This window comes from Adiantum capillus-veneris, chromosome 3 (assembly GCF_014529385.1).
Source record: "Adiantum capillus-veneris isolate H3 chromosome 3, ASM1452938v2, whole genome shotgun sequence".
Classification (NCBI taxonomy): Eukaryota; Viridiplantae; Streptophyta; class Polypodiopsida; order Polypodiales; family Pteridaceae; genus Adiantum; species Adiantum capillus-veneris.
This window is the reverse complement of record NC_140933.1, coordinates 66988156-67060244: the sequence shown is the minus strand read 5'-3', so window position 1 is coordinate 67060244 and position 72089 is coordinate 66988156. Positions and strand designations below refer to the sequence as shown.

General features: G+C 40.0%; 1 pseudogene; it reads right to left on the bottom strand.

The window, feature by feature from the left end:
* Window positions 1-38923: 38923 nt before the first annotated feature.
* On the bottom strand, window positions 38924-62105 carry LOC147461045 (uncharacterized; annotated as a pseudogene).
* Window positions 62106-72089: the final 9984 nt, after the last annotated feature.

Below are 72089 nucleotides of genomic sequence, written 5' to 3'. Positions count from 1 at the left end.
TGAGTGAGTATGGCTGCTTCAAGCACCATTGTAATCTATACACACGCCTTATGTGATTAATAGAACTGAGCTTGTCTTCATGGTAATCAATTTTAATTACTCATGGGGTAAGCCGGGTCTTTTGGTATTTGGGTTGTGAATGTATCTTGTAGTCTGTGTAGCATGGTAGTGTGTGTATTGGTATTGGCATAGCCCGGGAGCTATTGCAAGAGTTGACCAACCCAGTAGCTTAGGATAAATCTCTAGGAATGTACAAGCTCCAAAGAATTCCAAGAAATCACGTCACATTCATGTAGTTCATCTTGCAGCAAACAAACTGATGCGGACATGAACATCCATGAACTAAGCACGTTCAATTGAATACGTCCCAATGTTGGAATGGATTCACTTGTGGTCCATCCTTGATTGACGCGATTCCTGTTTGTCAATGTTGACTTGTTGCCTCTTTGAATGTGAATAACTGACTGCATTCACTCTAGCTCCTATGTCTACCAAAGAACTGGTGCTATGATTGTTGAGCTGTAGTTTGATGCGCAAGATCCATTCCATCTAACCAGTCATCTGTTTGTTGAAACTGAGTCTTTGGTGATTCCCAATTGTCGATCGTCAAGTTCAAAAGTGTTGAAGGGAATCGATATTTGTTGATTCTTGAGAGCAGTCTTGTTTTTTTTACGCTTGGTACCCGAACTCTAGCATCCTCTTATGCTTCATCAATTACCTCCATCGTTTGATCTTCCTTGTTTGGTTGCATGTATTCTCTCAGCAATTTCTTTGTTAGGCTGGAAAATTGTATTTGTTAAAACGACATCGCACTAATCCATTAGCCATTAGGATCACCATCTAGGATGGACAATTTACTGGAGATACATCTTCAAAGATAAATGGTTTGTTTTTCCCTTTTTTTAAATCTTAGGAAAATGTGTTGCTTAAGGGAATAGTCTAGAACTAAGTCCCCTTTCTTGAAATTTTTTGTGATTAAGTGGAATAATTTTTTTTTTTTTGTTCCACTTTGTGCAAAGATATGAGCTTACAAGCAGTTTAGCCTTTCCATGTATAGAATTATTTTTTCTAAAATCATTCAAGTCTTTTTGACAATTCATGTCCAGTCCACTCAAGGTTCTGTGCTACCCGAATGTCGGCACTAGAATTATATTGGCAGTATGGCAACAAGACCAATAAACGAGGTTTAAAGTGTGTAGCATTTAGAGCTATTTTGAGTGAAACTCGATAAGCCCACGTAGAGCAGCATGGAGATTCATTTCCTGGTCTGTCCTTCCTAAACTAGCCACTATGGTCCCAGTATCGAGCTAAGAATTTTATTCGTATGCTCAGCTTTTGCATTTTTCTGTGGGTGATAGGGAGCTGATTTGTTATGGATGACCGTAAACTCATTAAGCAAATACTCTATTACCTCATTGAGGAGATGAGTTCCCCGATCACAGACAATTCTATTGGCAGTCCATATCTCGTGATATACATACTCATATAAGAATGGACCATTGGTTCTGGCATCATTCTTTTGAGTCGCTTTTTTGCCTCGCCCACTTGGTCAAATAGTCCATAGCTACAATGATATATTGAGCTTGGGTCTATAAGTAGGTGGCTGCATCGGTCAAAAAAATCTATCCCCATTTGTGCGAAGACTCTAGCCCCCATCATTGGTCCTTAAAGGATGTTGTCCTACTCGTGTTGATATTATTTTTCTCATTAACAAGCATCACACCTTGAGCATCTTCCTTTGGCATATGCAAAAAGTGTTGGCCACCATATGACCTGCCATCAAGATTGCTCTTGCGGTGGTCTCACTAGAAAAGTGACCTCCAGCTAATCCAACATGTGCTTTCTATAATTGTAATATACTCGTTTTCATTTGCACAAAGACGCAAATGTTGAATATTTACCTCTCCGATACATTGGTTCCCAAATAAGAGGCCTATACTCTTGCTTTCAGGTTCAATTGCTCTTCGACGACGTTTTATACTCATATCCTCAGAAAAATGTTTGGCTCGATAAGTTAAGTAACCATTAAATTACCCACGCTTAGGTAATAGGATGACATTTGAAACAATGTTACATGAGGAGTGGGTGGTTTGTTTTTTGACATTGAGGCAATCTTTTACAAAAGATCTAACAACTCCTTCTAATAGGTCGGAAAAAATACTCCAAGTCTTAAGATTCGTTGCATAGTTTGGTCTTCCACAAAGTGAATTCCTACTATGGTAACATGTGATTGACTTAGGATTGTTCTTTTTTCTTCAGATTTAATGCATAAATCTATCCGATCTCGATTTTCTTTTATATATCTTCCATCAGTAATTGGTACATAGCCGACTGCTCGATTAAATCAATTGTGATAGAAGTGGTAATTTGTGAATTCCACTTGAGCTATTTTCATCAGTGACACAATGTTTTCCGACCATCTAGGTATCATTTCCACGTCCAGAACAAATAGCAACTGGTAGAATCATCGTCTATACCTTTAGGTGATTTCCCTGAAACAATCCTTGACAAATGATCTCACATTGATGTGTAGTTGCCTTTTTTTACAACCACAGTGAAATCAAATTCGAGAAGAAAGATGAAATACCATCTCACGATTCTCTCCTGTGGCTGCATGCTTTGTTGACACAAATACAACAAAAGTTTTGGTGGTCCAAAAAGAACACAAAATTGTTTCCTAATAAGTAATGTCTATAACTTTTTAAAACGGCATAGATCATCCTAGTCCTTCTCTTTTGGTGGTGGTGTAGTTCTTTTCTGCCATGTTCAGTTGTCAGCTAGCATAAGAAATAGGAAAGTCAATTTGTCCATCCCTGGTTGGGCTAGTATACAACCAATAGCAAAGTTTGAAGCATCTACCCTGTACGTGGAATTACCTTAATCCATCTAGTGCTTTCATTATTGGAGCTGAGGTGAGAGCTTGCTTAAGCTTCATGAAGGATTCTTCACATCCACGGTCCATTCAAAGTGTGTAAATCAAGCTATGCCATGGGTTTTGCAATTATAGCGTACATGTAGATGAACCGTCGGTAATATCCACAATGTCCCCATGAAAAGCTTGTACCCCCTTGACTGTTGTTGGTCTCAGCAAATCAACAATGACATGAATCTTCTCATATCTTTTAGTAGCTAAAGCCTTTTTAGACACTTATGTCCAAGAAATTTCCCTTTTCTCCCATGAATGTGCACTACTCAGGATTTAAGACCATATTAGGTAAAGTGGGAAAATCCCAATTCCCAGGTTGGACAACTTTCAATATATCATGTATAAAATATAGAGATTTTGTCAAAAATTTGAGTTTTCTTAAGGTCTCATTCCACTTTATGCACATACAATACACAATGAAAACAACTAAAATATCATGGTTTCAATCAATTGGATTATTAGGAGAGGAGTATATTGCATCCATTATCGTTGTCTATGTTCTACTGTCCTACCTACAACTTATCTCAACATGGAGAGCTTGGTTTCTAGGTCCACCACTTGTCCAAGTTAATGTAAAAGTGACTCAAGGTTCACAACTTGTGAAAGCAAGGATCCATTGAGGAATACAATCCACTTGGCTATTTTTCCTTAATTTATTGCATGTGACATTTAAGCAAGGTCCACTTCTAATCTATAACTTCTTAATTTGAGGCATGGGGCATACATAAAATATGTAGCATATGCTCTATTGCCTCATAGGAAGGTTGGTTTCAAGGTGCACTTATCCATGCTAGCCTATCTTGGAGAAATGATGGAGCTTGCTTCTCTCCTTGTTTCAATGGAGACTAGCTTGGACAAGTGGTGGACCTTTGCTTCTCTCTATGTTTCAATAGAGTTAGCTTGGACAAGTGGTGATCTTGGAACAAAACCCCCATGTAAAACATATCATGGGTATTCCAAGTGATTAGAAAGATTACCATTTAAGATATAACCTTATAGGTTGGACAACTAGATCTTGGCTTGGAGAAATGGTGGACCTTTGATTCTCTCCATGTTTCAATGGAGTCTATCTTGGAGAAATGGTGGAGCTTGCTTCTGTCCATGTTTCAATGGAGCCTAGCTTGAACAGTTGGTGGACCTTTGCTTCTCTCTATGTTTCAATAGAGTTAGCTTAGACACGTGGTGGATCTTCAAAATAAACCAACTACTATCAATGTTGCCTAGCTTGGACAAGTGGTGGAGTGTTTCTCTACTCCATGTTTCAATGGATCTTAGCTTGGACAAGTGTTGGACCTTAAAACAAAAACCCCATGTACAACATAGAATGGATTTTCTAGATTTCAATGGAGTCTAGCTTTAACAAATGGTGGAGCTTGTCTTCATCCATGTTTCAATGAAACTAGCTTGGACAAGTGGTGGACCTTGTAACAAACCCCCCCATGTACAACATATCATTGGTTTTCTAAGTGATGGGAAGGAATACCATTCAAGATATAAACTTATAGCTTGGATAAGTAGTTGACTTTAAAACCAAATTCATCATAATACAATGAAATACAGGTCAGCCAATTCCTAAATCTTGAGACCAAACCTCCCATGCTATTAGAGATAATATATTGGATAAGTGGTGGACCTTCTATTATTTTCCCATGCCTAGTTTAGACAACCGGTACACTTCGCAGCTATAAAGGTTGGACGAGTTGTGGAGCCTTGTTTCTATCCATGTTTTAATGGATCCTAGCTTGGACAAGTGGTGGACCTTGGAAAAAAGCTTCCATGTACAACATATATGAGGTTTTCCATGTTTTAATGGAACCTATCTTGGACAAATGGTGAAGCTTTCTTCTCTCCATGTTGATTTTGGAACTACCTTAGACAAGTGGTGGAGCTTTTCTTTTCTACTCTTCATAATACAATGAAGTATATGTTGGTTACATGGTGAATCTTAAGGCCAAACCTCCCATTTTACTAGAGATGATAGGTTGGACAAGTGGATCAACCTTCTATCATTTCTCCATGACTATATTGGACAATTAGTAGACATAACATCTCTCTATGTTGTCTAGAGATGAGCTTGGACAAGTGATGGACCCTGCTTCTCTCTTCCCTTGGTTTACTAGTTTGAAGACTCAGTATATATACTTTCTTAGATCTAGCTTGAACAAGTGGTGGACCTTGCATCCACAATCTTAATTCAGTACAAAAAAGTATATGAAAAAATAACATAGGAATCTTGGTTTGAAGGTCAAGCAATTAGGTTCCAAATGCACATAATAATATATTTTTCCACCCATATTAAAAGAAAGTTAAATATGTTATTACCAAATTGACAAAGGTAACGTCCAAGAATTATATCTTTCCATCTTGTCAGATCTAAATCTTCATCAAGGCGACATGCATGTATACATCAACTTTCAAGCCATTCAAGAATACATGCACTTAGATTCCATAGTTTTGTTTTCAAAGTCTTTTAGGTTCTAAAACTCTTTCACATAAAGTATGTAATGACAAAATTCTTGAAGCAAACATTTGTGCCCAAGAAAAAGATCCCTCTCACATATTTAAAGTCCATGAATTCTCTGATCCACACTTACAAGTTTTATTTTGACATCAAACATCAATTCTTTCATAGTTCCAAATAAATGCAACCTCGATATGAATTGACAAAAAATGAATTTCTTTTACTATATGACCCAACATAGGCCCCAATCAAATAAAAAATGAGTCCCCAAAAATTTGGGTGCACTCTAGCAATACATCAGAGTCCCCTTACAATAGGATGCACTCCAATAGTACATTGAAGTCCCCTTAGAGTAGGGTGCACTCCATTCAAGTGTTCATAAAATTGACACACCTTTAAAAAAAAAAAAAGACTATATCAAATTATACAAATGTTGAAAGATACACACTAGAATAAAAAAAGCATCTTATAGCCATATTTATTCAATGCTTTCGTGTTGACAAGTACACACCAAGGACATAATTTGTCTCAGAATCACTATACTGATTTACAATTGTGTTGTATGTATAGACTCTCTTATCTCTTGCATACAACCATCCTACCAACCATGGAATTATGGTTCTCTGCAAGAAGTTTTGAAGTTGCTCGGAAGTTTGCCTCCACATCTTTGGAAATATAAGATATGTCCCTGGCATGTTCCACATCACCCTATATGGAGTGTCATCAAAAATTAAGGTATTGTTTGCATCCAAATCCTCAAATATCTTCCAAATATCACTCAGATTTTTGTGATAAACCCTTGTAAATCCTAACATGATATTTGGATTTTGGCAATTTTTGTTACTCATAAACACCTTGAACTTGGTATACTGCTCAGGAAAACACTTTTGTGTGATGCGTTGCACCCTTGTTAAGTTATAGCAACTCCATATCCATAGCTCAAAGTATTCAGCACAAAAATCCAAAAAACTTTGTGCGTCTGGTCGCACCACATGATAAACTTCATCTTTGTCCTCCACAAGTCGCATGTGTTGAGCCCAAGATGGCATAGAATCTCCATGTTTCATTTCAACTGTCTTGAGAAGTAACCCCTCTAGATCCAAGATAAGTACTCTTTTGATGTCCTTGAAAGCAAGTGGTAGGTGATAAGGAGGTGATTCATTCCTTGGACAAGGTCTTGGAGGAGGTTGGATGGGTAATTCAATAGTTTTCTTCAATTTATGCCAGCATATAGCCAATCCATTTTTCTGTAATGGTTCTGAAATTAAAGAACAAGAACACTTAATGCAAACACAACAATAGACATGAGTTTTACATTGTCTACCCTAAGGTTTTATTAGATACCAAAATCCATCTATGATCTACTCATTAATAGAAAGAAAGTCAAATTAAAATCCTGACTCTTTTTTATGCTACACTCTCTCTTAGTCTCAATACCATGGAGTTCAACTAGACTTAAGTCAACTAATAACTACTACTTGTTGTTAAAGGTATGCTTGAAGTGTATAAGGCTTAACCAATGCTCTAGTGTAGAATGGGTATTTAGGTCTCAAGGTCTACCACTTATCCAAGCAAAGATCCATTTAGATATGGAAACCCAATTTTTCTTAATATAATGATATAGAGTGGACAAGTGGTGAATCCTGAGACCAAGCCACTCATGCTACTAGGGATAATAGGTTGGACAAGTGGTGGACCTTGAATGTAAACCCCCCATGTACAAAGTATCAGGGGTTTTGGGTATTTCAATGGACTCTAGCATCTTGGAAACATGGTGGAGCTTACTTCTCTCCATGTTTCAATGGAGTCTATCTTGGATAAATGGTGGAGCATCATTCTCTCCATGTTTCAATGGAGCCTACCTTGGACAAGTGGTGCACGTTTGTTTCTCTCTATGTTTGAACAGATTTAGCTTGGACAAGTGGTGGACCTTGGAACAAAATCCCCATGTAAAACATATCATGGACATTACAAGTGGTGAGAAAAAATACCATTCAATATATAACCTTATAGGTTGGAAAAGTGGTGGACCTTAACACCCAATTATTATTAATATAATGACATAGAGTGGACAAGTGGTGAATCTTGCGACCAAACCTACTAGGAAAAGTACGTTGGACAAGTGGTGGACCTTGAATGCAAACCCCCCATGTACAAAATATTACTCATGCTACTAGGAATAATTTGGTATTAAGGTCCATGTTTCAATGGAGCCTAGCTTGGAAAAGTGGTGGACCTTTGTTTCTCTCTATGTTTCAATAGAATTTGCTTGGACAAGTGGTGAACCTTGGAACAAAACCCCCATGTAAAGCATGTCATGGGCATTACAAGTGGTGAGAAAAAATACCATTCAAGGTATAACCTTATAGGCTGGACAAGTGGTGGACCTTAGCACCCAATTCCTCTTATTATAATGACATATAGTGGAAAAGTGGTGAATTGTGAGACCAAACCTACTAGGGATAATAGGTTGGAGAAATGGTTGACCTTGAATGTAAATCACCCATGTACAAAATATCATGGGTTTTGCGTATTTCAATGGAGCCTAGCATCTTGGAGACATGGTGGAACTTACTTCTCTCCATGTTTTAATGGAGCCTATCTAGGAGAAATGGTGGAGGTTCCTTCTCTCCATGTTTCAATGGAGCCTAGCTTGGACAAGTCGTGGACCTTTGTTTCTCTCTATGTTTGAATATGGTTAGCTTGGACAAGTGGTGGATCTTGGAATGAAACTCCCATGTAAAACATATCATGGGCATTTCAAGTGGCGAGAAAGGATACCATTTAAGATATAACCTTATAGGTTGGACAAGTGGTGGACCTTAACACAATATAATGACATAGAGTGTACAAGTGGTGAATCTTGAAACCAAACCACTCATGCTACTAGGGATAATAGGTTAAACAAGTGGTGGGCCTTGAAATAAAACCCCCTAGAGTGTTTCAATGGAGCCTAGCTTGGAAACATGGTAAAGCTTGCTTCTCTCCATGTTTCAATGCAGCCTATCTTGGATAAATGGTGCAGCATCATTCTCTCCATGTTTCAATGGAGCCTAGCTTGGACAAGTGGTGGACCTTTGTTTCTCTCTATGTTTGAATAGAGTTATCTTGGAAAAGTGGTGGACCTTGGAACAAAAACCCCATGTAAAACATATCATGGGCATTACAAGTGGTGAGAAAAAATACCATTCAATATATAACCTTATAGGTTGGACAAGTGGTGGACCTTAACACCCAATTATTCTTAATATAATGACATAGAGTGGATAAGTGGTGAAATTGGGACCAAACCTACTAGGGAAATAGGTTGGACAAGTGGTGGACCTTGAATGTAAACGCCCCATGTACAAAATATCACTCATGCTACTAGAAATAATTTGGTATTAAGGTCCATGTTTCAATGCAGCCTAGCTTGGAAAAGTGGTGGACCTTTGTTTCTCTCTATGTTTCAATAGATTTATCTTGGACAAGTGGTGTACCTTGGAACAAAACCCCCATGTAAATCATGTCATGGGCATTACAAGTGGTGAGAAAAAATACCATTCAAGCTATAACATTATAGGTTGGACAAGTGGTGGACCTTAACACCTAATTCCTCTTAATATAATGACATAGAGTGGACAAGTGGTGAATCATGAGACCAAACCTACTAGGGATAATAGGTTGGACAAGTGGTGAACCTTGAATGTAAACCCCCCATGTACAAAAAATTATGGGTATTGGGTATTTCAATGGAGCCTAGCAACTTGGAGACATGGTGGAGCTTATTTCTCTCCATGTTTCAATGGAGCCTATCTAGGAGAAACAGTGGAGGTTCCTTCTCTCCATGTTTCAATGAGCCTAGCTTGGACAAGTGGTGGACCTTTCTTTCTCTATATGTTTTAATAGAGTTAGCTTGGACAAGTGGTGGACCTTGGAATGAAACCCCCATGTAAAACATATCATGGGCATTTCAAGTGGTGAGAAAGGATACTATTTAAAATATAACCTTATAGGCTGGACAAGTGGTGGACTTTAACACATATTTCTTCTTAATATAATGACATAGAGTGTACAAGTGGTGAATCTTGAGACCAAACCACTCTTGCTACTAGGGATAATAGGTTGGACAAGTGGTGGACCTTGAATGTAAACCCCTCATGTACAAAATTATGGGTTTAGGGTATTTCAATGGAGCCTAGCTTGGAGACATGGTGGAGATTGCTTCTCTCAATGTTTCAATGGAACCTATCTTGGAGAAATGGTGGATCATCCTTCTCTCCATGTTTCAATGGAGCCTATCTTGGACAAGTGGTGGACCTTTGCTTCTCTCTATGTTTTAATGGAGTTAGCTTGGACAAGTGGTGGGTCTTGGAACAAAACCCCTTTGTAAAACATAGCATGGACATTACAAGTGATGAGGAAAAATATCATTCAAGATATAACCTTATAGGTTGGAAAAGTGGTGATGGACCTTGACAAGTGGTGAAGGATACCATTTAAGATATACCCTTATAGGTTGGACAAGTGGTGGACCTTAACACCCAGTTATTCTTAATATAATGACATAGAGTGGATAAGTGGTGAATCTTAAGACCAAATCACTCATGCTACTAGGTATAATACGTTAGAGAAGTGGTAGACCTTGAATGTAAACACCCCATGTACAAAATATCATGGTTTTAGGGTGTTTCAATGGAGCCTAGAATCTCGGAGACATGGTAGATCTTGATTCTTTCCATGTTTGAATGGCACCTATCTTGGAAAAATGATGGAGGTTACTTCTCTCCATACTTCAACGGAGCCTAGCTTTGACAAGTGGTGAACCTTTGCTTCTCTCTATGTTTGAATAGAGTTAGCTTGGACAAGTGGTGGACCTTTGCTTCTCTCTATGTTTGAATAGAGTTAGCTTGGACAAGTGGTGGACCTTGGAATGAAACCCCCGTGTAAAACATATCATGGGCATTTCAAGTGGTGAGAAAGGATACCATTTAAGATATAACCTTATAGGTTGGACAAGTGGTGGACCTTAATACATAGTTCTTCTTAATATAATGACATAGAGTGTACAAGTGGTGTATCTTGAGACCAAACCACTCGTGCTACTAGGGATCCTAGCTTGGACAAGTGGTGGACCTTGGAAAAAAGTCCCCCTGTACAACATAGATGAGTTTTTTCATGTTTTAATGGAAGAGAGATTCGACAAATGGTGGAGCTTGCTTATCTCCATGTGGATTTTAGAACTAGCTTGGACAAGTGGTGGAGCTTTGCTTTTTTACTCTTCATAATACAATGATGTATAGGTTGGTTACATGGTGAATCTTAAGGCCAAACCTCCCATCTTACTAGAGATGATAGGTTGGACAAGTGGTCAACCTTCTATCATTTCTCCATGCCTATAATTAGACAATTAGTAGAACTAGCATCTTTCTATGTTGTCTAGAGCTGAGCTTGGACAAGTAGTGGACCTTGCTACTCTCTTCCCTTGGATTATTAGTTTGAAGACTCATTATATATACTTGCTTAGATCTATATAATTACTCATTAGTTAGGTTACAAGTGGGTATGTAATTTGTTAGCCTCAAGGGACTTTGAATATTGAATAGTAAGAAAGTCAAGTGCTGGTTTGAAGATCTTTTGCTTATCTAAACTAGACTCTAACTCAATAATAAGTTTCATAAGTTCCACGAATTGTCCTATCTAGGCTCCAAAAGAGTCTTAATTGGTTTGTGCTAGATTCTAACTTCCTTGATGGGGTAGAATCCTAGAAAAATGAGGCACTATAAGTTTTACCTTAGCTCAAATGGATTTTTCACTTAAACTCGACTGCAATTTGGCTATCTAGTCTTTGTCTCGATGGAGTTTAACACTAGATACATAGTAGTGATATTTAAGCTTCATGTCTCTTCACTTGATCGAGATATGAGACCATACTTTCAAGGTCACCACTTGTCTTACCTAAAGACCAATGTGAGACATGGGAGCAAGAAAGCCATCCGATATTGTTTTAAGGACTATTACATAGGCAATCAATAACTTAAGTAAAGCAAAAAGACTTGGATCTTTCACAATTAATAACTTAAGTAAAGCCAAAAAGACTTGGATCTTTGACAGTTTTTTTCAAACTAAAAAAGCACAATCTCATGCTAACAAAACTATAAATCACAATTGAAAGGTTTGAACAAGAAAAAGATCAACAATCTTAATAAGAAGGATACTTTTCATTTCATTTGATGATTACAAACTAAAATAAAGTCTCTCAAGAAATTGATAAACAAAAAATGTAGGTGACTGCTTCATTATTTTGAGCAAAAATATCAAAATCTCTATTGATTGAGCTCCATCTAGTAGTATCCTTTGTAAGATCCTGCAAGAAGGAATAAAAAGAAAGATTTGTTAGATACCATGCACATGAGTGTTCAAGCATGTGTATCAAGAATATATGACATGTCACTAGTACCTTAGGGTTGCTTTCTATCCAGCCTTAGAAGATTGTTCTCAGCTTTCACCTTATTTATATAAGCCTTTGCTGTGGTTGCCTTCAAAACTCCTTTTGTGTTACAACCCAATTGCCTAGCTAAAGTGGTCAATTGTGACGCCTTCATGCTTTCAATGGGTGTACGCTCCTTTGCCAAGATCTCTTGTATTTGGGCTCTTCTCATTTCATTGCGGTGGCTTGTGTCACTTGCATCTTCAATGATAGTTTCATCTCTGTCACCTTTTGCAGGTGGTATTCTTCTTGTAAAGAACACCTTAGCTGACCAAACATCATTTTTCTGCTTCCAATACTCCATGATTTGTTTGTATTCACTATCATTTGTCACTATAGGTTGTCCATAACGATTAGAAGCAATTAAATCACGCACATCCCTTCTCTCATCAAGCTGAATCAAGTATGGCAGTAGCTCCTCCAAGAGCATATTGTCAACCATCTTCTCAGCATCAAATTGTGGTGGAAAAATGCAATTGTTTGCTGGTGAAATACATCCCTTGTAAGGAGAGTCATCAATAAGCACTGTTCTTTGTGGATCACATTCAAACCCCATGGCAATTTTGGCTAGAGGCTTGAACATTGCCTCAACGTTTGGATTGTCGGGTCTAAACAATTTTTGAGTTTGAGCGGTGTAGCAAACATCTTGCGACCAAATTGCAAAGAAAGGCAATGTATCCTCAGCTAAGTTGTTTAGTGCTGCAAGGATTTGATACACATTATTCCTAGTAGCTGTCGACCAAATTGCAACATTAAACCTTTGTAAAATAGTCTTCAAGAATTGGATGCAACCTGGCCTGAGTATAATATATCTTTTTGAATCCATTTGCACTGAGTTGTGGTGTGAGGATGGTTGAGGGGAACGTTTCAACAATAGACCATTTAAATCCAATATAATTGTAAGCATGGATTTCTCAACATCTACGCTACATGACGTAGTACCAATTGGCAATAGCTCGTGAGTGGACTTTTCAGTCTCTTTTGATGTATGTTGCATTTTTGAAGCATCGATTTCTTGGTTCTCATTATTGGAAGCTTGCTCAAGTTGCACAACACTAGACTCTAGTATAGAAATATCATCCATCTTGGGCACTTTAGAAACCATAGAATCTATGGATTCTATAGTTGTTGACTGAACCATAGGAGCATTATCCATCCCAGTTTGTGAATCTAAGAAAACACACACACAAATGGTATCTCAAAACCACTAGAATTTTATTCACCATATTTATATGTAGAACTCCTAGTAAGAAATTTATTTAAGGTAAAGTCGTTGTTAGAATCCTTGCAACCATTTTCAGCATTCGTACACCAAACACCACTTGTCTAAAATACAATCTACTAACTCAACATTTTCCATCCTACACTTTATTAAAGATGAGTACTTAAAGTGAAAACTAAAAGCCACCCTTGTTGAGGAAACATGGATACAAGGTCCACCAAATGTCCAACCTAGACTACAAGAAAATAATTAGAGATTTGGCTTAGATTTGGATTCAAAGGCCACCACTTATTCAAGTAAGATAACTCCACTTGTTTAAGACAGTAATGTTTGAAGCCCCACCACTTGTCCAACCTAGACATTGATTAAATTTTGGTAAGATTTATCACAAATCTAGAGTAGAATCAAGATTCTATGGCCAAGGTAGTCAAATATGTTAGACAACACACAAAGCATAAGAGCACTCTAGATTCTCGTTGAGCATAAACTAAACAATAATCAAATGTTATATTCACTTGAGATTTCATCCATGAAAAATGAAAATGATGCATGTACTTGAGATTTCCATCCATGTACAATACTTTACAATGTCAAGTAAAGTTATAGTCAGCAAACAACTCTTCTCCTGCTTCAACTTGACAAATAGTCTCAATGCATACATGGCCATATTCTTCTGACTTGATGTGTGAAGAGGTGCATTTATGCCAAGGTGGCAAATTTGGATCAAATGTATAGCGTACGTTGGGACAGACATTTGTACTGTGAGAACTATTTATATAGCCCGACACGTTTCCTTCTTCTACACAACCAATAATGTATGATTGATCTTCCTCTTCTTCTATGTTTGGATCCTCTAGAAGAGAATATTTATAAGCTCTTGGAAATATTTTGCATATCTTTTTCCAGTCTTGAAATCTATACTTATGCCCTCCATAGTTTAGAATAGTCAAACCACTTTCCAGGGTAGTATGCACAAATAGCCCATAACCAGCTCCTTCAATACATGAAAGTCGCACTTCAAAATCCACACCGTTAATATGGAAAATTACATCTTTGGGAATAGGAAAAGTTGGTGTCCCAAAAGGATCTTCATGCCAATCATAGTGTGAAATACATCTAGTTTTTATATCACTTAACTCCTTTGTGTCTGCAAAAAGAAGAAAATATTATGCATAAAATAATGACAATATCAAAGAAAGATATCATTATTTTATAGTCCAATAGGTCCATTGTATGGAAGACTTAGAGTGCCTCTTACATGGTGCCTCCAAGGTTTCCAAAAAATAAAATCATTGGAAAAAAAAGGCCACTGTGTCTCCAATCTATTGCCCATTTGAAGCATAGAGAGAACCAAGGTCCACCACTTGTCCAAGCTAGACATGGAGCATTGACACAAGATCCAACACTTATCCAAGAACCCTATAGTATATGTGGTAACATGGGATGCATTGATGCAACAAAAGTAGTCTAGCCTCCTCATCCATCTCTTTTTTCTTGTAGCCTAGAGGGATTAGTTTCAAGGTCTATCACTAGTCAAAAACTACACATAGAACATTGATACAAGGTTCCACCACATGTGAAACCTATCATCTCTAGTAGCATGGATGGTTTGATATCAAGGTTCATCGCGTGTCCTACCTATACTCTATTGTAGCATATAGATTCTGGTTTGGTGGTACTACACTTGTCCAAACTTGGCTTGTTGTTGATATCTGGAGGTAATCAAGGGTCCTCCACTTGTCCAAGTTAGGCATATAAAACAATTGCAAGGTCCACCATGTGTACAACATATGATTGATTATAGCATGCATGGTCTTATTTCATGGGCAACCATCTTCTCTCCAACATGTGTCCAACCTCGGCTCCATTGAAGCATGGAGAGAAGCAAGGTCCACCACTTATCAAAGCTATTATTTTCTCCCAGTGCTTTCAAAACCCATAATACGTTGTACATGGGGGGGGGGATTCTTGTTTCAAGGTCCACCCCTTGGCTAAGATTGGATCCATTGAAACATAAAGAGAAGCAAGCTCTACCATTTGTCCAAGCTAGGAGCCATTGAAACATGAAAACCCCATAATATGTTGTATACGGGGGTGTTTTTCAAGGTCTACCACTTGTCTAAGCTATGGTCCATTGGAACATGGAGAGAAGCAAAGCTCCACCACTTTTCTAAGCTAGGATCCATTGAAACATGGAGAGAAGCAAGCTCCATTGTTTGTCTAAGCTAGGCTCCATTGGAACATGGAGAAAACAAGCTCCACCACTTGCCTATTATTGCATAGAGATTCTGGTTTGAAGGTCCACCACTTGTCCAACCTTGCCTTCATGTATGGAGATAATCAAGAGTGCAATGCTTCTCTAAGCTAGGGACATAAAAGAGTTTCAAGGTCCACTACATATACGATCTATGATGGGTTGTAGCATGGGAGGTTTCATTTTAAGGTTGACCACTTCTCCAGCTCCGCTTGTCCAACCTCAGATCCATTGAAGAATGGAGAATAAAGGTGTACCAACTCTCCAAAATAGGCAAGACAATCTCTATAAAACCCATGAATTGTTAATATATGCTATGCTGTGGAGTTTTGTTTGAAGTTCCACTCCTTATCCAAGCTACAATCCATTGAAGCATGGAACTAAGTAAGATATATCTCTAGTCCAAGATAGGATCCATTGAAACATAGAGAGAATCAAGGTCCACCACTTGTCCAAGCTATGCATGGGTAATTGATATAAGGACCACTACGTTTTCACCTATACTATGCTCTATCATGGATGGTTTCATATCCCACCAATTTTCCAACCTATTTAGTAGGTTGTATTATGGGGGTTTGGTTTCAAGGTACTTCACTTGTCTAAGGTGGGTTCCATTGAACCATGGAGAGAAACTATGTCTACCACTTGTCCGAAATATGCTCCTTTAAAACATAAAAACAAGGTCCACCACTTGTCCAAGCTAAAGTTTCTCTCCATTGAAGCATGGAGAGAAACAAGGTCTACCACCTGTCCAAAATATGCTCCATTGAAACATAAAAGCAAGGTCCACCACTTGTCCAAGCTAATATAACAAATGGGTGTTGGTTACAAGGTGTACCACACTTGTCTAAACTAGTCTTCATGCAAGGTCTACCACATGTCCAAGCTATATGAGCTTGTTTTGAAGGTCTACCACACCTCTTGAAATTAGGATCCATGTAAGGTCCACCTTTTGTCAAGCTATGCATTTAATGAGTACTAAAACTAAGTAAATTGCAGTACTTAAATACCTTTCCAAGCTCATTAAGATTTTGGTCTCTAAGGCCGGCCACCACCACATGTCTAATCTATGCTCTAATTGATTACTTATGCTAGTTCTCAAAGTCCAAACATAAGCTCCCTTCTAGCAAGGTTAGTTTAAATTTAGGCTCCAGCACCTGTCTAAGCTAGGTTCAATTTATGAAGCATCACCATTTAACCATGCTACGATCTAATGTATCATATCAAGGGGGTATTGATAAAAGGTCCAAAACTTATTGAGTTCAAGCTCTTAAGTAATTAAGTCTTTGTGAGTATTAAATGTTATAGTTTTAGTCTACAGATCCACCATTCAAAAACTCAAGTAATTTACTATTTACATTCAAACCTTGAATGCTTGAGATAAAAAATACAAACTCAATCAATACTATATAAAGCAAAATCTAACATTAAGAGTATCAAATCAGTAACAAGAAACACTAACATGCACAAGAAACTCAAAACATACGTGTCTCCATTTCCAAAAAGTCCTCCATTGACAGAGGATGGTGTTGTTGTTGTTCTTCTTCTCTTTGTGGAGAGCACTCCTCTGTAACAGGCACAATGTCGCCTGATTGCGAAGTGGATTGTTGAAGTCCAGCCCATTTTTCTATATCTTCATGAGACTTAACAAAGTCTAGCAGCATGGTCTCCACGCTTTTTGCCTCCTCCACACTATCAATTAAGCAGATAACTTCTTTTTTCTGTTGTATTCCTTCTTGTGCAACCAAGGAGCCATCACCAAAAACATCAACAAGCTTGCGGTCTTCAAAACAATATGTACGAATGTAGTGCTTGACCAAAGCTCTTTTTTTGGCCTCCAAATATTGCAAATCTGACATATCGTTATCTGCTACTTGAAGAAGAGAACAATCAATTGGCATGGGATGTTCCTCTGATCTTCTTCTCAGGTCTTCAAATGCATTGCCTTGTCCCAAGAAGGCAATAACTGTTAGGAATTGAATTGCTCCTTTGCAAGGAGCTGATGGAAAGTGATGCAATGCACCACAACAATGGTAGCTCAGATTATCTCCCATGGCGTGAAAGGCACATTGCAATTTTGTGAAGTTAGTGAAATCCACAAATGCAAGAAAGACAAATCCAGGATCTGTTGACCCTCCAGCAATAGCCAAGATCCCATCCAAAGCATTGTTAAATGTCTCCTCACTCCACTTCAAATTGCCTCCAACGTTTTTTGTCATATCTAAAACACATAAGCCAATAGGCACTTTATTATTGAAGTGGCGCATCAAGTAGAGATTGCCTTCCATTTGTAGGCTCACCACATAGATTGACCATGGCAAATCTCTAGGCTCAGTTTTCTCCTTTTGAAGGTGAATTGCCCATTGCATGTATTTTATTGCTCCATCTGGAAAAGCCATTTTCTTTGTTCCACGCGTCAAACTAGATCTGATCCATTCCTCGCATAGCATTAAAATTGTTTTATAAACAACATCATTGATGTTATACATTTTGACCACCTCCTCCCAGTCTTTACATGGTGAAGACTCATTCAAATTGTTGAAGCCTTCAAGAAGTGCATCTTGAATCAATTTGTCTTGCTTCAACTGCTTGATTCGATCATACATGTCAGTTGCATCACCATCCTTTGCACTCTTTGACAGTAAAATCTTCTCATCTCTAATCTCTTCTTGAATAGTCTTTACCTCTGATTCCTCAAGGCCACAAAGGTATCTAAATACAGTTGTTGGGGGTTTCTTATTCTCCTCTTCTAGATTTTCAATGATTTCTATCCAGCAATCATAAACTAAATCAGAGTACGTGACCATGTGTGCCTGTTTAGCAATCCAACTTGCTGCTGCACTCATTCTTGCCAATCGAAGAAAAGCCTAAAAAGAAATAGAGAAATAATTAAACTATTGAGCAAGATTTGTTAATTAAACACTATCAAAAAGACAAAGAAAATAACTTACATCCCATCCGGCACGAGATGCATGTCCCTCTGCAATTCCACTTGCTGCCTTTGGTGGTCGTCCTGAGAAGATCCATTGACTCCGTAAATGTCTCAATATTTGGCTGTAAGGTTGCTTGACATACAATGCCTGAGCCTCCTCATTTGCAATGGCAGATATAGCAGTTGCAACAAATGGAGGAGCATTCACAACAATGCGAGCCTTTCTAAATTTATACACGCTAATCAGTCTTTCAAAGATCTCTTTGTTGTTTTGTTCATTGTGAAGCAAAACTTTTGCAGCATAGATTGAATGCTGCCCATCAAGAATCCAATAATGATAATCTTTAATTTTTTGCTCCTCTACCTCTTCTACTGCCAAAGGAGTCCCCTTCTTTGATTTTGCATTTCGAACAGGCATCAAATATGCACATGCTGCAGGCTTGGTCGTACTCCGTGAAAATCCAAATAACACACTTTCAGCGTGTTTTTTATCCATAATACGTGCATTATAGTGATCAGGAGCAAGCCAACAATTTTGAATAGGGATATCAAATTCCCTATATTGGAAAGGAAAATAATTTATGTACTTATTCATTCCACCTGTATCTTTTTCTTGTCCTTTCATGGCCTCAGCTTCTAAAACATCTGGATCCACAATTCTCATCTTTGACATTGAACCCTCTGTTGATGAGGATGCCAAAGATGCCTTGTCTACATCCAAAATGGAACTAGTTCGCTTAGCTTCTACTTTCTGCACTTTTGCTTGCTTCTTTGTGGATGGTGGTCGTGAAGCTTTCACCTTTTTTCGTTGTAGTGTGGCAATGATGGAGCTTTGAAGTTGATCTGCTGTGATATTTGGATTTGATTCTGCAAACTTCCATCCTCGAGAAAACATTGTCTCTTCTTTGTTTCTAGACATGCGCTCCAATGCATATGCTCCTGGAGATAGTTGAAATTCTAGATTCATTGGAACTAGAATGTCAATGCATTCCACCTCTGGATGACTATCAACTACAGAGACAGATGCTTCCACAACTTGTCCAACATCTTCAAACAAGCTGTCATTCTCCTTTTTGGCAATAAATAGATGCACCTTATGAAATTGTGCACCCTCTATACCATGTATGTCCAAATACCATTTCCTAAGATCATTGCAAGTATAGTCAACTGAGACAGCAACCCTTGCAACCTGTTTTTTTGGAGCCATCTTTCCTGAAACAAAAAAAACCAAATGTTATTTTAACATATACTTTTTTGTAATGGATTAAGTTTGTGTGAATACAAGTTCCACCACTTGTTCAAGCTAGATCTAAGCAAGTATACATAGTGATCATTTAAGCTAGTAAACTAAGGGAAGGGAGAAGTAAGGTCCACCACTTGTCCAAGCTCAGCTCTAGACAACATGGAGAGATTCGAGGTCTACTAATTGTCTAATATAGGCTAACTATATTGAAACATAGAGAGAAGCAAAGGTCCACCACTTGTCCAATCTAGGGTCCATTGAAACATGGAGAGAAGGATGCTCCACCATTTGTCCAAAATAGGCTCCATTGAAACATGAAGAGAAGCAAGATGCACCATGTCTTTGAGATGCTAGGCTCCATTGAAATACCTTAAACCCATGATATTTTGTATATGTGGGGTTTAAATTCAAGGTCCACCACTTGTCCAACCTATTATCCCTAGTAGCATGAGTGGTTTGGTCTCAAGATTCACCACTTTTCCACTCTATGTCATTATATTAAGAAGATCTGGGTGTTAAGGTCCACCACTTGTCCAACCTATAAGGCTATATCTTAAATGGTATTATTTACCACCACTTGGAATGCACATGATGGGTTTTACATAGGGGTATGGTTCCAAGGTCCACCACTTGTCCAAGCTAACTCTATTGAAACATAGAGAGAATCAAAGGTCCACCACTTGTCCAAGCTAGGCTCCATTGAAACATGGAGAGAAGGATGCTCCACCATTTGTCCAAGCCAGGTTTGATTGAAACATGAAGAGAAGCAAGCTGCACCATGTCTCCAAAATGCTAGGCTCCATTGAAATATCTTAAACCCATGATATTTCGTACATGGGGGGTTTACATTCAAGGTCCACCACTTGTCCAACCTATTATCACTAGTAGCATGAGTGGTTTGATGTCAAGATTCACCACTTTTCCACTCTATGTCATTATATTAAGAAGATCTGGGTGTTAAGGTCCACCACTTGTCCAACCTATAAGGCTATATCTTAAAGGGTATTCTTTCTCACCACTTGGAATGACCATGATAGGTTTTACATGGGGGTTTGGTTCCAAGTTCCACCACTTGTCCAAGCTAACTCTATTGAAACATAGAGAGAAGCAAAGGTCCACCACTTGTCTAAGCTAGGGTCCATTGAAACATGGAGAGAAGGATGCTCCACCATTTGTCCAAGATAGGCTCCATTGAAACATGAAGAGAAGCAAGCTGCACCATGTCTCCAAGATGCTAAGATCCATTGAAATACCTTAAACCCACGATATTTTGTACATGGGGAGTTTACATTCAAGGTCCACCACTTGTCCAACCTATTATCTCTAGTAGCATGAGTGGTTTGGTCTCAAGATTCACCACTTTTCCACTCTATGTCATTACGTTAAGAAGATCTGGGTGTTAAGGTCGACCACTTGTCCAACCTATAAGGGTATATCTTAAAGGGTATTCTTTCTCACCACTTGAAATGTCCATGATATGTTTTACATGGGGGTTTGGCTCCAAGGTCCACCACTTGTCCAAGCTAACTCTATTGAAACATAGAGAGAAACAAAGGTCCACCACTTGTCCAAGCTAGGCTCCATTGAAACATGGAGAGAAGGATCCTCTACCATTTGTCGAAGCTAACTCTATTGAAACATGGGGGGTTTACATTCAAGGTCCACCACTTGTCCAACCTATTAACGCTAGTAGCATGAGTGGTTTGGTCTCAAGATTCACCACTTTTTCACTCTATGTCATTATATTAAGAATATTTGGGTGTTAAGGTCCACCACTTGTCCAACCTATAAGGCTATATCTTAAGGGTTATTCTTTCTCACCACTTGGAGTGACCAGCATAGGTTTTACATGGGGGTTTTGTTTCAAGGTCCACCACTTGTCCAAGCTAACTCTATTGAAACATAGAGAGAATCAAAGGTCCACCACTTGTCCAAGCTAGGGTCCATTGAAACATGGAGAGAAGGATGCTCCACCATTTGTCCAAGATACGCTCCATTGAAACATGAAGAGAAGCAAGCTACACCATGTCTCCAAGATGCTAGGCTCCATTGAAATACCTCAAACCCATGATATTTTGTACATGGGGGGTTTACATTCAAGGTCCACCACTTGTCCAACCTATTATCTCTAGTAGCATGAGTGGTTTGGTCTCAAGATTCACCATTTTTCCACTCTATGTCATTCTATTAAGAATATCTGGGTGCTAAGGTCCACCACTTGTCCAACCTATAAGGCTATATCTTAAACTTTATTCTTTCTCACCACTTGGAGTTACCAAGATAGGTTTTACATGGGAGTTTGGTTCCAAGGCCCACCACTTGTCCAAGCTAACTCTATTGAAACATAGAGAGAAGCAAAGGTCCACCACTTGTCCAAGCTAGGCTCCATTGAAACATGGAGAGAAGGATGCTCCACCATTTGTCCAAGATAGGCTCCATTGAAACATGAAGGGAAGCAATCTGCACCATGTCTCCAAGATGCTAGGCTCCATTGAAATACCTTAAACCCATGATATTTCGTACATGGGGGGTTTACATTCAAGGTCCACCACTTGTCCAACCTATTATCTTAGTAGCATGAGTGGTTTGGTCTCAAGATTTACCACTTTTCCACTCTATGTCGTTATATTATGAAGATCTAGGTTTTAAGGTCGACCACTTGTCCAACCTATAAGGCTAGATCTTAAAGGGTATTATTTCTCACCACTTGGAATGACCATGATATGTTTTACATGGGGGTTTGGTTTCAAGGTCCACCACTTGTCCAAGCTAACTCTATGGAAACATAGAGAGAAGCAAAGGTCCACCACTTGTCCAAGCTAGGCTCCACTGAGACATTTAGAGAAGGATGATCCCCCATTGGTGGAAGATAGGCTTCATTGAAACATGAAAAGAAGCAAGTTGCACCATGTCTCCAAGATTCTAGGATCCATTGAAATACCTTAAACCCACGATATTGTTTACATGTGGGGTTTAACGTCAAGGTCAGTCACTTTTCCAAGCTATTATCCCTAGTAGCATGAGTGGTTTGGTCTCAAGATTCACCACTTTTCCACTCTATGTCATTATATAAAGAAGATCTAGGTGTTAAGGTCGACCACTTGTCCAACCTATAAGGGTATATCTTAAAGGGTATTCTTTCTCACCACTTGAAATGTCCATGATATGTTTTACATAGGGGTTTGGTTCCAAGGTCCACCACTTATCCAAGCTAACTTTATTCTTCTCATAGAGAGAAGCAAAGGTCCACCACTTGTCCAAGCTAGGCTCCATTGAAACATGGAGAGAAGGATGCTCCACCATTTGTCGAAGCTAACTCTATTGAAACATGGAAGGTTTACATTCAAGGTCCACCAGTTGTCCAACCTATTAACGCTAGTAGCATGAGGGGTTTGGTCTCAAGATTCACCACTTTTTCACTCTGTGTCATTATATTAAGAATATTTGGGTATTAAGGTCCACCACTTGTCCAACCTATAAGACTATATCTTAATGGTTATTCTTTCTGACCACTTGGAGTGACCATGAAAGGTTTTACATGGGGGTTTGGTTCCAAGGTCCACCACTTGTCCAAGCTAACTCTATTGAAACATAGAGAGAAGCAAAGGTCCACCACTTGTCTAAGCTAGGGTCTATTGAAACATGGAGAGAAGGATGCTCCACCATTTGTCCAAGATAGACTCCATTGAAACATGAAGAGAAGCAAGCTGCACCATATCTCCAAGATGCTAGCCTCCATCGAAATACCTTAAACCCACGTTATTTTGTACATGGGGAGTTTACATTCAAGATCAACAATTTGTCCAACCTATTATCGCTAGTAGCATGAGTGGTTTGCTCTCAAGATTCACCACTTTTCCACTCTCTGTCATTATATTAAGAATATTTGGGTGTTAAGGTCCACCACTTGTCCAACCTATAAGACTATATCTTAATGGTTATTCTTTCTCACCCCTTGAAAGACTATATCTTAATGGTTATCCCTAGCTATTATTGCTAGTAGCCTGAGTGGTTTGGTCTCAAGATTCACCACTTTTATTAAGAATATGTGGGTGTTAAGGTCCACCACTTGTCCAACCTTTAAGGCTACATCTTAAAGGTTATTCTTTCTTACTACTTGGAGTGACCATGATAGGTTTTACATGGGGGTTTGGTTCCAAGGTCCACCACTTGTCCAAGCTTACTCTATTGAAACATAGAGAGAAGCAAAGGTCCACCCCTTGTCTAAGCTAGGGTCCATTGAAACATGGAGAGAAGGATGCTCCACCATTTGTCCAAGGTAGCCTCCATTGAAACATGAGGAGAATCAAGGTGAACCATCTCTCCAAGATGCTAGGCTCCATCGAAAAACATTCAACCCACAATATGTCATAGATGAGGGGTTTACATTCAATGTCCAACACTTGTCCAAGCTATTATTGGTAGTATCCTGAGTGGTTTGGTCTCAAGATTCAGCACTTTTCCACTCTATGTCATTATATTAAGAATATGCGCGTGTTAAGGCTACATCTTAAAGGTTATTCTTTATTACCACTTGGAGTGACCATGATAGGTTTTACATGGGGGTTTGGTTCCAAGGTCCACCACTTCTCCAACCTAACTCTATTGAAACATAGAGAGAAACAAAGGTCCACCACTTGTCCAAGATAGGGTCCATTGAAACATGGAGAGAAGGATGCTCCACCATTTGTCCAAGATAGGCTCCATTGAAACATGACGAGAAGCAAGTTGCACCATGTCTCCAAGATGCTAGGCTCTATCGAAATACATTAAACCCACGATATTTCGTAGATGAGGGGTTTACATTCAAGGTCCACCACTTGTCCAAGCTATTATTGCTAGTAGCCTGGGTGGTTTGGTCTCAAGATTCACGACTTTTATTAAGAATATGTGGGTGTTAAGGTCCACCACTTGTCCAGCCTATAAGGCTACAGCTTAAAGCTTATTCTTTCTTACTACTTGGAGTGACCATGATAGGTTTTACATGGGGTTTGGTTCCAAGGTCCACCACTTGTCCAAGCTAACTCTATTGAAACATAGAGAGAAGCAAAGGTCCACCCCTTGTCTAAGCTAGGGTCCATTGAAACATGGAGAGAAGGATGCTCCACCATTTGTCCAAGGTAGGCTCCATTGAAACATGAGGAGAAGCAAGGTGCACCATGTCTCCAAGATGCTAGGCTCCATCGAAAAACATTAAACCCACGATATGTCGTAGATGAGGGGTTTACATTCAAGGTCCAACACTTGTCCAAGCTATTATTGCTAGTAGCCTGAGTGGTTTGGTCTCAAGATTCACCACTTTTCCACTCTATGTCATTATATTAAGAATATGCGCGTGTTAAGGTCCACCACTTGTCCAACCTATAAGGCTACATCTTAAAGGTTATTCTTTATTACCACTTGGAGTGACCATGATAGGTTTTACATGGGGGTTTGGTTCCAAGGTCCACCACTTGTCCAAGCTAACTCTATTGAAACATAGAGAGAAACAAAGGTCCACCACTTGTCCAAGCTAGGGTCCATTGAAACATGGAGAGAAGGATGCTCCACCATTTGTCCAAGATAGGCTCCATTGAAACATGACAGGAAGCAAGCTGCACCATGTCTCCAAGATGCTAGGCTCCATCGAAATACATTAAACCCACGATATTTCGTAGATGGGGGTTTACATTCAAGGTCACAATTTGTCCGACCTATTATCGCTAGTAGCATATGTGGTTTGGTCTCAAGATTCACCACTTTGCCACTCTCTGTCATTATATTAAGAATATTTGAGTGTTAAGGTCCACCACTTGTCCAACCTATAAGACTATATCTTAATGGTTATTCTTTCTCACCCCTTGAAAGACTATATCTTAATGGTTATCCCTAGCTATTATTGCTAGTAGCCTGAGTGGTTTTGTCTCAAGATTCACCACTTTTTTAAGAATATGTGGGTGTTAAGGTCCACCACTTGTCCAACCTATAAGGCTACATCTTAAAGGTTATTCTTTCTTACTACTTGGAGTGACCATGATAGGTTTTACATGGGGGTTTGGTTCCAAGGTCCACCACTTGTCCAAGCTAACTCTATTGAAACATAGAGAGAAGCAAAGGTCCACCCCTTGTCTAAGCTAGGGTCCATTGAAACATGGAGAGAAGGATGCTCCACCATTTGTCCAAGATAGGCTCCATTGAAACATGAGGAGAAGCAAGGTGCACCATGTCTCCAAGATGCTAGGCTCCATCGAAAAACATTAAACCCACGATATGTCGTAGATGAGGGGTTTACATTCAAGGTCCACCACTTGTCCAAGCTATTATTGCTAGTAGCCTGAGTGGTTTGGTCTCAAGATTCACCACTTTTCCACTCTATGTCATTATATTAAGAATATCTGGGTGTTAAGGTCCACCACTTGTCCAACCTATAAGGCTACATCTTAAAGGTTATTCTTTCTCACCACTTGGAGTGACCATGATAGGTTTTACATGGGGGTTTGGTTCCAAGGTCCACCACTTGTCCAAGCTAAGATCTATTACATATATATTATACATACAATATTCAACTAGATTCCCTACCTATCATGTCCAGTAGCATGGATGCTCTAGCTTGAAGGTCCACCACTTGTCCAACCTATACTCTCTTATGTAAGGGAGATCTCGCTATAAATTCAAAACCTTCCCGCCTAAATTTAAAATATCCCTCCCAAATCTTAAATATCCCGCCTAAATTTTAAACTATCCCGCCCAAATTTTAAAATTCAAACTTTTTTATAAAAATTTAAATTTTACTACTTAAATTTAAAATATTCCACGCAAAATTGATTTTAAATTCAAGTTTACCACAAAAAGATATCATTATACCACCTAAATTCAAATATGCAAACCTCAAATCATTATATTGTACATAAATTCAAACAAATTCAAATTAACAAGCCTAAACTGATATTAGTTTGCATAGATATGAATTTATCACACCTAAATTATGTCACCATGTTAGAGAGAGTGGTTAGAGAATTTGAACAAGGTCCACCACTTGTCCAACCTAGATACCAAGAAGGATTGAGTGTACAAGGTATTGTTTGGAGGTCCTTATAGTCCATTGGTCTCAAGGTCCACCACTTGTGGTAAGGGTCACCAAAAAGTGTATATATTCATCCAAAGAAATACACGTATTTTTGGTCTACATGTCCTAGTTTAAACCATTTATGTCCATTAGGTGTATCACTAAACAACACTACTATTTTTGAGAAACAGAAGTTACAATCATATCTACAAATGGATTAGAGGAAAATCAGCTCAGCATACATCCAGAACTCGCTACAAGAATCGACTTTAACAGATCACGCAAGTAAGTCTTCCATTCAATTTTACTAGTATTACAATGTGTTAGTTATTTGTGATATTTATGTATGTATATATACTATGTGTGCATATCGTAATTAAGTGTAATTGTGTATCTGCATTATGTATGAGTATTACAATGAAATAACACAAATATACATACATACACATAGATAACACAGACGCACACATACATGAGCATGTATTTTCAAGAGAGAGATAGCAAATACAGAGATAGATAGATAGAGAGAGAGAGAGAGAGATAAATACCTGTTTTTTAGAGAGAGGAGAGAGAAAGATAACAAATTTCACTGTGTTTATGTATGTGGAAGAGAGGAAGACGATGTATGGGAATATGTGCACGTATTTTCAAGAGAGAGACAACAAGATAACAGATTTCATTGTGGTTATGTATGTGGAAGTGAGGAAGACGATGTGTGGGAATATGTGCATGTATTTTCAAGAGAGAGACAGCAAGATAACAGATTTCACTGTGGTTATGTATGTGGAAGAGAGGAAGACGATGTGTGGGAATATGTGTATGTGTGCGGGGATACTTTTAAACTATGTATCTCTGTCTTTTGACGAGAGAGTGTGTGTGCAAGAAGAGTTACAGAGAACCATCTTCTCTATATGGAGAAAGACAGAGAGTGAGAGAGAGAGAAATACCTGTTTTTTCTCTATTCGTGAGGTGTGCAATGTCTCCTGAGAAGACTGCCCGATCCTGCCCTTCTGGAAAGCGTTGTGTACGCTGCTGTTTCTTTATCTTGTGCGCGAACTTTCAATCCTGTGCACTCCACCTGTGTGTTGTGTACGATGCCGAGCTTGCTCCTCTACGCGCGCGTATACTCCAACTGTGTGCGATCCGTGTGCGCTTTCTGTGTTTTTGCTGCTCGCCTGCTTTCTCTGTGTGCGTTTCTCGTGCGCTCTCTGTGTGCCTAATCTTGATAGGGTTTATTAGAATGCCACGTATGCTACAAGTCCATGTTTTATCATAGGATTAAAAAAAACAAAAGCAATATAAAAAATTAACCAATTCACACGGCCAAAATTAAAGAAATCATGGTTGAAAATATGAAAAACATGCGTAACTCTATACTAGGAATTCACTTTAAAAAAAAAATGCCCCCCTTGACCCCGCCCGGGGAGCTGCCCCGGACCCCGCCCAGAACAATATCCCAAAATCAACCTCCCAAGCCCCGCCATCGAGAGCGCTATATTCCACATCCCCATCAAGAGCGCTACCCCAAACCTCACGTGGAAGCGCTGCCTTGTCACCCCATTGTGGCATTGCCCTAAGACCCCGCATCTGGAGTGCTAAATGGGAACATTCTTCATTAGTGAAATTTTGAACATAAATTATATTAGCATATACTTAAATATAATACAAATATTAACATATTAGCTATACTACTAATTTACTATAGCAGTTCTAGATTATGTCCCATACTATATTTAAGGTGCCAAAGGTTTGGCCTTATGGTCCTAGATTTAGCCAAGTGGTCAACACATATAGGACCAAGTGCACACTGTGCCACAAAACTTGGCCACCACTTCACTTGCCAAAGTTTAGGCCACATGGTCAATCCTAACTTTCCAATGTTCTTATTATGTCACCTTTTGCCTCGTGGAAAACCTAGGCTTGTTTTCACATACTCAGGCACTTCAAGCCACAATAAATTGTCATTACTCTTCGACAACCCTTTTGTTCAAGTCTTTGAAAAAACATTGTTTAAGGCCACCCTAAACCATTTTCATTTAGGGGTGTCTAAAACTAGCTTTTTGGCAATTCGAGAAGAAAATGGTCAAAGTTTTATACTTAGTTTTAACCACTTGACCAATTCAAATATTGGAAAGCAAGGTCTTGTAATACTTTTCTTTGGACATCACACATTAAAACTAGGTCCCTCACTTGTCCAAGCTATGCTCTAATACAATAAAGGGCTTTTGGTTTCAAGATGCACCACTTTCCCAACCTTGATTCCATTAAAGAAGCTAGCTCTACTTAGACATTTAATAGCAAGGTCTTGCAGCAGTTCAGATTGAACATTTTCCATGGCAGCTAGGTCCACCACTTATCTAAGCTATGCTCTAATAGAGTAAGGGGGTTTTGGTTTCAAGATCCACCACTTGTCCAAACTTGATTTGGGAAGCAAGGTCCTATAATAGTTTGCTTTGGACATTCACCATTACAACTAAGTCCACCACTTCTCCAAGCTATGTTCTAATACACTAAGGAGGTTTTGGTTTCAAGGAGAACCACTTGTACGACTCTGTTTTTGGAAGTAAGGTCTTTACATAGTTCACCTTGGACCTTGGACATTGGATACTACAACTAAGCCCACCACTTGTCCAAGATATCCTCTATATATAGCCAAAGGGTTTGGGTTTCAAGATTCACCACTTTTCCAACCTTTCTTCCATTAAAGAAAGGAGGGGCTTTATAACTAGGTCCACCACTTGTCCAAGCTATGCTCTGATATAGAAAGGGGATTTTGGTTTCAAGGTCCACCACGTGTTCAACCTTGCAAGACTCAAGGGATACTTGGACATTGGAAAGCATAGTCCTATAGTAGTTGATAGGTGGCAGTGGGTATTACAACTAGGTCCAACCTATGCTCTCATATAGCAAAGAGGCTTTGCTTTCAAGGTCCACCACTTGTCCAACCTTGCTTCCATTAAAGAAATGAGGGGCTACGTAAACATTGGCAAGCAAGGTAGCAAGGTTCTAAGGTGTTTCACCTTGGATATGGGCATTATAACTAGGTCCACCACTTGTCCAAGCTATGCTCTCATAAAGAAAGGGGATTTTCGTTTCAAGGTCCACCATGTGTTCAACCTTCTAATATGGGGGATTTTTGTTTCAAGGTCCACCACGTGTTCAACTTGAATCAAGGATACTTGTCAAGCTATGCTCTGATAAAGAAAGGGGATTTTCGTTTCAAGGTCCACCATGTGTTCAACCTTTCTAATATAGAAAGGGGATTTTTGTTTCAAGGTCCACCACGTGTTCAACCTTGAAAGACTCAAGGGATACTTGGACATTGGAAAGCATAGTCTTATAGTAGTTGATAGGTGGCAGTGGGTATTAAAACTAGGTCCAACCTATGCTCTTATATAGCAAAGAGGCTTTGGTTTCAAGGTCCACCACTTGTCCAACCTTACTTCCATTAAAGAAATGAGGGGCTACGTAAACATTGGCAAGCAAGGTAGCAAAGTCCTAAGGTATTTCACCTTGGATATTGGGCATTATAACTAGGTCCACCACTTGTCCAAGCTATGCTCTGATATAGAAAGGGGATTTTTGTTTCAAGGTCCACCACGTGTTCAACCTTGAAAGACTCAAGGGATACTTGGACATTGGAAAGCATAGTCCTATAGTAGTTGATAGGTGGCAGTGGGTATTACAACTAGGTCCACCACTTGTCCAACCTATGCTCTCATATAGCAAAGAGGCTTTGGTTTCAAGGTCCACCACTTGTCCAACCTTGCTTCCATTAATATAGCAAGGAGGATTTGGTCTCAAGGTTCACCACTTGTCCAACCTATGCAAACCTTTTTCATGTTGTAGCATGATTTTTGGTTTGAAGAGTATTTTTCTATAACTATGGATTTAACAATGTAATCTTTTTACTTACAGGATGGACTTCGAATCTGGGGAGAAAGTACATATGATACTTGACAATGAAATCGTTGGTATTGGTTGTGTGTGTAGAACAGATCCAGATTCCACTTGTGGTGGTACAAAGATAGGGCTGGGAAATGTCTCCATACTAGTGGAGGAATGCTTGAAGGATGTGGTCCTACCTTTTCCTACAATGGATACTTCATCTCTCCAAGGCTCATTATGGAGTGTTGTTCGATGGTCAAAGCTTCTTTTGCAATCTTTTGTATTAAATGGGAACTTAATTGATCCACACGAAAGCTACAATGGTGATGAAGAACATGATCATTCTGATCCTCTAGTTACAGATGCAATACCTATGACAAGCCCAGAATTTGAAGCAATGATTCGAGAGTCTTGGAGAAATCAGAGGGTCCTTTTAAAAGATGACACAATGATGCAAACCATGAATGAAGGGACCATCTTATATGTATTTCCACATGATTATGTCAACTTTCAGGAACTTGGTCCTGATTGTGTGGGTGTGGGTATTGAAAGAGAAAATGCAAGCATTGATGATGTGGTTGAAGTGGGTAGCATCACTTTGCTAAAGTGGCCCATCAAGCAGACAACAATGTTGAATGGGAGCCCATTACAACGCTTTGTTCCTGTTGATGGCATGCATGCTACATATGAGGATGTATCCAACGATGGCAATGTTGGAAAAAAACTTGATGGGAGTAATGTTGTCCAGTTGTCAAGGAAGAGACGATACACTTTCATGAACAGGACTCAAAAATCAAAAGCAGCACCAGCTTCGACTTTTTACCTTTCAAACAAATCAATTCAAAGGGTATCATGCATTGATTGTTGTGCACAAAAATGCTGCCAATTTGCAGATCGTGATATGGTGACAAGGTTACGACAACAATTTTGGGGAGAGTCTCAAAAATCACGCACTAATTATGTTTATGATGTTCTTTCTATATGTTATCAGAAAGATGAGAAGTCACGATACCAATTCAGGCTAAATGGCTCTATTGTTTGTTGTAGAGCATGGTATGAGCTACATGGAATACCAAAGACATCATTTTATCGATACAAGGAGAACTTTGAAAATGGTGTGCGCCAATATGTACATGGGAACACATGTACATTGAGAAGGGGACTTCAACATACTAGTTTAGCAAGAGCACTACTAAATGAGTTTGTGGAAAACAACTCTGAGAAGATGCCACATAGAAGTAGAACACTGCTAGATGGCTCAAGAGAGACTCAATTGGTGATTCCATCAACATACAAACAAGTGGATATTTTATGTGAAATCAACACGACACTTGACCAAATGGGCTATGAGAAGAAGCTATCCCAATCTTCTTTTGGTAGAATTTGGAACAAAGAGTACCCACATGTCACTTTAACAAAGACGAGTGAGTTCTCTAAGTGCAATATTTGTAGCTCAATCAAGGCAAGGTTAGAAGCTAAACCTTCTCTTGAAGAGAGAGCTCTTCTCTTGAGGGAGAGAGAAGTTCACATGGCACAACAAAAGAGTTGCAGAAGCCTATATTATGCATGGCGCACGTATTCAGAAACTCAACCACAAAAATATGTATGCATAATCCATGATAAGATGGATCAAAAGAAGACTGCCATTCCTAGATTACGCATTGTTCCCAAGGGTGTGGATTCAGGATATAATCTGCAGGTGGCATTGATTGGCATGATCACTCATGGACATGGAGAAGGTCATTACGGACACTTTGTCTTGAATGGTTTGTGGCCAGCTGATCCAAATCTTACAATTGGCTCAATTGCTAATTGTTTACATAACCTCGAGAGGATAGATAAGCATCCTCTTGGTGATCTAGTAACAAATGGACTTCCAAGGAGCAATATTTCACTACTACATGCTTTGAACTCAAGGGATGCTTTGGACTACCATAACTTGAGTGATGGAAAAGAGCCCATTGTGCAGTCGTCAGAAATTGCAGAAGAGGAATTGGGGTCAACATTTCGCAGATTGCCAGAGAACTTGTTGCTACAATTGGATAATTGTGCAGGGGAAAACAAAAATCGATACTTATTTGCCTATTTGTCAATGCTTGTTGCAAGGGGTGTTTTCAAAACCATCCAGCTGGGATTTTTAATGGTTGGGCATACACATGAGGACATAGACGCCATGTTTAGTAGGTTTTCAGAGAAGTTGAGAGTTACACAAACCTATACTTTGCCACATTTGATGGATACATTACGAAACAGCTCATCTTCATCTCCAGCTCCATTTTTTCTCACAAAGATCCCCGATTTCAAGCAATATTGTGATGGCTATCTTTGTGATGGACAAGACATACTTGTTGGACATTCCAAACCGCTTCAGTTCAGGTTCTTTATGCAGGATGAGACACCAATGATGCAATATAAGGCACATGTAGGTGTATCAAGTTGGAGTGGAAGTATTCGCCTTTGGAAAACAGACACAGAAGGCAAGCCAATGTTACCACATGGAGATCCACCTCTAGTACAAATGGCGGAGTATGTCAAGGCCCACGAAGAAGTCATTTTGGGGCTAAAGAACTATATAAAATTTTGGAAAAATTTAGGGAATGGTTCAAGTATTCCGCGATATTATAGACCCGTGATAGATTATTGGAGTAAGGTAATTGAAGAGATTGGAAAAGCAATCATATCAGAGGGAGTCTTGTATGAAATGTTTTGGCCAAAAACTCAAGAATATTCTCACCTACAAAGCACTACAATGAATTTGCAACAAGGAGCAGAAAGATTCCTAGGCCTTGAAGAGTTGAACGATCATTTTTGTGGGCCTCAACGAGATAGGCCAAGGGAAGAGTTTGACCCTATGTCTGATGTGCACCAAGGTGACTTTCTTATGCTTGTTCCGAGTGACACAGAAATCTATCCAGTGTGGCTTGCAATGGCTTTATCTGACATTGATAATGAGCCTACATCACCAAACTACAGAAAACTCTTGATTCAATATTGGGCACCTTGCGCGAGAAAAAGTGGGATGACAGATACTCAAGCTTACAGTAATTGTTGGAAGGGTTATTGGGCTGTCAACTATAAGGACCCACAAGTGTGGGAAACTATAGATGCAATTGTTTGGTCCTGGAGACCCAACAAAGAAGGACCATTTTCTAGAATAAAGATTCCAGAAAGACATGCTCTAAAAGCCAAAGAAGGCCTCACTCGTGCACATCAGCCACACTTGGATCAAAGTTCAGATATGGTATCAAATGTGGAGTAGAATTATGTGGAGCTTCTATTGTGACTATACTAGTCAATTTGTAAACAAAATCTTTTTTGTATCTTCCTTTGTTTTATGTAATTTATAGTTATTATTCAAATCCATGTGTTGTACATCCTCTTGACTTTTGGTGTTTATCAACACCACAATCCTATGAGATTTTCACTTTATTTACTAGCCACACACCTCAATTTTTCCCACTTTAAGTGGAAAATTCCAAATTACATGAATTCGGTCGATTTGGAGATTCCCATAATGTGAGATTTTTACCAAAATACCTAATATGGTCTGGTTATTTTCAGATATGTAGTACCCCTTTCATAAGTAACATTACCCAATTGAGTATGTAGCAATTTTACTAGAGTAACCGTATAATATGCACAACCAATTTCCTTTAAATAACACACCATCATCTTTTTCCTTTGCAGCCATAAGATAGTAATAATTCATACCTGGCAATCTACCATTTTCAAAAAAGTATATAGGACAAAATTTACTCAAAACAACCGTTTTTACAGCCCCTTTATACGGGAACCAGATTATTACTTCATCAAAAAAATACTTGGTAGTTCGCCTCGTTTTTATGAGTTTTCACATAACAGGAAGAGCCAGGTTCCTGAGCATGGCTACATATACTTGTTTACAGCAATATAAGTCATTAGTCCAAGCTAACCCATTTCATCTGTCCTAAGTAATTACACTACCACATACATTTCTCCTAATAAACCCATTAAGAACAGTCTCGGAACAAATTTCTAATAAAGAAAAAGTCTATTAACTCGTTTTTTCCATTTATTAGGTCTTTGAGAGCAAGAAAAGATTTCCCTTTTTTTATATATTCAAGAATCAAAAAAATCAAATTTCTGTTAACCTGTAGATTAGGAGACGACGCCGCTCCACAAGGCTTCCTTTGATTTTTTGGCATGTTGAGCCAACAGCAAAAGTACATAAATACACAAGTTTTGAACTAGCCACCATCAGCAGAGAGGTGATAACAGAGCACGCAAGCTATGGAGTATGAGTACTCACCTTATGAGCCTTATTCATACATTGATGCTCCTCTGTAGAACAACGCGACACCTTGAGTTGGACATGTAAGCCACAACGAGGATGCCAGCACAGTCACATACCTCGGGATCCATCACAGCCAAGGATCGGGGCTTACAGGCGAGATTCCACCATTTCTGCATCGTATACTCAAGGAAAAAGGCGGGGAAGACAAAAAATAGCAGACAACACCCCAAAACCTAAGCGGTGGCATGCAGTAGAGGCAAAGAAGGACCTCCATACCACGCTTACATAGTAAAGATTAGTACTACTGAATAGAAAATGAAAAGCCCAGTCGGGATAATCCACCTCACCACATGGGTAACTTTAGATAGCTTAATTCCATAAGTCAAAGTCGGCTTTTTCGACTAGAAGCGAGTAAATTGTATTAGGCCTCGGATATACATACCCAGTAGGTATTTACATCTTCTATCCCAGCCCGACTTTAAGTTATTAGCAATCCACTAGTGTAAAAAACCCGTTCTAACTATGATGAGTATAATAAATTTTGGGTATACTTTCCTATTCCCAAGTGGGTTTATCTAAATGGTTGGTCATATATAAAAACCAAGTCCTGAGTATCATTTCCAGAGATAGTGGTCTCAACTATTTTGTTTAAGTTAATGTAAGGCCTCGTCAGACAGTCCATACATCACCACAAGGTAAAATTAAGATAGCATCAATTCAATAGTTACAGTTGTATCAGGCCTCGGGTATACATACACAGGTAGGTATTTACACCTGCTATCCCAGCACTATATTAAGATTCAGCAATCCCAATGGTGTAAAAAAATCCGTATGTATACATATTCTTTTGTAAAAACCTAATAAGAACTCACTATGCTCTACACATTACAGTAGAACGAGTTCACCATATCGTCGTGCTCTTCTTCTCGCACTCTGTCTCGCGTCGCACTTCCGCTCGTACTCCTTCACACCAAACCTTCGCACTACCGACTCGCTACTTCTTTCTTCTAGAGAGGATCTTCCACCAACAAGTATCTAGTACCCCACTAGGGTCTAGAGGCTCAATCTTTTTCTCAAAAAGAATCTCATTTCTAGACTGCCAAAGAGCTCTCAATATCGAATGATGATTAAAAGGTATTCTTAATGGCTCCAAAAAATTAAAAGGTGCTCCTAATTCAAAGATTCCACTCCAAAACAAGAAAAACGATGCGTTAATCTATAGCACGTAACGACAAGCAATGATGAAGCACATAGATTTGCAACATCATTACCTAAGAAAGATTATTACAACATTGAGAGAGAGAGAGAGAGAGAGAGAGAGAGAGAGAGAGGAAATTGCTAAAGAGAACTTAGAAGAAAATGCTAAAGGAAAAATCAAAGAGCAGATAAACTTTTCATCTTCTATCTTCATTTATCTTTTGACTTTCCACCTTCATTCATCTTTTAACTTTCCACCTTCATGTGTCTTTTCATTTCCTAAACTCACCCTTCACTTATACACTTAATATTGTTTTGAAAGAATTTTTATTTCTCAAAGATTGGGGAGACCTAATCGCAGCTCTAACAATACAAACTTTAATTAGGAGATCCTCATTTTCAAGGCACTTGGAGCCCATGGCAAGATCCCATCTAAAGAAGGGAGTGTCCAAATGCCTGTACACCCACTTATAGACTTTACATGTATAAGCTCTAATGATGGTAGGGCAACAGGTGAGTGATTGTCTCACTCAGGTTTGCACCTGACACAACTGCTATCCCCTAAGCCTTTCGCTTTTGCCTTCTCACCGGTTGGCAAGAAACCAAACAACAGTTTCCAAAGAAAAACTTTGTTACTCTGTTCACACTTGGCCTTCCAGATAAATCCAACAACTTGTATCCATTTGCAAGTTTCTATGTATTTCTACACAATATACCCACTCCAACACTCAATTCAAAGCAAAATTTTAACGTTTAGCTAACCTCTATAATTTATCCTTTGCTTTACGATAGGTTACATAAATTTTTGATCTTTAATTCCCTTGTCAAAGAACCTTTTATAGCCAAAACCATTTCTTTCCGACATTCTATGTTGAAAACTCAAAAGAGGGCAAGAGCCGTCCAAGTGGGTTGTCCCAGGTGGTTAGTGTATTGGACTTGCATCCCCTAGGGGGTGAGTTCAATACCCCTTGGGCACGCTTTGGACGTGGGCAAGGGATGGTCTGCGCGTCGCGGCCTGATGCCGAATAAAGTGTGGTTGTGACAAGCTGGCGAATACTAGCACTTTTTTTTTAAAAAAAAATGAGAGAGAGAGGGCAAGAAATAATAACACTTGTCTACTTCTCTCCCAAGAAATGAATCAAGGAAAAAAGAAAAAAAAAAGTTCCTTGTAAGTCATGTTCCTTGGGAAAATAGTTTTATTTAGTATAGCCAAGACAATAAAAATTTGAACACCCTATTTAGGGCAGGGCTCAGCACCTCATAGTTTTCCCTCAGAAAATTGAAACCCCCTATAGATGAAGGGCATGGAGACACAATAAGTTTTGGACAAATTCTCAGAATAACTCCCACATTGTGACTTACCTCAACATCATGAGCTTTTGTGAGGGAGGCACTGCATACCTAGCTAGGTACGAATGGGGGCAGGGGACCGCCGGCCCCCCCACCTCTCGAGCAGAAGCTCATGATGTTATTCATTGTATGAAAAACACTGGAAAAGACTCCGTTTTCCTACATGAGAAAATTTCTAAATCTTCTTGTGAGAGTGCTTGGGCTCATGAATGAAGAAATGAAGTTTAAAAACTTGTCACATCCAACTTCATTTTGGACATGCTACATTTAGATGAGGCTCAGCTAGAAACTGTCCCCTGGAATCCTGAACAGCTAAATAGCTATCAACATGAACTTTGCTCTAGTCTACTACCAAGAATTTACTCGTCTAGACTCTATACTCTCTTGGTCAAAGAAAAAGGATTCTTTGAGCATCCTTTGATGATTATAATTACAACACAAAGTTTTGGAGCACTGAATTTATGTAGCAGCATAGAAATTGTTGCCGACATAGCCAAGCCAAGCCAAGCTCACAAGTAAACTCAAGGTCAGCCTTCTCATAAATTTTCAATGAAAATCCTGACTCTGTGATTACTTATCAAGCTACTGAAAACTAAGTTGCAACTTGCAACTCTGCCAGACATGGTCCCATGGAGTCAGCTAGGTGGACTAGAAACGGTGCCTCTACCTCTACTTGCTTCGACAAAATCCGGACAACTAAATTAATGTCAGGACAATCTCTTGGGTTACTATGGGTGCATGCAAGTCCCAAAGGCCATGGAGGAGCAAGTGCTGCAACTCTTCTTCATCATAGTGGTAGCCCTCCTCTCTACGACTCTGATGTACTGCATTCAACAGTCTCTTCTGCCGGTATCTTCTGCCGGTATCGTGTCCACAAATACTCAATAATATGAGGAATCTCTGCATTCCACTCCATGTACCTTTTTCCCCATGCTAGCTCCAATACCACAATCCCAAAGCTGTAAATGTCAGCTGGAGTTTCCAACTTGAGAGTTGCAACATACTCTGGTGCTATATATCCCATGACTCTGGCTAGAGCTGTGGTCACATGAGTATCATCATGTAGAAGAAATCTTGCAATGCCAAAAAATCTGACAGGCATGGTTCCAAATTATTGTCTAGCTAGCAACAGCCACAACTTGCCCAGTAACTAGCATGGCTTTGTGGACAATGCCTGTGCCACCCCGTCCTAGGACAATCAGAGTGCCTCGTTGCGTGCTCAAGCTCTACATACGTAACATGTCAGATACCTAGTGGGAGGCTTTCAACTGATAGATCTAAAAAAACCAGAGCCTTGTCAAAGGATGTCAAACCCATAATTTGAGATTAAATTGAAGCATTCATTCATCAACAGAGCTTCAGTTTGGCAATAGACAAAGCTTTATTCTAACATGATGCAACGAGCAAAAGCCTTGCATCTACATCCTAATGAAGTGAATCTTATTCTATCCTTGTACTAAACAGGTTGTCACAACCAATTTCTGTCAAGCGAGCGGGATGTTGTGCTTCTCTCTCGGCACCCCAACGTTGCCCCAGTGCAATAGTTGGAAAGTCCACAGGAAGTGTAGAGGAAAACGATGGTACATACACATGTTGAGAGGAGACCCCCACTGTAGAGGACATAAGGACTAAGGACAGCTCCAGCCAAAGCTGTATCAATCTCTTATGCACCGAAAACAACAGATGTATTGTGAATCAAGGCCTCTGAAGCTAGTAGTTTAGCTGCAAAAATTGTAATAGAATCGATACAGTAAATCCTTTGAAATAGGTTGAAAATCTGAAAACAGAGCATTCATGTGCACACAATGTCAAATACTCGCATCAGAATGAGCCACTCCTGTGGTCAATTTTCTTTTCATGAAATTGTACTGGGACATTTCAAATGTGATTGTCAAAGAATTTGTTGTCAGCCCTCTTGATCACTGTGGAAACCCAGTGAGTACCTATGGTTTGCTCACTTATCCTCTATGGTGGCAACACCATAGAGGATAAGTGAGTACCTATGGTTTGCTCACTTATCCTCTATGGTTTGCTCACTTATCCTCTATGGTGGCAACACCATCGGTCTATGAGAGCCAAGGAGGAGAATGGACTAACACTCATAAGTAGAATGCCCTTTAAGTGTTGCAATGTCTGGATAATTTGAGCAAAAGAAGGCATATTTTCTAGTTTTGATGCCAGCATATTGAGGGTAACTTCTTGGTAAAATGGACCTTTCCCCTCTCAGCAACCTTTTATGAAGCATTTCAAGCTTGTTTCCATCATCAAACGGAATCCTGCCAATGAGTATTTCATAACACACCATGGCAAAACTGTAAACATCTGCTTTCATTGTGTACTTTCTTTCAAGCTCTTTCTTGCTTTCAACTTTCAAAACCTCAAGGGCTTGCCAGTAGGGCGTTCTAGCATGCAAAGTTGTGTAATTGGTGCTCGTATACCTCACCTTGGACATGCCAAAGTCCGCCTTCCCTCGCATGTGGCCATCATCTTGAACATCGTCAGTGTGGACATGGTGGTTAACTAGCAAATTGGGTGACTTGAGATCACGGTGCATGATGTGCATACCATGAAGGTACTCCATCCCCTTAGCAGTTTGAAGCATAAGATCCATAGCTATAAAATACAAAACGATAGATTGTAGCCACTGTTGTAGGGACTATCTATCATGCTTCTCAAATCCATGTCCATCGACTCTGTCACAAAGCTGCATTTGTTTCTTGAAGGCTTTGAAGTGCAACAGATAAGCTGAAGCACATTTGGGTGCCACAATCTGGATTGGATAACTGCTTCCCTCCCGATATAGTTTTCATCTACCCCATAAAATTATTATGTGTGTCCATATTATTGACCATACCATTTGACTTCATACACTACAGCATAGGCACCATGCCCAATCGCCTCTTCATAGCCTAGTTAGATAGATAAGTGCCTATCAGAGGATGGGCACTGATTCCCATGGCAGGCCAACATAGCTCATTTTTACCAAGAATACTAGTGAGCCCCTTTGTGTCTTGATAAATTATTGATGAATTTGTGCAGAGAGATGTTGAAGTGTGTTGAGATATAGCAAGTAGGATTCGGAGATGATTACCTCTGTTAAAATAACGAATAGCCGCCAAATGTTTTTTCAAGGATAATGATCTTGCCTGATGCATGGGATGTAGCTAAGAGAGTAGAACCTCTAATTTGACTACATGTTTTGCTCCTCCTCTATATTACTACGAAACTCAAAATGTGGAGTGAACGTTGGGCTAAAGCATCTCTGTCTGTTGCTAGTTGAATTGCTTGTTGCACTAATTGAATGCCAAAAACTTCTTCTCGAATATGGCTTGTCAAATGTCTATTACTTTAGCTTTTACCAAAGGCTGCATGGCTCAACTCAAAGGTTGTGTAAGGGATCACTGCATTGCATCTAGAGTCAACTTGAGATGAGGCTTTGTAATATGGTTTTTAAACTTTCTAGTGATTTGTCCCTCTTTAAGTTCCTCAAGCCCTAATTTGACTACCCTTGGCTTGGGCTCCAAGCCCCTTACGACCTATATGCAAATAATGTTGCTCTCTCCTCTTTCAGCTCTCTCACTTGATGCACATGCACAAGTTTGACATACTTGTATGGTGCTTCCTTAGGTGCATACAATAGCCATGTCTGCTAGCTGTTTACTCATGAGTGCCTATTGGATCATCTTCCAATGAAAGAGCCGTTAACAAGGTGTAGCTTGCAGAGGATGAGGGTGATGTTGCATATTACATGCAAATGTGAATTGAATAAAAAATGGTGGTGCCCCTTGTGAGGGCACATCAACATTGCATTCTTCAGATAGAGTGCGTATGTGCAAAGAACGCCTAGGGCGAGGAAGCAAAGACAATTGTCTTGTACTACATGTAAGCCTTGAATGAGGTGTCTATGGTGGTTCCACTCGAGCAGATTGCTTTTCAATATTTTTTCAATGGTTTCAATGCTCATGAATATGGTAGGGAATGGTAATAGTGGCAATGCTACCCCTATGGGAGCTATGGATTACAAAGCTTGGGACTGCAAAAGCTGTGATATTGGTGCAAGTAGTACAGGAGCAGCATTGTCGGTTGCAGCTTAATCAACATGACTTGTGTGTTTGTCAAAGTCTCAAGGGCTTTGATTTAATTCACAAGAAGTTTTGAACACATCCCCACAAAAATTTGCATGTTGTGGATTCCAACACCATTATGAGCTAATACGAGGGAGGACTACATATCGAGCTTATATTTATATATAGCTGCGGTTGTAGACGGGATTGATCAACACTTAGGGCAAAGAGAAAAAAGATCAACACTTCTCTAAAGCAACAAGAGAGAGGATGGAGGATGGGTGGCGGGTGCGTTGTCCGCTTCGTCTTGCAAGGCGGAAGGGAAGGAAGGGGGGACCCACAATAGGGAAGGGGCCCTGAGGCTGAGGCACGGTGATACTTTATATTTAGAAGTCAATGGGTTTCTAGAAGTTGGGCTATAGTAGTTAGAGACAACAAGGAATTTTTCACACGTAATTTTATTTAGCATAATCTTCAAACAATGTTTTGGTCAAGCTTTTAAAGACCGATCACTTAATTGTCAAGAATTTAATAGCAAAACAACTATTCGCTCTATATTTGGAGAAAAGTGTAATGAATTAACATAACAAGATTACAACAAAAATGTCCCAAGGAGTTGGGAAAGGACTACCCAAATTAAAAAAATTACTGTATACAAGGATATCCACCCTCAACTTTTTTAATCTTTGTCACCTAAAGAGCTACTTCTTGGCTCTTGTAAGGAATTAGATGTATTAACGTTGAAGAACTACCTCTTGGCTCTTGGAAGTACTTACATGTATTCATGTCCTCGAATGTTCCTACATCTTCTCTCCATTAGGTTCAAAGGGATACCCCCTTGGCAATGGCGGTGTGCTACATTGTCTAAGTACTACTCCATTCCTAGGATGATCAAGGCCTCTCCCTCTAATTTCAAAAGTTGCTTTGACACACATTGTGTTTTGCTCACCTTTGATGTTGTTCTCTTTACTACCAATTTCTAACGGCATGGAAATCTAGTTTGAGCAAGTGTGTAGTGCTAGCTCTAGATAAGGGTGATTTCAATAGGAGTCCTTTGTTTGCTTCATTTGAGAGAAAGAGCTTGCTGCCTAGCAATAATTTGTTTGCAAAGAGCCCTTCCTACTCGATGTGCTATTCTATTGCTATCACAAAATGTTTTCCAACATTTTTCCATGTGAGTAAAATAGCCTTTGTCCCAATGTTTTCTTTCTGTTGTTGAGCTATGACATACCCAGCTAGATCCAAGGGGTTGTCAACAATCCCCTAGCCCCAACTTTAGCTAACTAGGTATGTGGTCCCTTCATGCAATGCTCATGATGGTGTCATAGTCCACAACGGTCTTTTAGTAGGAATGTGTCAAAAAAATCTTGTGTATGTCTCACGAGTAAGATCTCTCTCTCTCTCTCTCTCTCTCTCTTCTCTCTCTCTCTCTCTCTCTCTCTCTCTCTCTCTCTCTCTCTCTATTGTTAAATCAAGCTAAATTAAGAAGATGGAGAATGGGGAGGAGAACCGTGGTACATGTATCCATGCTAGATGTAAAGGTACAATTGAAAGGGAATTTTTAATTTTCCAAAAATATTTTTAGAGGCAATTTTACCGTTTGGCTTTCTGCAGGCAATTTTTGGAATTTTAGGTGAACTTATTTTAAAATTTAACTTGGCAGGCCAAAAAATTGATTATCAATACTTAAATTTGGGGGTTCCAATTGTGTATAGAGTAATCGCTATCCATCCATAGGTAGGCCTTATGATATTATCACATGTTAAAGTATATGCTCAGGACAGAAACGTAATTTTGGCCTACCCAAAGGGCTAAGACCCTAGTGATGACTTACCTTTCTATTGATGATGTTAAAGTATATGCTCAGGACATAAACATAATTTTGGCCTACCCAAAGGGCTAAGACCCTAGTGATGACTTACCTTTCTATTGATGACAGATACTCATAAATTAGAAACTCGTATTAAAAGTACTATGAAAGATTGCTAAATTTTGATTCTTTGCCAGTAGTAGTGGCCATTTATTGAGAAGTCATCAGTGTACATAGAATGATGGTATTATGTTGGAATCTCCAAGATAATTCATGCTAGAATAGCATGCTTGTGCAAACACATAACTATATGATTGAAGTTCCCATCAGATCCTTTGAGCAATGTCTACAAGTCCTAGTCAAGATAGCTGCTTCAGTTCACTCATTACGGCCCACCCCACCCTTGCCCAGAACACAAACTGGTAGTGTGTTCCATGCCATAGATTGTTGTTGTGATGGTCAAGTTGGGGCTGAATTTTGAGCCCACAAATTCCCTACCTTTTTCCTCTTGAGGCCTTGAATTCGGTAAACTAGTGAGCAACTATGTGAGCGACAAAAGGCATGGAAGGGGGGATACATAGAAGGTGTCTACTGTCGTGCTACAAAGTGGGGGTTAGGTGGGATTGCAAGCAATGATCCCTAGTTGTGGTGCTTGTAGAAAGTTTTATCCCCTTTTAATAACAGAGTCACAATGAGCTTCCTTGCAAAATCTTGGAAAAGCTTAGCCCGGTTGCCTCCCTCTCATGGACGATAGTGAGTTGGAGGCTAATGTGTGAGGACGATCGACACTTATAGTGCTTTTCATGCTTTTATCCCTAGACACAAGCTTGCAAGGATAGAGGATTGTAGCAGGTATAATTCACTTGGAGGAGCTGCACATGACGTCCCTATGCTTGAAGTTTTGTGTGAGGGGAGCTTGTACGATTGTATGTGTGATGGCAACGGGAAGGTAGATGGTGGCACTAGATGTTTTCAATTAAAGTGGTCAATGGTACGCGAGTGGGGGACTGAGAGATGCTTCAGACATGCTAGAGAGAGAGAGAGAGAGAGAGAGAGAGAGAGAGAGAGAGAGAGAGAGAGAGAGAGAGAGAGAGAGAGAGAGAGAGAGAGAGAGAGAGAGAGAGAGAGAGAGAGAGAGAGAGAGAGAGAGAGAGAGAGAGAGAGAGAGAGAGAGAGAGAGAGAGATTGTGAGCTCCAAGAGCTCTTTCAATTGTGGGAATTCAGCTTGGAATGGATTGCGACCATGGAACTAAAAGTGGCTTGGCCGTGTCTCTTTCCTGGTTCTCCTCCGGCTGATCCAACCTTCCTTTTTTCTCCCAATAAACAACGATAGATATATTAAGTTAGAGAAAAGGCAAACCTACATCGTGTAAGGGTATTCTTGACCTTGGGGTAGCTCATCAAGCTATACAACAATATCTGCACTGATCTAGCTAAAGTTGGTTAACCTACAAGTTGACATGAGACAACAGATGTCTGGTAAACCTTGTTAAATAGCATACTGTTCCTTTCCTTCCAGATGATCCATAGGAATTTTTCTCTAACTTTATTCCACACCTCTGAGAAAGCTTTAATGGAATTTTGTATTATAAGCTATTTCCAGCTCGAGACACAAACCAAAGGCCTTGACCAAGGGGTGAAGAATTGTCCTACTAGTTGGGCAGTTGAGAAAAAGGTGCAAGATATCCTCAATATTTCTACTACATGCCATCTCCTAACCTCGTGTCCACCATTCTTTTCCTTATTGAAATAGCTTTGTGAAGCATTCGACATAGGAGGATAGAGTATTTAGCTAGGAATCCTTGATTCCAATCGATGTAAACTTGAAGTGCCATTGTTTTCTATCTAGATTGAGCATCCATCTTTTGTTAATCATAACATTTTCTTTTCTTACTGCTTAAAGGTGTTGATAAGGGAGAAAATTTTGTGCTTTATTTCTCTCTAGATGAATTCTTCAATGAATTATTCTAGAAATTGATTAAGATCATCAAACTGATCAATTTTGAGTGATTGTACCCACATAGAAGTTTGTAATCTAAGGCCATCCCAAATTCTTCAAATTAAGTATGATAGTCATGCACTTTCTCAGTTCTTATTACTTGCCTGAAATTAGCTATGTGCTTGTGTATATGAAGAAATTATGGAAGATCCCAAGAAAGATTACCTAACCTACTTCTGCAATTGTGAGGATCTAACCCTTCTCACATACTCATGCACATATCTAGAGACTAATGGCTCATCAAGCAATATTGTTAGTGTAAGTCATGGAACTTTTGGCCCTAAAGCAATCCCATATTACCTTATCACTGCCAAAATTGAATTGACTTCTTTTGGGGTTCGTATAGTCTCTACTCTGGAGATAGGTTCTACAACTCTTAATCCATAAGAAGTTTTAGAACCTCTAAACTATGATTTCAAAGCTCTTGGGTCTTGGTTGACAATAGGAGCACTCGATGGGAATAGACTGATCTATGACTGGATTCCTGTGTAGGTCAATCCTCATGATTGACTTGCTTCAATCAATTGAAATCTTTGGCCATACTTGTTTATATAGACGGCCTGCCTCATGAGTTAACATCAATGCAAAGATGTAAATCATATTCTCTTTAGGTGAAGGACCGTTAGCATGGTTAACTCATTGAAAAATTGGACCATATCATTGATCAATATCCAATATACTAGTGTTGTAGTGTCACCGTTGGCATTAACAAAGTTTTCAATGGCCTTACGATTGTATGTTCCGTTGGTGATGCAAGAGGCCATGCCTTTGGGATGTCCACATAGCTTGTTTTAATCCCACTATTTGACCCATATTGTAGTAAGCAATGCCTTATCTATCCACATGCCTATGTCCTTGGTAGTTTACATCAGGCTATTGTTCAAATGCAATTAGTATATCGTCTATTCTTACTAGAAAAAAAATCCATTAGATCAACATAAATGGGCACTTCAGGCTGCTTCTCAAACTGATAGACTAGCTGGAGTTTAAAGTTAACTGAGTTAGGTATAATACAATTGGTGCTTGGCATCTTAATACCTTTTCCCTTGGATTTAATGGCTAGTGTGTAGATCACTAGCTCCTAATGTAGAGTAAAACATGTAGTCTTGCTATGGGCTCTAGCAAGTCACTAAGTCCTAAGGAAGGTTTTTGATTGATGCTCTCCTGGGAAGAACTCTAATTTGAGAGTCTCCCATTGTCCTAGCACCTCATCAATACAAATTTCTAGAATGCAAAAACATGAACTTTATCAAGCGCAACAAAAATAGCGAAACATTGCAACATACTTATGTAATATGTAGAGTTTGCACTTGTGATTGCAAAGCAACATACATGAACACAAACAGACACGTAGAGTGCACGTAGAAAGCTTTGGAAGATGCAGTGTGTTGACCTTGTTGCAGAAGACTTGTTGACTTCATGTTGTCCACACTAGGCTCGTAACCTAACTTCATGGTGTCCACACTAGGCTAGTAACCTGACATGACATAAAAGTGTCCTTCCAAGGTTTCAAACAAATCTTAAAATCTCCAATCATACGTTGCCTTTTTGAAAAACCCTTTCTTGAGCTTAAAGTTCAAATATCAATACTTTTGAGAAAAATGAGTAGGCTTCCAATTTCCTAGTGCGTTTGCAATCCCTTAGAAATACATAAATATATAGGCAAATTTAGGATCTAGGATTAGATAATGATATAAGAAACAAATCTAACGCGCTTGGATGATCAAACTAGCAATATACTAGAGACTATACTTGCTAATTACTCAAAATGACTCAAATTCTGGTTGCATAAAAAATCTTGACCATCATTGTTTTGTTTGCTATATGGGGTATTGGATGCCCCAAAACTAAAGGAAGAATAGCTCTAGGTTATGGAGTGCACCTACACAATCACATTTGACTTTGGATTTCGTTTAAGCCACCAAAAACTTTGTGAAAGTGCAAATTTTGTCAAAAAAACAAGATCCAAAATTTTTCATAACTAGGCTGTAACTGTCAAAAGGATAGTTTTCTTCTCCTTATATGCACATATACATGTTGAATATTGCTAATACTAACTAACTAGGAATCTGGACCTCACATAGTTGAGTTTTAGAGTGGTATTTTTGCAAAAATTTGAAAAATTGCCAAAAAAAAAGCACAAGATCACAATTTAAGTTGAAAAAGTATTTGCAAAAGTGAGGTTAGAGGTGGAATTGGTAGCCTAAAAGAATCCCAAGGTTTTTTCAGATTATAAGCAAACTTTGTGGATATAGAGCACTCAAAAATTCAGTTTCCAGCTCTTGTAATAGATCATGGAAAATGGTCACTCATGTGGACATAAAAGTGTCTCAAGACATAAAAGTGTCCCATTACCAACCTAGTGTTAATTAAAAGAGAATGAAAGTTTACAAAAATTGGCCTTTATACTTTAGCTAGTAACTTTGGAAAATTAATTAGGTATTATAAAGTGATTGGAACAAGAAAATTAACTCAAACTAGATACAAAGAGGAAGTGCAAGCACCTCAATCTAAGCTAAAAAATTGTCTATCAAAATTAATTTATTATAGGTACCCAATTGGAAGAATTCCCAAAGTTCATAAAAGTGGAATCTTTCCAAAATTTAGTGTTGGCTATGAGAATTATCTATGTTGTTAGCATTTGCTAACAATTTATAAAGCAATGTATGTCTCTTGTGGCATGCAATCCATTCACTTCACTTATAACTAGTACTGGGTTACTCCCAAAACTTTTGTCTACGACTTTCGCTGCAAGTGATGTTCATGGCATATGCAACCATAAGGAGGGGAGAAAACCCATGTTGCTAGGACTATTGGGTAGTGGTATAGGAGCATGTGTTACCTCCATGATTGGTTCCTCTATGCATTCTGACCATGGCACCCTCTAGTATAACGTCTGAAGTCGTGGAGCGGAGCTTAGATCGACTCACACACACACACAGAGATACACAGACAGAGAGCTTACACAGTACACAGAGAATTCTTTGAAGGGTTATCTCCCAAATCTTATTATTCACACAAGTATAAGTGAGTATATACAAAGAGTTAGTGATAAGCGAGTTAGGCGGGCGGACGACCATATCCGTATAAGAGGCCACTTGGGCTTTAATCCCAACAACCTCCCACTTTAAAGTCCAATGTGTCACTTTAAGTAACTGTAAATCTATGAACATAAATGTACAAATATTTACATGGCTGCCATCTATCCAATGCCCAATATAACTCACGACAATGCACAAAACCCTCTCCTGGAAGTCCCTTTGTGAGTAGATCAGCAGGATGTCCTTGGTGTGGATCTTCATCAGTTGTATCTGCTTGTCTTCAAGTACTTCCGTAATGAAGTGATATTTCACATCAATATGCTTAGTCTTTGAATGGAACACTGGATTCTGTGCCAATTGTATAGCATTTTGACTATCACAATATAACTCTGGCATATCTACTTTGATTCCCAAGTCTGCTACCAATCTACCAAGCCAAATAGCTTCTTTGCATGCCTCATTTGCTGCAACATACTCAGCTTCTGTAGTAGACTGCGTAATACAATCTTGTAATCAAGATCGCCATGATATGGCACCTCCAGCCAATGTAAAGACATAGCCTGATGTAGATCTCCTCTTATACAAGTCTCCTGTATAATCTGAGTCAGTGTATCCTCTGACACTCAAATCCTGACTACCATAGCATATGCGCATACTCTTTGTATGTTTCAAGTATCTCATGATACCTTTCACTGCCTCCCAATGTTTCTTGTCAGGATTTGACATATATTTGCTAACCACTGCCACTGCAAATGCGATATCCGGACGTGTAGCAATCATTTCATACATCAAACACCCACATGCAGACGCATACAACACCATATCCATTTCAACCTTTTCCACGTCAGACTGTGGGCCATCTTGGTTGCTTGGTTTCACGTATGACGACAATGGTGTCATCAATGCCTTTCCCCTGTCCATATGGAAACGTTGCAACACCTTGTCAATATACTCTGCTTGAGATAAGTAAAGCATCTTCTTTGACCTATCTCGCTGGATACGCATACGCAATATATGACTTGCCTCACCCATGTCTATCATGTCAAAAACCTTTGCCATTTTTGACTTAAGAGCTGAAATTTCTGCCATTTGTCTACCAGCAAGTAACATGTCATCCACATACAAGATAAAGATTATCAAGCTACCATCCTTAGCTTGTCGAGTATATAGGCAATGATCTGTCTCACTTCTTGTATTCTTGAGAAAGCATAAATTGGTGAAACTTCTCTTTGCCATAGAGACTCTTGCTCAAACGACATACCAATTTCTCTTTGCCTTTCTCAACATACCCTTCTAGCTGCTGCATATAAACCTCCTCATGAAAATATCCATGAAGAAATTCCGTTTTCACATCCATTTGATGTAAATGCAGATCATGTTTGGCAACCAAAGCAAGTACACTTCTTAATGTTGTCATCTTGACAACTGGTGAAAAGACTTCATCAAAATCTATTCCGTGTTCTTGCTTAAAACCCTTAGCAACCAACCGTGCTTTGTATTTTGGCTGTCCATCATGAGGAGTAAGCTTATACCTGTAAACCCACTTACAAGGTAGAGCTTTCTTGCCCTCTGGCAATTGAACCAAATCCCACGTTTGATTCTTATGCAGAGTTATCATCTCTGATTGCATGGCCAACTCCATTTTTTCGAGTCAAGCACTTGTAATGCCTCCTTAATGTAACAAGACGGTTCTCCACAATCCGTGAGCATGACATAATTTAGAGGTGGCACATAACGATCATGTGGTTTGGAGACACGCTCAGAACGTCTCACCACAAATGATTCTGCCTCTCTAGTCACTATAGGCTGTTCCTGAGCCTGACCATGCTGTCTTGATGTGCTAGCACTAGGTCCATCTTCCCTGAAGACAACTCTTGTGATGTCCTCTGTCTTCTCTGGCTTAGCGTGAAACTTGGCTTCATTGAAATGCACATCATTGCTACGAATAACTTTTATCGACTCAGGATCCCAAAGCCGGTAACCCATCATGCCCGATTCTTCGTAGCCAAGAAATATACACTTCTTGCTCTTTGGTTCTAACTTATTCATCAAATCCTTGGAAATATGGCTATAAGCTTCACAACCAAAGACTCTAAGATGCTTATACGAAGGTGCCTTTCCTGTCCATAGCATCTCGGCCACTTCACTCTTATCCAGAACCCTACTAGGAGACCTGTTGATCAAATGGACTGCTGTAGCCACTGCTTCCGCCCAAAATCCATCAAGCAACTCAGCATTTGACAACATGCTTATGAACTTCTCTTGTATGGTCCTATTCATACGTTCTCCAACTCCATTTTGTGAAGGATTGTATGGTGCAGTAAGTTCCCACTTTATCACTTTTGCTTCACAAAAGTCCTGGAAAGCCTTGGAAACGTACTCTCCACCATTGTCTGTCCTTAAGCATCTCAGCTTCTGACCACTCTGATTCTCCACAAGTTGCAAGAATGTCTTAAAGACCTTGAGCACCTCATCCTTGTGCTTCAAGAAGTAAACCCATACTCTGCGAGAATAATCGTCTATAAAGGTACAAAAGTACGTTTCTACCCCTAGCGACAAACTAGGCATTGGTCCGCATAAGTCACTGTGTACAAGAGCTAACCATTCATCCTTACTATTTCCCTTTGATCTATGCGGTTCCTGTATTTGCTTACCATAAACACAATGCTCACAAAACTCAAAATTATGAAATGAGAAACCAGGCAAATAACCAGAACGAGACAATATGTCCATTTCCTTCTTTGACATATGTCCCAGCCTACGATGCTAGAGTGATACACTTGGTTGCTCAATCACATTAATTACATGGTATTTGACCTCTGAAACATGTAAAATGTACATAGTTCCTGACTTGCTGCCATGTGCTACAATCATTGAAACTTTGAGATCTTCCAAGTGATGTTTCCAAAGACTGTCACATAACCCGCATCATCCAACTTCCCTGTACTGATCAAGCTTTTTTGAATTGTTGGAACATGTTTGACATTCTTGAGCAATAAAGAAGAACCATTCTGAAATTTTAACTGCACATCTCCCACTCCAAGTATGTCGCAAACCTGCTCATTGCCAAGTCTGACATAATCTTTAGTAGCCACATATGATGTAAACCACTCTTTGTGTGGAGAAACATGTAAAGATGCCCCTGAGTCGATAATCCAATCACTCATAGCATGTCCATCCTCTGCAGTCAAGAAAACATAATCAAAATTGCTTGTGAGGAAGATGTCACCAGCTGCTATACCAGAATCACTGTCTGAACCAGATCCTTTGACATTCACCTCTTCAATCTTCACTGAACTCTTCTTTTCATCTTGCTCAGAACTCTTTGTTTTTCCTTTTTCTTGTTTCCTCTTTGTACAATATCTCTTCATGTGACCCTTCTTGACACAATGGTAGAATTCTATGTCATCCTTTGACTTTGAGTCAAGAGACTTACTTCGGTTTTTTGCCTTCTTACCCTTCTTCTCTTTAGACTGTTGTCTTCCTCGAACGAGGAAAGCACTATTGCCTTTGCCTTTGTCAATGTTCTTCCTGTTCACTTCCTCTGTAAGCAAGCTGCCTTCTACATTGGCACTTGTAAGACCCTCTGGCGCGACATAATTACTTAATGCCGTGCGAAAAGTATCCCAACTGTCTGGCAAAGTGATTAAGAGAAACATAGCCTTAACTGAATCTGGAAAGACTATCTCCTGTGCTGTTAACTGGCTAAAAATTGTGTGAAATTCATTGAGATCATTTGACATGGATGTCCCTGCCTTCATCTTCAAATCCACCAATTTCTTGAGCCAATAAATCTGAGAAGCAGCACTTTTCTTCTTGTACATACCACATAGCTTTTGCCATACGCCATACGCTGTAGTCTCTTCTGCTATGTTGAAGTAAACATTTCTACTAGTGTCAACATGATTGTGGAACAAGCTAACTCGTCAAGCTCTTCCCACTCATCTTCAGCCATACCTTCTGGTCTCTCCCCTTTGAGCTTCAATGGCTTCACTTGTTTTTTCTGCACCAAAACCTGCCAAATCTGCTTATTCTAGAAAGGAAAGTTTGTGCCATCCAGCTTCTTTATGTTGTAAAGAGTCTCACTTTGAGAAGATGCCATGTCTGCCAAACTGTTTACTCCTGGGAAAATCCGGCAGAGTTTCCCCTGTAAATTGGCCTTTGTACACAATAAACAAGCTGTAAACAACAAGTTGAACATCTCTCCTCAAGAACTGTCAGTATTTTGAAAATTTTTGACAGAGGCTCCCCTGTAAACTGAGCTCTAGAAATAGAAAGATAGCTCAAAAACAACCATAAATAGCTGACCAGTGACAAATCTAAAATTTTATGTAATATGCTATCCTGTAAGCATACACTGTCTCCTGTATGGGCGATCACAGAACTTGTATCTGTCTCAAGACTGAACCATGAACAATGCCTCAACAGCTTGACGCATAAGATGCAATCCAGTGTCTACACAAAGTCATACATCCTATGGGATAAAAGTCGTCGAAGAGGATGTGTGTAGAGGGGAAATCCAACACCCTAATCCACCTCAGATTGGGTAACCCATTCCGCAGTGCTTGGCTTCCAAAAACCTCACACACGACCCTCTCAGATGGTTCAACAATCTGCCTAGAACTAGCATACATCCTACAATAAACCAATCACAGTCCTATGACCGCTGCGGCGGTATGTCTGCTAGCATGACTCACAACTAGTAGACCCACAATCACAGTACATCAATCTGAAATACATGTTAGTGGTGTCAAGCCGTCGTATGGCCACACCTCCCCTGGAACCTAGCAAGCACAAGAAGTAGCAATGCAGACTGCAATATATATATCTGATGATATATATGTGTACCTGGTCTATATATGATGCTTTGAAGACTAATGAGTGATGTATGTCGATGCCGATATTGATGCCAACCACCTCCTGCTTGCCAATCTACACCGGACGGGTTTCTTTGCGGCTGAAACATATCTTTTGATGTAGTTCTCAAAACAAAATTTTGAGGGCATAAACACTTCAAAAGCGGAGTGAAACCCCAGGTTACCTTCTGGAAATACTCCCGGAATGCCGAGTGTGAATTTCCAAGCTCCGGATCTAGAATCTGCCTCAAAAGTGTGCACGCGCGCGATTAGGCGAAAATGCACTGAACCTTGCTTTGATACCAATTGAAGTCACGGAGCGGAGCTTAGATCAACTCACACACACATAGAGATACCCAGACAGAGAGCTTACACAGTACGCAGAGAATTATTTGAAGGGTTATCTCCCAAATCTTATTATTCACACAAGTATAAGTGAGTATATACAAAGAGTTAGTGATAAGCGAGTTAGGCGGACGGGTGGCCATATCCGTATAAGAGGCAACTTGGGCTTTAATCACAACGTCTACACCCTCTTTGCATGATTGTGAGATTACCTATGAATATAGGAAAAATAGAGATTAGTTGTAAATATGACAAAGCTTTGGGCTATCTGCACGCACTAGAATATTGCAATAGGGTATTGAGTTGTTTCTTGCTTACACAATATCAATAAATAAATAATATATATCTATATATATATATATATATGTATATATATATATATATATATATATATATATATATATATATATATATATATAGAGAGAGAGAGAGAGAGAGAGAGAGAGAGAGAGAATTTTAATATGAAAAAGACAAAGTATTTGGTTAAGAGAGAGGGAAAGAATCTTATTGAGAAAGGGAAACTCATGCACATACAATGATTAATATATAACAATATCATATTTGCTAAATTTGTATATATGTATGTAAATACATGCATCCATATTTATACAAGTCTTACGTACTATACATATCCTAATTATATGCATATATGCGTACATTCTCTTGAAACACTCTTTTAGATAAAATGGGAAAATTCCACATCTTTGGGACTGATTTCAATGCCTAAGGATTCCTATTTCCCATTTGATTTGGGAAAATTTCAATTATTTTGGGACTTGTCTTGAGGACTTGTGCTACATTAGACAAAGAGATAGATTCTCAAGAAAATGGTGGTGTTGAGAAACACCTTTTTTTTTCATGTTGGTGTTAATTGATACTTTATAAAACATACATATACACGGATAGCAAGAAGAACAATATATGAAAATGAAATGCTAGTCAATTTCTCCTATTAAGCTAGCTTGTGCTTTCTCCACAACATTGGATGGGATTTTAATTGCTTCTACAAGTTTTCCACCCCTTGGAGTCCATGACCACACAATTGAATCAACACACTCCCAACGCTTTGGGTCAGCAAGATTGCAGCACCAATTCTTTTTCCAACAATCCTCATATTGTTCTTGGATTGTGGGATTTTTTTTCCGATGTTTTGGTGCCCAATATTGAATGAAAACTTTCTTGTAGTTAGGAGATGAGCTGTCTACATCAACATCTGACTCTGCAACTCCTAGCCATATCGGATATTTTGGATCTGCGGGTCTCACAAGAACAAAATCCCCTTTCCTTACATCAATTTGAGGCCTAAAAGCTTCCTGTGGCCTTTCACTTTGAGGACTAACATAGTGATCATTCAATTCTTCATATCCTTGAAACTCATCTGTGTCTTCCTCTATCTGTTGCATTCTATGACTCCCTGTAGTCTTTGGCCAAAATGATGTATATTCACCAAGTTGTTTATTGGTTGGTTGTTCAAGCTCACTAATTATTTTTTGCCAATAAATAATAACTGGCTCCATGTATTTTGTAGAATCGTGCTCCTTTCCCTTTAGTAGAGTCCATCTTTTCCAAAATTCAAGATATTTCTTAATCCCTTGAATAACAAGCGGACTATCCCTCACATAGTATGCTATAGGAACCACATCTGAACAACCTACTGGCAATTTTGGTTTCCCTTGATCATCTTTTTTCCACAACTCAATTCCTGACTCCCTCGGCATCCAATCAGGTGATTTGGGGTGAATTTTGTACTGCATTACTGGGATTTCACCTTGCATAAAGAAACGAAATTGAAGTGTCTTAGAGTGTCCAACAAGAGCATCTTGTCCATCACACATGTGCCCTTTAACAAAGGATTTAAAGTCAAGAACTTGCGTCATCAAAAATGGTGCTGGAGCTGAACTTTCACATTTTTGAAAATGTTCCATCAAATGTGGAAAAGTGTAGGTCATTCCTGTTCGTAATCTCTCTGAGAACCTGCTAAACATTGCATCTATGTCCTCATGTGTATGACCCACCATTAAGAATCCCAAATGCATGGTTTTGAAAACACCTTTTGCTACTAACAAGGATAAGTATGCAAACAAATATCGATTCTTATTCTCTCCTGCACAATTATCTAGCTGTAGCAGAAGATTCTCAGGCAATTTTTGAAACAAGGGAGTGGACATGGTATCCACAACACATTGAGAGGAGGCTGATTGCAAGTTAGAAATCTCTCCATTACATCCTTCAATAGCCAACGGTGGTGTTACTGCTGCTGATGCATTCCTCTCATGCTCTTTCATCATTCTGTTTTGGTGGTCTAAAGCTGTCCTTGAATTCAATGCATTGAACAATGTTACATTGCTATGTGGCATACCATCATGACATAAATCTCCTAGCCCATGGTTTTCTGTTCTTTCCAAATTCTGTAAGCATAATGCAAGGGAACCAATTGTAGCATTCGAATCTGAAGGCCATAGACCATTCAACGAGAAATGACCATACATCCCATGCCCATGCCCATGTGTTATCATACCTGTTAATGATACTTGCAACTTATATGCATTCACATAGTCTTTTAAGTTCACTCGCAATCTAGGTATTGCTGTCTTCTTTTGGTCCATTTTATCATGTATAATGCATAAGTACTTATCCTTTTGCATTTGCGAGAACTTACGCTAGGTGTAGTACACATTTCTACAGCTTTGTTGTTGCATCATGTGAATTTTACGTTCATCCTTCAAACGTGAAATCAGCTCATCATCCTTTGTTGACTCTAGTTGAGACTTTATCTGACTACACACAACACATTTTGAGAACTCGCTTGTTTTTGACAAGGTCACATTAGAAAACTCTGTATTCCAAACCCTATTGAATGTAGTGCTAGACATTGGCTTGAGACACATACTCTTGAGTGTTTTATTGACATCATGTAAGATGTCTATTTGCTTGTACGTGTTTGGTATTGCAAGCAAGGTTTCTCTGGTACCATCTTCCATAGTTCTACTCTTATGTGGCATTTTCTCTGAGTTATCATCTACAAAAGAGCGCATCAATGCCCTTCCCATTTCTGTATGGTCTCTTCCTTTTCTTATGACACCATCATTACCATGCATTGAGCATCGAATCCCATTTTCAAACTGTTTACGATAACGATAAAATGAAGTTTTTGGAATGCCATGAATTTCGTACCAAGCTCTAGTACAGACCTCATTTCCATTAAAAGAAAATACATAGCAAGTCTTTGCAGTTGCCTCGTTCTCACGCCAAGCAGTCAACATTGTATCATACACATAGTTGGTTCTATTTTGCAAACTTTGTTCCCAAAATTCATTGCGCATAGCCATGACCTTATCTCTATTGGCATATTGACATCACCTCATAGAGAAATAATCTATGGTTGAAACAAGATGGACAGATGATATGGATGCTTGATTGGATCTCTTAGAAGATTTCATAGACATTTTTGGCTTCCTATTCATAAAGAAATATTTTTGTTTTTTTTGAAATATGCTCTACCAAACGAGCTGATTCAATGCATGTATCTTGTAATGCGTCACTAGCATGTAAATCCTCATATTGTAACAACGCTTTTCCATCCATAGTTGTCACTCTCTTGATAGGCCAACAAACCAGATTGATGCTGCATACATCAGATTGTGCAGAAATAGTAGCCTCACAAGCATAGGATGTTTCAATACCAATACCGATGTTATCTTCACCTAGCACACAAAAGTTCACGGAATCAAATGGACACACATACATGACAACCCCTTCAGCTACTACATGTGTTTTGCTTTCATCCCAAAGTTGAACTCTCTTATCCTTCCAAACCTCCCTATAGCTCATTCCATCAGACTGTGCCTCGAATGCTCCCATTCCTTTGTGAGTCTCAGACATAGAAACCCCTTCGTAGTGTATCTCATCCATATGTTGTAGCAACCCAGTACTCCATTTCACAATACTGTGAAAAGCATCTCCCACTGTCAATGCATCCATTGTTGGAAATGGAATAAGTGCTTTCTTTTGAAAACACAAATCAACTGACACCGATACATTTCCTTCACCAATATGCATTTGGGTTTGTCTCATAGACACTCCCAAAGGCAACCTTTTGTGTGGCTACAAACATGCATACTCTATCACCTTGATTAAAATCCATACCTGCAAGAAGGTTTCAATAAATATTTGTTAAGAAAACCATCACAAAATCATTTTATTGTGAGTATATATGTAGGTGTTTCATTATGATTGTATACACAGAGGGCACTATATGTGGTTGTTTCATGATGGGTATACAGAATCCTATGGACTTAGGGCCATATGATGCTATATGTAGGTGGTTCATATTAAGTATGTATAAATCATATGGCCTTTAGTCCATATGATGTTTTATGCAGGTGTTTTGTGTTGAGTAAATATACATCCTGTGGCCTTAGGGCCATAGGGCACTATTTGTAGTTGTCTCACGATGGGTATTTAACATCCTGTGGCCTTAGGGCCATCGGATGCTATATGTAGGTGTTTCGTGATGCAACTATACACATCCTATGGACTGAGGGCCATAGGGCACTATATGTAGTTATCTCACGATGGGTATATAACATTCTATGGCCTTATGGCCAATATAGAGCTATATGTAGGTGTTTGCGATGCAACTGTACACATCCTATGGCCTAAGGGCCATAGGACACTATATGTAGTTGTCTCATGATGGGTATATAACATCATGTGGCCTTAGGGCCATAGGATGTTATATGTAGGTGTTTCACGATGCAACTGTACACATCCTATGGCCTGAGGGCCATAGGGCACTATTTGTAGTTGTCTCATGATGGGTATTTAACATCCTGTGGCATTAGAGCCATAGGATGCTATATGTAGGTGTTTCGTGATGCAACTATACACATCCTATGGACTGAGGGCCATAGGGCACTATATGTAGTTATCTCACGATGGGTATATAACATTCTATGGCCTTATGGCCAATATAGAGCTATATGTAGTTGTTTTGCAATGCAACTGTACACATCCTATGGCCTAAGGGCCATAGGACACTATATGTAGTTGTCTCATGATGGGTATATAACATCCTGTGGCCTTAGGGCCATAGGATGCTATATGTAGGTGTTTCGCGATGCAACTGTACACATCCAATGGCCTGAGGGCCATAAGGCACTATTTGTAGTTGTCTCACGATGGGTATTTAACATCCTGTGGCATTAGAGCCATAGGATGCTATATGTAGGTGTTTCGTGATGCAACTATACACATCCTATGGATTGAGGGCCATAGGGAACTATATGCAGTTATCTCACGATGGGTATATAACATTCTATGGACTTATGGCCAATATAGAGCTATATGTAGGTGTTTTGCGATGTAGCTGTACACATCCTATGGCCTAAGGGCCATAGGACACTATATGTAGTTGTCTCATGATGGGTATATAACATCCTGTGGCTTTAGGGCCATAGGACACTATATGTAGTTGTCTCATGATGGGTATATAACATCCTATGGCCTTAGGGCCATAGGATGCTATATGTAGGTGTTTCGCGATGCAACTGTACACATCCTATGGCCTGAGGGCCATAGGGCACTATTTGTAGTTGTCTCACGATGGGTATTTAACATCCTGTGGCATTAGAGCCATAGGAGGCTATATGTAGGTGTTTCGTGATGCAACTATACACATCATATGATTATATATATACATCATAATTGATATATTGATATGATTATATATATAATCATATGATTATATATATACATCCTATGGCCTTAGGTCCATAGGGCCCTATATGTAGGTGTTTCATGATGACTATATGAACATCCTACGGACAAAAGGCCATAGGATGCTATAGTTGATGTTTCTAGCTAAATATATATAGATCACAAGGTCCATAGCCTAGGGAGTGATTATATATATACATCCTATAGACTTAGGTCCATAGGGCCCTATATGTAGGTGTTTCATGATGACTATATGAGCATCCTATGGACAAAAGACCATAGGATTCTATAGTTGATGTTTCTAGCTAAATATATATAGATCACAAGGTCCATAGCCTAGGGAGTGATTATATATATACATCCTATAGACTTAGGTCCATAGGGCCCTATATGTAGGTGTTTCATGATGACTATATGAGCATCCTACGGACAAAAGACCATAGGATTCTATAGTTGATGTTTCTAGATAAATATATATAGATCTTATGGATTTATGACCACAAGGTCTCCTCAATTCGTGTTTTGTGGTGAGCTATATATGCATCCTATGGACTTTGGGCCATAGGGTGCTATATATAGTGATTTCAGAAAGCTAGAGCCTGCCAAGACATAAGGGGGTACGTATGAGCCGCACGATATGCCACGTGGCACATCCACATTCATTGATAATATGCCACAACCATTGATTATACCTAGAGACCGTGTCTCAAGTAGTCCCGTGGATGTACATCCATATGACATGTTTACGTCTTTGAAGGGACATAAAAACAATGGTGTGCACGTATCGCATGATCAAATGTGTGATCAAATTGCACCTTTACAAGCCTCTTCGCAAATACTCACCAACACCTTTGCAACCCATTCTAGTATATGACCTGCTTGTTTAAATACTATTTGTATAAATATATACATGTATGTTGCATGTATACTTACACTTTCAAAACACGTGCAATTAGTGCGCAATTGCATGTGGCGAAAAAAGCCTTTTTTTTTTTTTGCTTATCCCAAATTTTTCTAAAATGTGTTTTCAAGTCTCCCGATCAATACTGCACGAAAAAATATCGTACTTTTTTCGAGGAAAAATTCTCTAATTTTGAATGTTTTTTAGTGTATTTTTCAGTATGTGATTTTGGTCCCGGGACGGAGATTTCGACCATGGGTGTCGTTCCACTCGTAGCGAAATGACACAGGCATTGACAAAGTCTCACGTAAATTTTTCAAAAAAATTCTATACTCTTTTTTTTTTTTTTTTGCTATGACTCCTTTGGTATGACTCTCCTCCTTAAGAAAACGATTATAAACTCTTCAAAATTCAAAATAAAAGAGAGCAGGAAGTTTAGGTTTAACACTTGAAAGTCAAATTTTGAATTTTAAATTTTAACCTAATCTCTATCTCTCTCTTTCTTTCTCTCTCTCTCTCTCTCTCTCTCTCTCTCTCTCTCTCTCTCTCTCTCTCTCTCTTTCTTTTCAAAATTTTCGAAACCCTGGTCTTCTCTCTCAAGCACAGCTCTGCGCGCTCCTTGCTTCTCTCCTAAACGCCCTCCGTGTGCGCTCCTTGCTCCTCTCCTAAACGCCCTCCATGCGCCCTCCCTACGCCTCTTTTGATGAAATAATGGCTCTCTACTTGTATTTTTTGGCCCCATGGTCATAATCTCATCCTTTTGCATCCTTACATTAAAAAGGAGCCCTATGGCCATAAGGCCGTAGGGTTCTAGTATGGATCCATTAGTACATAATGCCAAAACAATATAAACCCTTGTTCCATGATCTTTTCAAGTGTCAATCTATTTGAAAACATAAGATTTATCACAAAGTACATAATGATAGAACATTAAAAAATATTGCTCCATCATCTATTCAAGTGTAAATATATTTGATCCAGCCTATGGCTTACGGCCACAGGGTGTTGATACCATAAAGTGAAAATTTTCTTGTGTTTATAAATCAACTTTTGGCCTTATGACAATGTACATTGTCCTTAACATCGAAAATAAACTCAAGTTACAAAATAAAAAGAAATCTTTAAATATGAAAACTAAACATTTGGCACATCAAACTCACATGCTACTCAAAACTTTGATAGAAAGATTTAGAAAACTTTCACATCTTCATATTTTGTGGTTATATTTGATTTATCTATTTTGAAGATACTTTAATTACCAAGCATACATATCTTATGGGCACATGGTTAAAAGGTGCTCTTTGCTCTTTGGCACCATTTGTTCATGAAATATTTGCACACTTCAATTCAAATCATCTCATTAGAAAATACTCTAAATCATAAGCATACACAACTGTTTTGTGAAATAAAATCAGACCAATGTTTAAGATTTCAAAATCAACGTTCAAGATTACAAAGTCAAAGAAAAACACCAAACCAAATACCAATGTTCTAAAGATCATGAAAGAATTGAAATTCTGGCTAGCTTAACCTGTTTCCTGTAGAAGCTCTAGAATGACATCAGCCTCAACATCTAATGGCTCATCGATTTCTTCATTCTCTGAGTCCTTGCCATTATCATTTTGTGGAGTAGAGACCAAACCTGCCCACCTTTTAAGCTCGCCATCTTCATCTATTGTAGAATGGCAAAGAGCTTCTAGCTCAGTCATTTGCTCATTGGTACAAGCAACTGAGATCACCTTTAGTTGTTGTAGAAGTGCCTCTTTGGTCCCATAACCAAGTGAAAATATGTCCACTACCTTATCATCCTCTTTGAGACAAATACACTTGATGGCGCGCCGAACAAAAAAAGATTTGGCGGTAGTCATAGCATCAAACTCTTCATCGTCGTCAATGCCTAGAGTAGACATTGGTTGAAAGAGAGACTCCTTGAGACTAGAGTGATTGGCAAATTGCTCTTCTTGACTAAAGAAAGCCCAAACTCCAAAAATTACTTCACGAAGAGCAGTGGGTTGGATGGTCCCTGATGCTATTAAAGAGCCAAGAGGCAAAGCATACAACTCATACCATTTTGCTTTTTCAGAGATTTCCTTCTGAAGCTGAAGCAGCATGTTGGTACTTGACTAGACCAACAATAACAAATTCTGATGGTTGATGTGCTATTCTATAAACTCCATCAATAACCTTTCCAAATTGAGCAGCACTCCAACCACTAGATATAGTGCCCTTGTGTGTTGTGTCTATGATACATACACCAACATGCACTGTAGAATTATTCTCACCTTGGAGAAACTCAATGCCTTCTAGATTCTTCCCCACGCACTTTATGGTCCATGGCAAGCTGAATTGTAATCTAGATGAACCATTCTTTTGTGCAATGATCCATTGCACATATCCCTTGGTCACTTCTGGAATTGCTAGGGTCTCCTTTTTTTTTTGAAGCCTAAGATGTAGCCATTGGGTGCAACTAATAAAGAGAGATTTGTAGATCTCATCTGTAATGTTATAATGAGATCTACATTCCTTCCATGAAGTAATGGCTTCTACTGGATCAAGCTCTTTGAATAACTTGAACATCTCAGCCAAAAACACCTTCATTTGTTTTATGTTTGTTGCACGTGCAGAGAGGTCGATCATGTCCGGTTGATGTGGTTGCTTCACCAAGAAAATCTTTTCTTCTTTGAGTTCCTATTGTAATAGCTTAACATTGTTATCTTCTAAGCCTCGTAAGAATCTAAAAGTAGTTATACTTGGTTGGCGTCCACGTGCAAATGAGGCTTGATGGTTCTCTAGGATGTTTATCCACTCCTCATAGATGTCTTCTGGATACATGACCATGTGGGCTTCTCTATTCGCAAATGAGCTATGGTTAAATGTGATGTTTGCCACAATCACAAAGGCCTACAAGAAACAAAAAGTAATAAGGTTTTATCTACAACTGTAGATTAAGAAAATGAGAAACAAGAAATAGAACTTACATCCCAATCTTTTCGACTCTCATGACCATGGGGAACACCTGCCTTTGGTTTTTTTGGACAAGAATATGCTAGCCACTGTCCATGCCCATGCTTCAAGACCTCCACATAAGGTTGGGTTTTCATTGTTGTCTGTGTCTCTATGTTCTCCATTTTGGAGATTCGCACTGCAATCTCTTTAGGGGCATCTACAACAATCCTTGCAGTTCTGTATTTGTAGAACTCTCTCCTTGAAGCATACTTTGTGCTCTTGTTGCGCAAAAATGCTCTAGCTGCTATTATGGAGTGTTGACTAGAAAGAATCCAGTAGTGGTATGTTGCCAGCTTGTCTGCATGTACTTCATTAGCCTTTAGAGGCTCCTTTTTTATGGGATCATATGGCATAAGGTCAGCTGCATTGGAGATTGGTCTAGAATGCTTTGCAAATTGTCTCAAAAGGAACTTTACATACACACCTGACAATGGCCTACATTTGAAGTGATCAGGTGCAAGATTGCATTGGTCAACAGAGATGAGTTGTGTAAACTGCACCCCAAACTTGAAGTAGTGCTCTATTCCAATGTACCCATCTAGCCCACTCTTGAAAGTCTTCTTAACATCCTTATCAAGATCTTTTTCTTCCGGCTGAACAATTGAGGCTAGCACCTTCACTAAGGCTGAATCTGCAATTACTGCTATTGAAGGAGTTATTAAAGGAGGTTTTGTTAAGCTAGCTTCATCCCTACGTGGAGCCTCTAGAGGTACAAGTGAAAGACTTTCTTGCTCCACATTTTCGGTGCTATTTTTGGCTGAGGGCGTCTCACTCTCCTTTAAAGTCTTCTTCTGATTAACTTGACTTGTACCTTCATTTTTTTGCTTCTTACTATTCTGTGCCTTCAAGCTGGCTAAATACTGAATAACTTTCTTGAAGCCTTCAGTAAACATGTCCATGAGATTCTCGCTGGGAGTATCTTCTCTGATTTCTATCCACCCTGCCTTTATCATTGTCTCTCCATCACTGCTATCTTTCAGCAACTCCCAAGCAAAGGCCATGGGCTCTAGCAAGTAACAATCATCGTTTTGTAATTTCACACCAAGACATGGGGACATGTCAAGATCTGAGCAATCTTTATTTATCTCCTTGACAATTCCACAATCTTTGAAGGGAGATTGTTCTTTATCACTAAAGAACAAGTGGACTCTCTCATCAGATTTACCACTTGGTAAGTGAAAATCTAGATACCATGGGCTTGGAGTGGAGCCTGTTGCATCAACTGACTTTGGCATTCTTTTATTGAAGAGGATTTAGCCGTATCTCTGAAAACATAACAATATAACATTATTTGTATTTATGCTCGATTTGAATATGATTTAGCCAAGTTTATGTAAACTTAATAGCATAACATTACTTTGTTATAAATGGCTCTAGTGCTACATGGTTGGCCTAGGTGCCCAAGTAGAGTCTCTATATTGAATGCTACTGGTCAAATAGAAAACTACCTCACATTATCTAGCCATGCTTGATCTCTGAACATTGTACATTGCCACCCTATGACCCTTAGGCCACAAGGTCTCCAGATGGGACATATGACACCTTGTGATCCTATGGCCATAGGGCCATAGGATCTCCAAAAGGAGCTTATGGAACCCTATGGACCTTGAGATTATACATTGGCACCCTATGGCCCTTGGGCCACAGGGTCTTCAAAAGGAACATAGGGCACCCTGTGACCCTAAGTACATAGGGTCTCACATCATACTTGAGGGCATCCTAGGGCCCAAGGGTGGCCATAACAAACATAGGGAACCCCATGGTGCACATTAACGGGCAACATGGCAGCCCTTACAGCCCTAGGGCCATAGGATCTCCAAACGGAACATAGGGAACTCTATGGCCCTATAGATCTCTAGATGGGACATAGGGCACCCTGTGATCCTATGGCAGTAGGGCCATAGGATCTTTAGAAGGAACATAGGGAAACCTATGGCCCTTGATATTTTTTATTCCTAACCTATGGTCTTGGGCCACAAGGTCTCAAGATGGGACATATAGAATCCTTTGATCATATGGCTCTAGGTTCCTTATGTTCCTTTTGGAGATCCTATGGATCTAGTGCCATAGGATCTCGAAAAGAAACATAAGGAACAATATGTCCCTTGAGATTGTACCTTCCCACCCTATGGCCCTTGGGCCACAAGGTCTCCAAATGGGACATAAGGCACACTTTGATCCTATGGCCCTACGCTCCTTATGTTCCTTTGGAGATCCTATGGCCCTAGTTCCATAGGATTCCCATAAGGAACACAGGGAACCCTATGGCCTTTGAGATTGTACATTGCCACCCTATGGCTCTTAGCCCATAAGATCTCTAGATGGGACATAGGGCACCCTATGATCCTATGGTAGTAGAGCCATTGGATTTCCAAAAGGAACATAGGGAAACATATGGCCCTTGAGATTGTACATTCCGACCCTACGGCCCTTGGGCCACAAGGTCTCTAGATGGAAAATAGGGCATTCTTTGATCCTATGGCCCTAGTTTCCTTATGTTCATTTTGGAGATCCTATGGCCCTAGGGCCATAGGATCCCATAAGGAACATAGACAACCCTATGGCCTTTGAGATTGTACAAGGCCACCCTATGGCCCTTGGGCCATAAGCTTTCTATATTGGACACAAGGCACCTTGTGATCCTATGGCCCTAGGGCCATAAGATCTCAAAAAGGAACATAGGGAACAATATAGCCCTTGAGATTGTACATTTCCCCCCTATGGCCCTTAGCCCGTAATATCTCTAGATGGGACATAGGGCACCGTGTGATCCTATGGCAGTAGAGGCATTGGATTTCAAAAAGGAACATAGGGAAACATATGGCCCTTGAGATTGTACATTCCCACCCTATGGCCCTTGGACCACAAGGTCTCTAGATGGGAAATAGGGCATTCTTTGATCCTATGGCCCTAGGTTCCTTATGTTCCTTTTGGAGATCCTATGGCCCTAGGGTCCCACAAGGAACATAGAGAACCCTATGGCCTTTGAGATTGTACAATGTCACCCTATGGCCCTTGGGCCATAAGCTCTCTATATTGGACACAAGGCACCCTGTGATCCTATGGCCCTAGGGCCATAAGATCTCGAAAAGGAACATAGGTAACAATGTAGCCCTTGAGATTGTACATTTCCCCCCTATGGCCCTTGGGCCACAAGGTCTCTAGATGGGACATAAGGCACCCTTTGATCCTCTGGCCATAGGTTCCTTATGTTTGTTTTGGAGATCCTATGGCCCTAGGGCCATTGGATCTCCAAAAGGAAGATAGGGAACCATATGGCCCTTGAGATTGTACATTCCCACCCTATGGCCATTGGGCCACTAGGTCTCTAGATGGGAGATAGGGCATTCTTTGATCCTATGGCCCTAGGTTCCTTACGTTCCTTTTGGAGATCCTACATCCCTAGTGCCATAGGCTCCCCATAAGGAACATAGATAACCCTATGGCCTTTGAGATTGTACAGTGCCACCCTATGGCCCTTGGGACATAAGATCTCTAAATGGGACACAAGGCAGCATGTGATCCTATGGCCCTAGGGCCAAAAGATCTCGAAAAGAAACATAGGGAACAATATGGCGCTTGAGATTGTACATTTACCCCCTATCACCCTTGGGCCACAAGGTCTCTAGATGGGACATAAGGCACCCTTTGATCCTATGGCCATAGGTTCCTTATGTTTGTTTTAGAGATCCTATGGCCCTAGGGCGATTGGATCTCCAAAAGGAACATAAGGAACCATATGGCCCTTGAGAATGTACATTCCCACACTATGGCCCTTGGGCCACAAGGTCTATAGATAGGACATAGGGCATTCTTTGATCCTATGGCCCTCGGTTCCTTATGTTTCTTTTGCAGATCCTATGGACCTAGTGCCATAGGATCCCCATAAGGAACATAGATAACCCTATGGCCTTTGAGATTGTACAGTGCCACCCTATGGCCCTTGGGCAATAAGCTCTCTAGATTGGACAGAAGGCACCCTGTGATCCTATGGCACTAGGGCAATAAGATCGCCAAAAGGAACATAGGGAACAATATGGCCCTTGAGATTTTACCTTTCCCCCCTATGTGTGACATAAGGCACCCTTTGATCCTATGACCATAGGTTCCTTATGTTCCTTTTGAAGATCTTATGGCCCTAGGGCCATAGGATCCCCATAAGGAAGATAGAGAACCATATGGCCCTTGAGATTGTACATTCCCACCCTATGGCCCTTGGGCCAAAAGGTCTCTAGATGGGACATAGGAAATTCTTTGATCCTATGGACCTAAGGCGATTGGATCTCCAAAAGGAACATAGGAAACCATATGGCCCTTGAGATTGTATATTCCCACCCTATGGAGCTTGGGCCACAAGGTCTCTAGATGGGACATAGGGCATTCTTTGATCCTATGGCCATAGGTTCCTTATGTTCCTCAGTGGGGATCCTATGGCCCTAGGGCGATTGGATCTCCAAAAGGAACATAGGGAACCATATGGCCCTTGAGATTGTACATTCCCACCCTATGGCCCTTGGGCCACAAGGTCTGTAGGTAGGACATAGGGCATTCTTTGATCCTATAGCCCTAGGTTCGTTATGTTCCTTTTTAAGATCCTATGGCCCTAGGGCTATAGGATCCCCACAAGGAACATAGAGAATCCTATGGCCTATGAGATTGTACAGTGCCACCCTATGGCCCTTGGGCCATAAGCTCTCTAGATGGGACACAATGCACCCTATGATCCTATGGCCCTAGGGCCATAAGATCTCAGAAATGAACATAGGGAACAATCTGGCCCTTGGGCCACAAGGTCTATAGATGGGACATAAGGCACCCTTTGATCCTCTGGCCATAGGTTCCTTATGTTTGTTTTGGACAACCTATGGCCCTAGGGCCATTGGATCTCCAGAAGGAACATAGGGAACCATATGGCCCTTGAGATTGTACATTCCCACCCTATGGCCCTTGGGTCACAAGGTCTGTACATGGGATATAGGGAATTCTTTCATCCTATGGCTCTAAGTTTCTTATGTTCCTTTTGGAGATCCTATGTCCCTAGTGCCATAGGATCCCCATAAGGAACCCATAGAACCCTATGGCCTTTGAGATTGTACAGTGACACCCTATGGCCCTTGGGCCATCAACTCTCTAGATGGGACACAAGGGCCCTCTGATCCTATGGCCCTAGGGCCAGAAGATCTTGAAAAGGAACATAGGGAACAATATGGCCCTTGAGATTGTACATTTCTCCCCTATGGCCCTTGGGCCACAAGGTCTCTAGATGGGACATAAAGCACCCTTTGATCCTATGGCCATAGGTTCCTTATGTTTGTTTTTGAGATCCTATGGCCCTAGGGCCATTGGATCTCCAAAAGGAACATAGGGAACCATATGTCCCTTGAGATGGTACATTCCCATCCTATGGCCCTTGGGCCACAAGGTCTATAGATGGGACATAGAACATTCTTTGATCCTATGGACCTAAGTTCCTTATGTTCCTTTTGGAGATCCTATCGCCCTAGGGCTTTAGGACCTCCATAAGAAACATAGAGAACCATAGAACGGTTGAGATTGTACAGTGTCACCCTATGGCACTTGGGCCATAAGCTCTTTAGATGGGACACAAGGCACCCTGTGATCCTATGGCCCTAGGGCCATAAGATCTCAAAAAGGAACATGGGGAACAATATTGCCCTTGAGATTTTACCTTACCTCCCTATGGCCCTTGGGCCACAAGGTCTCTAGATGGGACATAAGGCACCCTTTGATCCTCTGGCCATAGGTTCCTTATGTTTGTTTTGGAGATCCTATGGCCCTAGGGACATTGGATCTCCAAGAGGAACATAGGGAACCATATGTCCCTTCAGATTGTACATTTTCACCCTATGGCCCTTGGGCCACAAGGTTTGTACATGGGACATAGGGCATTCTTTGATCCTATGGACCTAGGTTCCTTATGTTCGTTTTGGAGATCCTATGGACCTAGGGCCATAGGACCCCCATAAGGAACATAGGGCATTCTTTGATCCTATGGACCTAGGTTCCTTATGTTTCTTTTGGAGATCCTATCGCCCTAGGGCTATAGGATCCCCATAAGAAACATAGAGAACCATAGGGCGGTTGAGATTGTACAGTGTCACCCTATGGCACTTGGGCCATAAGCTCTCTAGATGGGACACAAGGAACCCTGTGATCCTATGGCCCTAGGGTCATAAGATCTCGAAAACGAACATAGGGAAGAATATGACCCTTGAGCTTGTACCTTTCCCCCCTATGTCCCTTGGGACACAAGGTGTCTAGCTGCGACATAATGCAGCCTTTCATCCTCTGGCCATAGGTTTCTTATGTTTGTTTTGGAGATCCTATGGCCCTAGGGCCATTGGATCTCCAAAAGGAACATAGAGAACCATATGTCCTTTGAGATTGTACATTCCCACCCTATGGCCCTTGGGCCACAAGGTCTGTAGATGGGACATAGGGCATTCTTTCATCCTATGCACCTAGGTTTCTTATGTTCCTTTTGGAGATCCTATGGCCCTAGGGCCATAGGATCCCCATAAGGAACATAGAGGCCCTTGAGATTGTACATTCCCACCCTATGGCCCTTGGGAACCTAGGGCCATAGGATCCCCATAAGGAACAAGGCACCCTGTGATCGTATGGCCCTAGGGCCATAAGATGTCGAAAAGGAACATAGGGAACAATATGGCCATAGGTTCCTTATGTTTGTTTTGGAGATCCTATGGCCTTAGGGCTATTGATCTCCAAAAGGAACATAAGGAACCATATGTCCCTTGAGATTGTACATTCTCACCCTATGGTCTTTGGGCAACAAGGTCTGTCGATGGGACATAGGGCATTCTTTCATCCTATGGACCTAGGTTCCTTGTGTTCCTTTTGGAGATCCTAAGGCCCTAGGGCCATAGGATCCCCATAAGGAACATAGAGGCCCTTGAGATTGTACATTCCCACCCCATGGCCCTTGCGAACCTAGGGCCATTTGGTCGCCAAAAGGAACATAGGGAACCATATGGCCCTCGAGATTGTACATTCCCACCCTATGGTCCTTGGGACACAAGGTCTGTAGGTGGGACATAGGGCATTATTTGATCCTATGGACCTAGGTTATTTTATAGATCTTATGGCCCTAGGGCCATAGGATCCCCATAAGGAACATAGATATCCATATGCCCCTTGAGATTGTACAATGTCACCCTATGCCCCTTGGGCCATAATCTCTTTAGATGGGACACAAGCGACCCTGTGATCATATGGCCCTAGGTCCACAAGATCTCCAAAAGGAACATAGAGAACAATATCGCCCTTGAGATTGTACCTTTCCCCCCTATGGCCCTTGGGCCACAAGGTCTCTAGATGGGACGTAAGGCACCCTTTGATCCTCTGGCCATAGGTTCCTTATGTTTGTTTTGGAGATCCTATGGGCCTACGGCCATTGGATCTCCAAAAGGAACATAGGGAACCATATGTCCCTTGAGATTGTACATTCCCATCCTATGGCCCTTGGGCCACAAGGTCTATAGATGGGACATAGGTCATTCTTTGATCCTATGGACCTAGGTTTCTTATGTTCCTTTTGGAGATCCTATTGCTCTAGGGCTATAGGATCCCCATAAGAAACATAGAGAACCATAGGGCGGTTGAGATTGTACAGTGTCACCCTATGGCACTTGGGCCATAAGCTCTCTAGATGGGATACAAGGCACCATGTGATCCTATGGCCCTAGGTCCATAAGATCTCGAAAAGGAACATATGGACCAATATGGCCCTTGAGATTTTACCTTACCTCGCTATGGCCCTTGGGCCACAAGGTCTCTAGATGGGACATAAGGCACCCTTTGATCCTATGGCCATAGATTTCTTATGTTTGTTTTGGAGATCCTATGGCCCTAGGGCCATTGGATCTCCCAAAGAAACATAGGGAACCATATGGCCCTTGAGATTTTACATTCCCACCCCATGGCCCTTGGGCCACAAGGTCTCTAGATGTGACATAGGGCATTCTTTGATCCTAGAGCCCTAGGTTCCTTATGTTTGTTTTGGTGATCCTATGGCCCTAGGGCCATTGGATATCCAAAAGGTACATAGGGAAGCATATGGCCCTTGAGATTGTACATTCCCACCCTATGGCCCTTGGGCCACAAGGTTTGTAGATGGGACATAGGGAATTCTTTGATCCTATGGCCCTAGGTTCCTTATGTTCCTTTTGGAGATCCTATGGCCTTAGTGCCATACGATCCCCATAAGGAACAAAGAGAATTCTAAGGCCTTTGAGATTGTACAGTGCCACGCTATGGCCCTTGGGCCATAAGCTCTCTAGATGGGACACAAGGCACCCTGTGATCGGCCCTTAAGATTGTACATTCCTACCCTATGGCCCTTGGGCCACAAGGTCTGTAGATGGGACATATGGCACCCTTTGATCCTATGGCCCTAGGTTCCCTATGTTTCTTTTGGAGATCCTATGGCCCTAGTGCCATAGGATCTCCAAAATGAACAGAGGGAATCCTATGGCCCTTGAGATTGTACATTCCCACCCTATGGCCCTTAGGCCACAAGGTCTCCATATGGGACATGGAGCTCCCTTTGATCCTATGGCTCTAGGTTTCTTATGTTCCTTGTGGAGATGTTATCGCCCTAGGGCCATAGGATCTCTAAAAGGAACATACAAAACCCTATGGACCTTGGAATTGTACATTCCTGCCCTATGGCCCTTGGGCCACAAGATCTGTAGATGGGACACCCTAAACCCTGTGATCCTATGGCAGTAGGGCCATATGTTCCTTTTGGAGATCTTATAGCCCTAGGGCCATAGGATCTGTTGAAGGAACATAGAGAACTCTATGGCCCTTGAGATTGTACAATCCTACCCTATGGCCGTTGGGCCACAAGTTTTGAAGATGGGACATATAGCACCCTTTGATCCTATGGCCCTAGGTTCCTTATGTTCCTTTTGGAGATCCTATGGATCTAATGCCATAGGATCTCCAAAAGGAACATAGGGAACCCTATGGCCCTTGAGAATGTACATTCCTACCCTATCACCTTTGGGCCACAAGGTGTCTAGATGGAACATAGGGCACCCTTT